The 63,552-nt window shown below is 37.8% G+C and overlaps 1 protein-coding gene across 1 annotated transcript; it reads left to right on the forward strand.

Moving 5' to 3' along the window:
- The first annotated feature begins 11,152 nt into the window (after positions 1-11,152).
- Positions 11,153-45,433, forward strand: RAB21 (RAB21, member RAS oncogene family). Its single transcript, XM_003906779.4, has 7 exons — positions 11,153-11,578; positions 25,613-25,672; positions 26,413-26,520; positions 29,761-29,824; positions 37,835-37,889; positions 38,371-38,459; positions 41,315-45,433. The coding sequence occupies exons 1-7, from the start codon at positions 11,426-11,428 to the stop codon at positions 41,455-41,457; spliced, it is 672 nt and encodes a 223-aa protein (XP_003906828.1). The 5' UTR covers positions 11,153-11,425; the 3' UTR covers positions 41,458-45,433.
- The last annotated feature ends 18,119 nt before the right edge of the window (positions 45,434-63,552 follow it).

Genomic DNA, 63,552 nt, shown 5'->3' on the forward strand with positions numbered 1-63,552 from the left:
GCTGAGGCAGGAGAATCGCTTGAACCTGGGAGGCAGAGGTTGCGGTGAGCTGAGATTGCGCCATTGCACTCCAGCCCAGGCAACAAAAGCAAAAATCCATCTCAAAAAAAAAGTTGCTGTTATACGTCCTATTACCAATCATCTCAAACATACACTTCCATCTGATATAATTAGGTAAGCTTCATGCCATGGTTATTTCAAAATACAATTTCTAAAGGCAAAATAAAATACAATTGACCCACCATTTGTGGGTTCTGCCCCTGTGGATTCAACCAACTGAGGATAGAAAATATTCAAGAAAGAAAATGTCTGCACTCCACACGTACAGACTTTTTTCCTTGTCGTTATTCCCTAAACAATGTAGTATAACAACTATTTACATAGCATTTACAATGTATGAGGCATTATAAGTAATCTACAGATGATTTAAAGTATACAGGAGATTGGGAGGCCTAGGTGGGTGGATCACCTGAAGTCAGGAGTTTGAGACCAGCCTGGCCAACGTGGTGAAACCCCGTCTCTACTAAAAATACAAAAATTAGCCAGGCATGGTGGTGGGCGCCTGTAATCCCAGCTACTCGGGAGGCTGAGGCAGGAGAATGGCTCAAACCCGGGAGGCAGAGGTTGCAGCGAGGCGAGATTGTAACCTTGCACTCCAGCCTGGGCAACAAGAGTGAAACTCGGATGTGCATAGGTTATATGCAAATACTACACTATTTTATATGACAGACTTGAGCATTCATGGATTTTGGTATCCACGAGGAACCCTGGAACAAATCCCCCATGAATACGGAGGAACAACTTTATATATTTACGACTAAACAACATTTTTGGTTTCTTTACTTGCCCTCCCTTTTTAACTCTTGAGATTATATAATTGTATATTTTTAGTAGAAACTGGTGGAAAGATCTGAGAATCTGAACATTGGACTTAAATTCCTTCTTTGACAAGCATATGTAAAGTTTCTTGGGACACTTTTAGTTAACAACTTAGGGAAAAATGGCTTGTGAACTGTACCTCCTCCCCTCTTCCACCCAAGAGTCATAGGGTTTTGGAATATTCTTGTTTTCTACAACTCAGAAGAAAATCTCCCCATAGTTTCCTTCTTTTAAATGTTGAAAAGGACACCTAAATTTTGAATTACATTGGCAGTTTTAAATGTATGCTGGCCAACCTGGTAAATTTTATTGAGCGGCTAGTGCCTCTCTGTGGCCAGTGACTACAATTACAACTCAGTTTATTGCCAGTGAGAAGCATTTGAAAGGTTGCTTAAGGTGTAGAAATAGTGGCTTTGGAAGCTGCAGAGGCCAGGCATGGTGGCATTTGCCTGTAATCCCAGCTACTCACGAGGCTGAGGCAGGAGGATCACTTGAGCCCAGGAGTTCTAGACCAGCCTGGACAACATAGTGAGACCTCCATCTCTGTTAAGAAGAAAAAAAAAAAAAAAAAAAAGCTGCTGTGAAGAACCTAGGGGAATGAGATTAGAACTGACCCAAAGCTGTGGGGACCTGGGCTACACTGGGGAGGGTAGATACCTAAGCAGGGACTGGATTCGGATTGAAAGGAGAAAGGGGTGTGCCTGCTGGGTAGATATCAAACATGATCACTGCACATATTGTTGCGTATTCTTTCTGTGTTGCCTCCCATACTACAACATGATCACTATACATATTGTTGTGTATTGTTTCCGTGTTGCCTTCCACACTAGAACATGATGACTACACATATTGTAATTGTGTCTGTGTTGCCTCCCACACTAGAATATGACCTCCATGATGGCAGAGACATCTTGCCAGGCACTCAACAACAAAGGTTGTTGAATGATTGAGCAATAAAGGAATAAATGGGATTCATTCATAGAAATTACACATTAGTTGATAGCTGCTGTCCTATTACCCTTATTAGAAGCTTAAAATGGAAAATCTTTTGAGTAAATTTTTTTTCTTTTTTTTTTTTAAGATGGAGTCTTGCTCTGCCGTCCAAGCTGGAGCGCCGTAGTGCAACCTCGGCTCACTGCAACCTCTGCCTCTAGGTTCAAGCGATTCTCCTGCCTCAGCCTCCCAAGTAGCTGAGATTACAGACACGCGCAACCATGCCTGGCTATTTTTTGTATATTTAGTAGAGACGGGGTTTCACCATGTTGGCCAGGCTGGTCTGAAACTCCTGACCTCATGAGATCTACTTGCCTCAGCCTCCCAAAGTGCTGGGATTACAGGCGTGAGCCACCGCACCCGCCTGCTTTGAGTAAATTTTATTTAACAAGGCTCTATATGCCCAGGAGTATTTCTCAAACCTCATTTTCGATACACAGTATTTTACAGGCTTAGCTCCATTCATTCCTTTGTTTCAGTTAACACATATTAATTGAGCACTGCATTCCAGGAACTGAAGATACAAAAATGTGACAGACACAGTTCTAGCCCATAGCAGACAAAAATCCCCGCCTTGCTGGCAAACCCGCAATTTCAGCTCCCACCACTCTGGCGGCTGCAGGAATTGTGTTTTGTTTTGTTTTTCTTCAGGTTCCTTTATCTCTCTTGTTGTACTCCTGTTTTTCTACACTTTAGCTCCTAATACTCAATTTATTCTTTTTTCAAATGATGCATATTATAGTATATTAACCCCAATTCCTTGAAATGTCTTGTACTTGTAGAAAAGTGATACAGAAACAGCGCATCTGTAAGTACTAGAATTTCTCTAAGTAGTTATAAAAGTGTTTTTGAATTCTCCTTTTGTCTCTGAGGAAAAATCTAATTGGAACAAGAATGTATTCTCTGTAACAGTTGCTAAAAGGAACCAATGTTCAATGGAGGATTAAAAATGCCTTGGGGATACAGATAATTCTCTGTGGAGAAATGAGGCTGAGAAAATACTTAAATGACGATGTAAAAGACATGCATAGATAATAGTGGCAAAGTTGGAAATAGTTTCTTCCAGCTTTTGAGTTTCTTACTCTTTTACTACTTGTTCAGCCCTACTCTCTGTTTGCCTCCATAACTTAATATAACCAGTGGATTTATAACGATGATGGGCTGTAAAAATATACACACTTCATTAGGCTAAAGTAGGGTTTCTTGACCTTGGCAACATTGACATTTTGGGCTGGGGCATTTGTTGTAGGGCACTGTCCTGTGCATTGTCAAATGTTTAAATGCATCTCTAACCTCTTCCCACTAAATGCCAGTAGGCAAAATATCACCAGACATTACCATATGTTCCCTGAGGAGCATAATTACCCCTGGTGAAGAACTAGTAGACTAAATCAACCATGTTTAGTTAAGTTCCTGAGCAAGTTTATTTCAGCTCCTACCACTCAGTTGAAACTGTTCAAATCAAAATTTCCAATTGCTCTCTTGTAGCTAAACCAGTAGATACTTAAGACACATAAAGACCAGTCCATACTTAACTTCACCTCTCAAAAACATTTCATGATTCCCTTTTGCTTAAAATGTTCTCTTCTCCTTGACATTAACTTCCCCAGTTTTCCTCTAATTTCTTTGTGTATCCTTTGCAGCTCCTGTTCCTCTACCCATCTCTTAAAAGTCATTGTTCCCAAGTGCTCTGTCCTAGGCCCTCTGACCTTCTCACTTTATACACTCTCCCTGGGTGATCTCCTCTACCCCTATGGAAGCTATTTCTCTCTGTGCATTGATGATGTCTTTGTCTTTTTCTCAAGCCCAGATCTCTCTCCTAAGTTGTTGATTCATAAAACTAATTGCCTACTAGATATTTATACTTGAGAATCCCTCAGGCACTTCAAAATCAAAATGTACAAAGCCAAAAAAGTATAATCAAAAAATGTTTTTTTTCCTCCTGTGTTTTCTATTCCAGTGAACGTCATCACCATTTACCAGTTGCCCAAACCAAAACTGCAGGATTTATTTTTGATTCCTCCTTCTCTCACTTTCTCACTTTTCGTAACCATTGCTCCCCAAGTCGTGTTAACTCTACCTTCCAAGTCAGTGCTTTACAAACTTTACCATGAATAAAAATCACAAAGAGGGCTTGTGAAAGAAAAGGTTCTTCTTGGATTCAGTTCCAGAAATTCTGATTTATTGGGGGTAGGGGGATGGCAGAACTGTATTTCTAACAAGCTTCTAACTGCTGCTGTTGCCCTGAAGATTGCATTTTATGTCACACTGTCCTAAAAGACTTCTCATTGTTCCTACAGTAAGGCTTGAGCATGACTTTTCAAGGTTGTATAGAATCTTATTTACCTATTTACATTCATCTCTCACCACTCCTCTGACTTGCAATCTATATTCCAGCCTCACCTACTTTTAGTTCTCTCATCTCACGCCTGGTACTTGTCTGCCCTGAAATTTGAAAACCTATCACTTTGCCTGTCTGATTCCTCCTTCTCCTTCAATGTTTAGGTCATTTTTTAATTCTAATATTCTAGAAATTCAGGTAGATGGGTTTTTTTAAGAAAAAAAATTTTACTTTTCTAAAATTAAACTTAATTGTTTGGTTACTATTCTACTGGGTAATATAAACTACATCTCAACGTGAGTAATCTTAATAAATTCCATCTCCTCCACATCTTGCCCAGGTTTTATCTATGTTTGAGGAGACCTATGAAGTTTCAAGATGCTAGGCAGTGGGATCTCAGTTATCACCATCCAAATATGCTGGGATCCACCATCTATCCAGTCTCATACTCACTTGGCCTTCAAGTGTTGCTCCATCCTTTTTGTTCCACCAGCAAAGTCCTTTAACGTAGGGTTACCAACCATCCTAGTTTGTCTAGGAATGAGGGGTTTCCCAGGATGCAGGAAATTCAATGTTTAAATCAGGAAAGTGATGTTCAGCTTGTAAGAAACATTTGAAGACTCTGTGTAGTGCTGGCATTGAGGAAACTGTGTAAGCCTATTTCAGGCTTTCTGTCTAGACACTCCATGCAGCTCTCTCTACTCTATGCCTCCTGGTCCATATTAGACACAAGTGAGCTTCACAAAGCTTGTTACCTTCTTGAATTTCATTGAGGAAGGGAGAAATATGCTTCCTTTGGTCTTGGATTCCTCAAAATTACTTGAGATGTTATCATTATGAATATATTGGGCTGCAAATAATAGACAACCCTGCTATAGTAAATTATTATATAAGTTAGGTGTTTTTCTCCAATACAAAATCTAGAGATAGGCAATGCAGGATTAAGAAGCCAACCCAAGACTATCTTTCTGCTCTGCTGTCCTTAATGTCTTATTTTTATTTCATAGTTGCAATACAACTGCTGTAATTCCAAGGTTATGAATGCAAGTATTTCTTTTTTTATTTCTATAGTAGAGAAAGGTAAGGCAGAAGATCTTGGAATGTTTGAGCAACATACAATACCTCCCACAAGAACATTAGCGATGTCTAACTCTACTGCTTTTCCTATAATTCTCTTTCACTAATACTTATCAATCAAGTGATGACTCTGATGGCTTATGTATTTATATTTTATGTTTTTTTGTTTAAAAAAACCAAAAACAGGTGGTTTGGGCTTTGGAAAATCAAAATCCAAAAACTAATAGCTAATATCCTATCAGAATCTCCCCCTCTCCTTTTTATGTAGAGACAGGGTCTCACTCTGTTGCCCAGGCTGGAGTGTAGTTGGTACAATCATGGCTCACTGTAACCTCAAACTCCTGGGCCCAAGAAATCCTCCTACCCCAGCCTCCTGAATCATTGGGATTACAGATTTGAGCCACCATGCCTGGCCACAATCTCCCTTGATACATAGGATGCCTCATGGTACATAGAAATATTAGGGGCATATACCCACAGGGTAAAATATAAAAATATTGTCCCATTACAATTCATGCAACAAAGTTTTTTAAAAATTTTTTGCAGGGACAAGTTTTCACTATGTTGCCCAGGCTGGTCTCAAACTCCTGGGCTCAAGCAATCCTCCTGCCGCAGCCTCCCAAAGTGCTGTGATTACACGTGTAAGCTACCATACCTGGCCAATAACAAATGTTTATTGAGTGACCACTGTATGTTGGGCACAGTGCTAGGCCCTGAAGACACAAGAGCATACCAGATATCAAAGCATCTAATAGAGCTCATAAACATGGAAACAAATAAATATTAGGAGTACGATAAAAAGTATGAAGAAATCTAGATCGCTTTAGAAAGTAGGCTGAGGGCAATCTCCTTGAGGAAGTGATATTCAAGGTAATATGTGAAGAATATTGAGATTAAGCTAGCCACATAAGAGGAGGCACATTAAGAGGAATAGAATGGAGGCATGTAAGCCTGGAGCATAGTGATGAAAGGGAAGAGCAGTATGAGATGAAGGAGGAAAGTAGGCAACATCTTGATTATGTGGGGAATTCCTAGGTCATGCTAAGGAATTTGAGTTTTGTTTTCACTTGTTTTTTCTAATCTCTGGCTACTGTTTGGAGAATAGATTGCAGTAGGTGGTGGGGACAATTGGGGGCAGGAAGATAAGTTGGAAGGCTATTGCAGTAGCCCAGGACAACCCTGACAGTGGTTTGGACTAGAGTGGTGGTGGAAATGGAGAGTTGATGGATTCAAGGTCTATTTTGAAAGTAGAATTGACTGGATGTGGGGACATGGTAATCGGATCAGATGTAAGGAATAAGAGAAAATAAAAAGATGTTGACTGGGTCTTAACTTCAGCAAATAGATGAATGATGTGACCATTTACTGAGATGGGAAAAAGCAGGGGAGAAGCAGCTTTTGGAGGAAATTTGAAGGATCCATTTTAAGCATATTGTATTTGAGATGTCTACTTGACACCTAAGTGAAAATGGTAAGTGAGCAATCGCTTATACACACGTGGTACTCAGGAGACAGATTAGAGGTGAAAGATATAAATGTAAAAGACATTAATATACAGAGGATATTTCAAGTCATGGGAGTGGATGAGATCACCCAGGGAGACAATTTTACTGGAGAGACCTGAGTCTGGCATCCAACTAACATTTAAAAGTTAAGAATGGGTAAAGGACCCAGAAAAGAGATGGAAACGAAGTACCCAATGAAGGAGGAGAAAAGCAGAAGATTGCAATGAGCTGGGAGACAATAAAGGAGCATGTGCCATGAAAGAGAGAGCGGTCAACTGAGTCGAACCTGCTGAAATGTAAAGAAAGTGAAAGATAAGTATGTCTTGATCTGACTTATCTTCTCGTGGAATAGCTGGGTTGGTTGCTGCTCCTATGTGGTTCCATAGTTCCATGTACATGTTCTATAGTATCACCCGCCATACTTTATTGTAACTGTTTTAATTACCTGTGGCTCTCATTAGATTGTAAGTTCCATGAAGACAGAAGCCATGTCTGACTGAATCACATTTGTAGTACAGTGTCTGGCATATAGTAGAACCTGAATATATATTTTTCAATGGTAAATGAATGAGTGAAGGATGAATGAACCAGAGTTATACAAAGACCATTGACAATCCTCCATCCCAAATGAAAAATAAGAATTATCTGACTCCTCAACTCTAGCTATTTCATCAAAATTCAACAATTGAGGTCTCTATATGGTTATATGATCATACTGGGATCATATTGGTCTTTTTTTTCCCCCCCTTGCAGATGGAGTCTTGCTGTACCATCCAGGCTGGAGTACAGTGGTATGAACATAGCTCACTGTAGTTTTGAACTTCTAGGCTCAATTGATCCTCCCATATAGCTGGGACTATAGGTGCATGCCACCATGCCTACTTAATTTATTTTCTAAAATTTATTGCAGGGCCAGGCACAGTGGCTCACTCCTGTAATTCCAGCACTTTGGGAGGCTGAGGCAGGTGGATCACTTCAGCCCAGGAGTTCAAGACCAGTCTGGGCAACATAGTGAAACCGCATCTCTACAAATACAAATAAATTAGCCAGGCATGTTGGCGTGCAGCTGTAGTACCAGCTACTCAGGAGGCTGAGGTGGGAGGATCACTTGAGCACAGGAAGTCGAGGCTGCAGTGAGCCAAGATTGTGCCACTGCACTCCAGCCTGGGCAACAGAGTGAGACTCTGTCTCAAAAAATATACATTGTAGAGACAGGATCTTGCTATGTTGCCCAGGATGGTCTCAAACTCCTGGCTTCAAGCGATCCTCCTGCCTCAGCCTCCCAAAGTGCTGAGATTACAGGCATGAGCCACCACGCCCAGCCCAGGATATTGGTCTTAATTCACAAGTGTAGTGCAAGAAGAGGGGAGAAAGGAAGAGTCATTCCAAAAACTAGATCTCATACACATTATAAGTAGTCCATAAACTCAACTTTATAACACCGCAAAACTGGTGAGATTGTTCTTTCCCTCCTATAGTAATAGAGCTGCATTTTACCTCTGTGCAACAATTTTCCCCCATTTGATATTGTGCTACATGTTCATTGTTAACTTGATTTCACCTGTATAATTATTCCTGTTTTCTTGTTGAGGGAAGAGGAGCTACATGAATTTGCACCCTATCATGCCTCAGTCCTCACCAGTGAGGAATATATTTTGAGTTATGCACTCACTGAAGTGTCCTCACATTTTTGCAGCTCTTCTCTAAGGAGGAACTAGAGTTCTAGTTGTGTTTTTTTTTTTTTTTTTTTGTGGCAGTCCCTGTTAAGTTTATACAGACCAATCATAGTTGACTCTAAGACTGACCTAAATTCTTAGGAGCATAGAATCTATCCCAGAATTGGCCTGAATTTCTTTCAATGCTTGGACTATTATGGGCTATTTGTTTTCTCACAATATACTTAAGTATGTTTCTTATGGCTGCTGTAACAAATGATCACAAACTTGGTAGCTTAATACAACACACATTTATGCTCTTTTAGTTCTGGAGGTCAGGAGTCAAAATTAGTTTCACTAGGTTAAAATCAGTATATCTGCAGGGCTGAACTCCCTCCAGAGGCTCTAGGGCCTCCTTGTCTTTTCCAGCTCTGGTGGCTGTACGCATTCCTTTGCTTATGGCTACATTGCTCCATAATCTGCCTCCATGGTCACACTGCCTTCTCCTCTTCTGGGTGTGAAGCATCTCTTTCTACCTCTGTCTTATAAGGATACTTGTGATTGCAGTTAGTGCCCACCCAGATAATCTCCCCATCTCAAGATCCGTAGCTTAAATCAAAAAGACCCATTTCCTAAATAAGGCAACATTTACAGGCTCCAGGATCTAGGAGCTGATATCTTTCGGGGCCGTTATCAGCCTATCACAATTTACATCTATATTTACCCACTCTGTGCTCAAAAGTATGCCAACCTACTTATTGTAACCCATGAAAACTTGCACTACCTTCTTAAATGTCAACATAAGCTAAATGTAAAAACTTACTTTAACTTCAAAAATTATTTTGGCTGAGTATGGTGACTTATACCTGTAATTCCAGCACTTTGGGAAGCTGAGGCTGGAGGATTGCTTGAGTCCATAAGTTCAAGACCAGCCTGGGCAATATAGCAAGACATGCAAGATACCGTCTCTACAAAAAAAAAAATTTAAAGATTAATCGAGATCAACAGTCCCCTTTCTTTTTAGAGTCCCAACTATAGAATTCTGCCTGTCTCCTGAAGTCTAGGATAGGTGCCTGGGTGATTAGCAAAGTAGTGCTATAAGGTTGGCTAGGCAGGTAGTATCCTGACAGTTTGGCAAATGAGGAAACTAAGACTTGGATTCAGCTGGGTGCGGTGGCTCGCACCTATAATCCCATGCTTTGAGAGGATGAGGTGGAAGGATTGCTTGAGGACACAAGTTCAAGACCAGCATGGGTGACGTAACAAGACTCCATCTCTAGTTAAAAAAAAAAAACAAAAACAAAAAAACAGCTGGGCATGGTGGTGCACACTCATATTCCTGGATACTCAGGAGGCTGAGGCTGGTGGATCACTTGCGCCTAAGAAGTTGAGGCAGCAGTGAGCTATGATTGTGCCACTGCACTCCAGCTAGGTCACGGAGTGAGACTCTGTCTCTTAAAAAATAAAAAATACTTGAATTAAATTTCCAAGGTCCCACAAATAGAAATGGTGTACCAGCTGAGCATAGTGGTCCAGTAATCCCAGCACTCTGAGAGGCATAGGGAGGAGGATAGCTGGAGCCCAGGAGTTTAAGACCAACCTGGGCAACATAGTGAGACCCTGTTTTTAAAAAATAAAAATAAAAGGGCCAGGCATGGTGGCTCACGCCTGTAAGCCCAGCACTTTGGGAGGCTGAGGTGGGTGGATCACCTGAGGTCAGGAGTTCAAGACCAGCCTAGCCAACATGGTGAAACCTCGTCTCCACGAAAAATACAAAAATTAGCAGGTCGTGGTGGCGGGCGCCTATGGTCCCAGCTACTCGGGAGCCTGAGGCAGGAGAATCACTTGAACCAAGAGGCAGAGATTGCAGTAAGTCGAGATCACGCCACTGCACTCCAGCCTGGGCGATAGAGTGAGACTCCGTCTCAAAATTAAAAATAAAAACAAATAAAAAAGAATGGGGATGCAGATAAGAAAAAACAAGCAATCATCAAACAAGCCGCCTCAAGGTGGAGTACCATGGAATGTCAGAGGCTTCATGAAAGACAGAAAAACTGAAGAGTCCTTGGGGTTAGGAATTCAGAGGTGGGCAGGTCTTATACAGACCTCGCCCTCAACAAATCTACAGCCTAGTAAGAGTCGATAAAATAATTTCCATGGAGTGTGTAAAGCCCTGGTAAAGGAGACATACTGGTGTTAGGAAATACCTAATTTTGTGGGGTGAGGGAATGGAAGGATGGGGGAAGGATTGGGTGGTCAGAGATGCGGTTTAAGCTGAGACTTGAAAGATGATGGAGTAGTTGACCACGAGGTCAGAGGAACTGGGAGGCGCTATGATTCGGGATCCCACAGAGAGAGATTCGAGGGCACCTTGACAGATTTGGTTTACAGTGACCTCTGGTGTAAGAGATCATTAGCCTTGTGAACATCCCCTCGGCAAAAACGATGAAGGTCTGCACTTCATTTCACCAGAGGTGGGCTCACCTCAAATTCCTGGTTCCTTATTCCCGCAGGCTCCCACCAACTGCAGAGCAGAGGTGGCTCACAAGCGGCGGGGCTCTGCCCTAGATTGCCAGTAGGCGCTTGACTCACATCCAGCTCCACCCCTGGAGATGCTCCAGAAGCCCCGCCCACGTCCAGGCACGTTCTTCTGAGGCTAGTCGCAGGGGCCGCCCTGGCCGCGGCGCTCACGTGACCCGAGGTGTGACGTAGGAGGAAGGAGACGCCATTAGAGGGAGGCAGAGAGGGATCGTTCTTCGCCTTTCCTCCGGTGCCTGACGTGGTGGGCTGGGGCCCTTCGTCCTCGGACTTTCCCTCAGCCCTTCCAGGCCTCGCCCGAGGAGGGAGTGGGGACAGCGCCCTGGTCGGCGGAGCCGGGGTGGTGGGGGCTGAGCCGGCTGTGGCTGTGAAGGCGCTGCCGCGGCTGTGGGGAGGGCGGCGCGACACTCGGGCTCGGGCGGCCGGGAAGCGACGGGATGGCTGCGGCCGGCGGCGGCGGGGCGGCGGCGGCGGGCCGAGCCTACTCGTTCAAGGTGGTGCTGCTGGGGGAAGGCTGCGTGGGGAAGACGTCGCTGGTGCTGCGCTACTGCGAGAACAAGTTTAACGACAAGCACATCACAACTCTGCAGGTGCGGACCTCGGGGAGCGGGAGGGGGCGCCTCAGGGCCCCTACCCCTCCGGGGCTGGGGAAACTTTGCCGCCCTGGTCCCCTGGATCTAGGCTGGTAAATCCCAGGCCTGTCATCTCCGCCTTCGGTTTACCTTTCCGAATTCGTCCTGGGGAATCACCAGGTCGGGGCAGCCTGTAGACGCGAGGACAGGCTGGTTGGGAGGGAAGTGGAAGGGCCCTGAAAAGTCCCCAGTGTCCTCCGTGGTGGCTGCGCACGTTGTGGTCCCCGTCTGTGGGCTTTTTTTTTTTTTTTTCCCCATTTACTGCACTTCCTGGGCCCCAGGTGTCTTCAGCGTTGCAGTCTTCAAATGTTAGCTCCTTTTCTTTCTTTCATAATTAGGAACTTAGCTGCGGATTCGATTTTGTGAATTAGGTGATTTGTAACTTCAGCGCTTACTGATGACTAAGTGTTTATGCAAGTTCCATTTTGTCCTGAGTAACAGGAATGGCAAAAGAGCCATCTCTGGAGGTTTTTTGAAATGACCGCTTGCCCAGGCGTGTTACGCAGTTTCATTGCAGCCTGCGTGGGTCTGACTTGTGGGTCACTCATATTCTGCGAGGTCGATTGACCCACGCTGAAACATCGAGTGAATACTGACCAACAATTGGTCCCCAGACTAAAAGCCGGTGCTGTTACTCATTTTCTTTACCTGTAATAAAAGGCCGGCTTCTACAGGTACATTGGAAAGGTGTTAACATGTTATCATTGATTGAGTGTGAAGCCAGGCCTTTAAGGGAGTTGTACTCACCCCACTCTCCCAGAGAAATCAGTTTTCATGTATTAAAAGAAATTTATCCTACTAATTCGACTTATCAATTTGTCCAAAGGCAGTAAAGTCTAGTGCACTTTTGAGCCTGATTGTCTAGGTTCATGTCTCACCTCCATCCATTTAACTAGCTGTGTCATACTGGGTAAGTTACTTAACCTGTCTGTGCCTGTTTCTTCTGTTAAAATGGCCATAATGGTAGTATCTAGCTCATAGGGTTGTCAGGATAAATATACAGAAAAAGCCCTGATGACCTGGTCCAGTGTAAGTTGTCTATCTTTACTGCCCCAACTTGCACAATAGGTCTTAATTAGTAAATGTGTAGTATGTGAGAACATCAACACTACTTAATAGAATGCGTAATCTCCTAATTGTTGTGACATTGGATGTTTGATGCTATTATTAAACTGAGTCTAGAATTTACAAGACGCTCTGGCTCTGATTCCATGTTCTATTTTTACTCTTCTGTTTTTACTCGTATGTAAAGCATATCTGAAAAAGTGAGTGCCAGGAAACTGCATTAAAAAAAAAATCCTTGTACCAGAGCACTAACAAAATTTTAATAATGAATTGTTATTGTTCAGTGTCCTGTTAGTGAGAGCCTTGTGTTTTGGATCAAGAAAATTCACTGGACAAATACCCAGGATCGTTTAGAAGTTTAGAGATTTACTTAGGTAAAGTGGTAACAATAGCTAACATTTAGTGAGTTCTTACTGTGCTGATTATTTTGCTTGATTTCTGTCATTTAATTCTTACAACACCCTATGAAGTGGATAGTTTAGTGGATAGCCCTACAGGTGAGGAAACAGGTTTAGTTGAGTAATTTTGCTGACAGTAATATTACCACAAGTCAGTGGTACAGGAGTGTCCAAGCTCAAATTTGAACCCCTGTCTGACTTCAGATTTTGAGCAATTAAATCACATTACCTCTGGATATTGGTAAATAACCCATCTAGTGTTTTCCTTTATGCAAAGATCTAAGATAAAAGAAAACTATTGTAATTGAGGTCTTCGCGTTTTTTTCAAAGGATAACTTGAATCTTGCCCTTTCACCCAGGCTGAAGTACAGCAATCTTCACTCACTGCAACCTCCACCTCCTGGGTCAAGTGATTCTCCTGCATCAACCTCCCAAGCAGCTGGGATTACAGGCACGTGCCACCATGCCTGGCTAATTTTTTTGTATTTTTAGTAGAGATGGGGTTTCACCATATTGGCCAGGCAGGTCTCGAACTCCTGACCTCAGGTGATTTGCCTGTCTTAGCTTTCCAAAGTGCTGGGATTACAGACGTGAGCCACCGCGCCTGGCCATACCTTTTCATAAATTTCTAAAACATTCTTGAAGCTAAAAGCAAAGTAAAAGTTTTTAAATATATGAAAAGCCACTGCACTCCTACACAGGGGAGGACGAAGTTGTAGTAGATATCCAGTGTTAATATCTGAATTATATTATAGAATTTAGGATTTTGTTGTACACCAATGTATATAAACAGCAATGTGTCTAATTCCTTTCAGATATACCAGTTCACCTCATCTTTCTTAACAATTTTTCAGAGGAATTTGATTTATGTGACTTGTAAGACACAACTTTGTATCTTTTTAATTTCCAAATGGAGAGGAAATGGTGTGAGAAGATATGAGAGGAAGAGTTCACCTTTTTTCTTGTCAACAGAGTACCTATCTCTGTAAACTACTTTGTATTTCTATAAAGTACATTCTCATACATTTCAAAGAATTGCAGGATTGACAGGAATTTAAGATAGTTTATGTATGGATCACTATTTTGGTCTTTTAATGTTTAGTCAAGTGGTTGTCCCCCCCCCCTTTTTTTTTTAACATCTTGGTGGTGAAATGAACTGGCATTATGGAAAGTGGAAAGCTCACTATGTCCTAAGGTGGCCCATTTCATTTAAAATTTTGTTTTGTTTTGTTTTTGAGACAGAGTCTCACTCGTATCACCCAGGCCGGAGTCTAGGGGTACGATCTCAACTCACTGCAACCTCCATCTCCTGGATTCAAGCGATTCTCCTGCCTCAGCCTTCCGAGTAGCTGGGACTACAGGCGCGTGCCTCCATGCCTGGCTAATTTTTGTATGTTTAGTAGAGATGGGATTTTGCCATGTTGGCCAGGCTGGTCTCGAACTGCTGACCTCAGGTGATCCACCTGCCTTGGCCTCCCAAAGTGCTGGGATTACAGGTGTGAGCCACCACCCCTGGTCCCACTTCATTTTTAGACAGGTCTAATTTCTAGTAAGTTTTTCTGTATAGAAAGCCAAAATCTGTTTCCCTGTATTTTTCAGTCCTAATTCTCCCTTCTGAATCTTGGTATCTCATATGACATTCCTTCTGAGAGTTGAAGATAACTATCTAGTCTTCTCTTGGGTGAACAACTCTAGTTCCCTTAACTAGATTTCCAGTGACAGTGACATCGTTTTAAATCCTTTCACTTTTTTTTTTTGTTTTTGGAGGCAGAGTCTTGCTCTGTTTTGCAGGCTGGAGTGCAGTGGTGCTATCATAGCTGCCTGTAGCCTCCAACTCCTGGGCTCAAGTAATCCTTCCACCTCAGCCTCCAAGTAGCTGGGACCACAGGCGTGCGCCACAATGCATGGCTAGTTTTTTTCTTTATTTTTAGTAGAGTTGAGGTTTTGCTATGTTGCCCAGGCTGTTCTAGAACTCTGAGCTCAAGCAATCCTCCTGCTTTGGCCTCCTGAAATGCTGAAATTACAGGTATGAGCCACTGTGCATGGCCCTTTCACTATCTTGATATCTCTTCTAGACACTATTTAATCGTTTTCCCTCTTTCCTTAAAGTGTGATTCCTTGAGCTGTAGAAATAATTCCAGGCGTGGTGGTTTGAACTGAACAGAGAATTGCAGGCTATCACCTCACCTGTTGAGAATCCTTTTCCAACACTGAAGTAGATTCTGTGAGCTTTTGGGGAAGCTCTCACTTTGGTAAACACTGAATTTGCTGTCAATTGAAACATCTTAGTCTTAATTGCTTCAAAAAAAAAAAAAAAGCATTATTTGTATCTCTTAAATTCTCTTTTCTTTGGTATTGTAGTTAAGCTTTTTCTTTTGTTTCTAATACACTTGACCCATTAAGGTTGACTTTGGTAGATTTACTCCAGTAGGTAAGCCTGTTAATGTCCTTTTTAATTTGGATTCTGTAATTCACGAAACACTGACTGGGCTCCTGTGGAGCAGGCACTGGGTTGGGTCCTGGACATGCAAAGAATAAAGTGTGGAATCTACTGTCTGGATTAGCTACTTTTTAACTTTGCCATCTGAAAGTTAGGTAAGAATGCCTTTAATATTCCCAACAGGTCATTATTAAAGATTTTGAAAGAAAGCAGGGGGAGAGAGGGCCAAGTACAAAGCTCTGTAGCAAGTCTTACTGTAGTCCAGTGATGCATGACTGGAAGTTCTATTTTCTGTAGACATATAGAATCTTAGGGAGGGTCACAGGCCATCCCCTCCTCCTTCCCTTGAGTAAGAAACAGTTATTAATGGAGTGCTATACATATTAATAATAATGGAAGACTGACTCTATGGGCTACTACCTAGTGGACACAAATCCCTTAATAAAATGTTAACAGTTACTCCAGCATTGCAGTTCTCCTTTTTGCTCAAGTCACATCTGTCTTGCCCACAAGGTTATCATGAGATGCTTTGTCAAATTCTTGCAGAAGACAAGATATGCTGTTTCTGCAGTACTCAGATCTATGAGGAGGCCATATAATGTGATGAAAAGAGAACAGACTTTGAAGTTAGACTGGGGTTTGAATTCTTACTCTCACTTCATAGCCATCATTATCCTGACAGGATATTCTAATGCCTGTAAGCGAGCTCCTTTTCTGTAAAATGGGAGTACCTCTACTTATAGGACTTTATGTGGATTACATGGACAGCCATCATGTGTAAAGCTCCTAGCACAGAGCCTGGCACATGTTTGTGTAATAAATGTTTGCTGTTTGCTGTTAAATGAATAGACGATGCTGGATTTATGTTTTTCTTTCAAGGTAATTGAGTCAAAAAAGGTAATGGGATTATTTTCACGTGAATTATTTTGAGAACTCATGCTGTCTCTGAGGGGTCATTACATTGTAAAATTGCTTATAGATTAGATAAATATTTTTAAAATAAAGCAAATCCGTTCTGGTGTTTTCACTGATATCTACATTTCTGCAATTCACTTTCTTTCTTTCTTTTTTTTTTGATTGTGACATTTGCCATACTTTGGTGCTTTAGTGTGGCCCTCTTTTTCCAGAGCTGCTCCAAGGTTACTGGTAGTTATGGAGTAATCCTGTAGGTAAGCTCTCTTAACTTACATAGAGTCCCCAAGCTCTCTTGTGTGGTTTCCTCACTGATTTGAGGCTTTGATAAATTTGGCAGAAATAAGAAAGACAATTGGAGTGAGGGAGTTACTACTATTTCTCTGGAATTTGTGAAGGCAATACGCTTGAATCTATGCAGTTAAATTCAAGAAACATTTATTTTATACATGGTATATGTCAAACATTGTATTAGCTGGGGAATATAAAGATGAGCAAGGTACTTTAAATATCAGTTACTTTTCTTGACTTTATTCTTAAAGGATTGTGCCATTTTGGTTTTAACCACTTCCTCAATTTGGTATGCCCTCTTTATATCTGTGCTTCTAGGTTATGTACTCCTTTCCCCCCCCCCCCTTATTGAAGGTGCTTATTGAAGATTAATCGAGATCAACAGTCCCTTTTCTTTTTAGAGTCCCAACTATAGAATTCTGCCTGTCTCCTGAAGTCTAGGATAGGTGCCTGGGTGATTAGCAAAGTAGTGCTATAAGGTTGGCTAGGCAGGTAGTATCCTGACAGTTTGGCAAATGAGGAAACTAAGACTTGGATTCAGCTGGGTGCGGTGGCTCGCACCTATAATCTCATGCTTTGAGAGGATGAGGTGGGAGGATTGCTTGAGGACACAAGTTCAAGACCAGCATGGGTGACGTAACAAGACTCCATCTCTAGTTAAAAAAAAAACAAAAACAAAAAAACAGCTGGGCATGGTGGTGCACACTCATATTCCTGGATACTCAGGAGGCTGAGGCTGGTGGATCACTTGCGCCTAAGAAGTTGAGGCAGCAGTGAGCTATGATTGTGCCACTGCACTCCAGCTAGGTCACGGAGTGAGACTCTGTCTCTTAAAAAATAAAAAATACTTGAATTAAATTTCCAAGGTCCCACAAATAGAAATGGTGTACCAGCTGAGCATAGTGGCCCAGTAATCCCAGCACTCTGAGAGGCATAGGGAGGAGGATAGCTGGAGCCCAGGAGTTTAAGACCAACCTGGGCAACATAGTGAGACCCTGTTTTTAAAAAATAAAAATAAAAGGGCCAGGCATGGTGGCTCACGCCTGTAAGCCCAGCACTTTGGGAGGCTGAGGTGGGTGGATCACCTGAGGTCAGGAGTTCAAGACCAGCCTAGCCAACATGGTGAAACCTCGTCTCTACAAAAATACAAAAATTAGCCGGGCATTATGCTGGGTACCTGTAATCCCAGCTACTCGGGAGACTAAGGAAGGAGCATCACTTGAACCTGGGAGGCAAAGGTTACTGTGAGCCAAGATTGCACCATTGCACTCCAGCCTGGGTGACAGAGCAAGACTCCATCTCAAAAAAATAAAAATAAAATAGTAAAAAATCAATAAATTTTAAAAATAGAAATGGTGTGCTTTTTTTTCTTAAGCCTAGTCTACTGCTTTTTTAAAATAAATCAGTGGTTTTACGTTTTGCATCATAGTCTTAGTCTAGGAATCTTGGTTTCTTTGTTTGCACAAGGAATATTTTGAGTGTTCAAAGTGTCTTCTAAGTATCATTGAAAGCCACATTACTGTTGATTTAAGTGATTTATTATAATATCTTCATACAGTATAATAATTGAAGTTCTTTTTAAAATCTTTTTCCCCTTAGCATTTTATGGAAGTTTGGGTGATTTTACTTAAGAAATGAGTTTTTCTGAATGTGGCCACAAATTTCTATATCTGACTGCCATTTTCTGCTTTGTGCTTTGAGTTACTCTTTAAATGTGATTCTTTGACTTTCCTTTTGAAAGTTTTTATTTGGACTCTTAAACTAATTAAAATCCTTGTTTTTAGGAACTAAGAAGAAATGTGGAAATATTCAAGCACCTAGCTTAGGGGTTTGTTGGTTTTTTTTTTTCCTTTTTTTTTTTTTTCCCTGAGATGGAGTATCGCTCTTTCGCCCAGGCTGGAGTGGAGTGGCATGATCTTGGTTCACTGCAACCTTTGCCCCCTGGGTTCAAGCAATTCTCCTGCCTCAGCCTCCCAAGTAGCTGGGATTACGGGTGCCCACTGTAGCGCGCGGTTAATTTTGTATTTTTAGTAGAAATGGGGTTTCACCTTTTTGGTCATGCTGGTCTTGAACTCCTGACCTCAGGTGATCCACCCACCTTGGGCTCCCAAAGTGTTGGGATTATAGGCATGAGCCACTGCGCCCGGCCTAGCTTAGTTTTTTGATAGCTAATTTTTATTGCCTTGCTAGAGAGGGCCAATTTTATAAATAACCTGCCTGAATTCTGTCATGTCTTAAGTCTGGAAGTGGTAATGCTTTATTCATTTATTTTTTTATTTTATTTTAAAAATTGACAATTGTACATTCTTTAAATACTTAAGTCTGTACCAGTGTTAGCAACTAGCAAGAATATTTATTTTGCACACACACACTCTCTCTTACTCATACACTCCCCCACCCTAGGCCCCCAATTAATGAAGTCTGTTGAATTTAGTTGATACTAGATAAAGCCAGGAAAGTATTTGTTCACAGTGTAGTTACTATGTTGCTTTCAACAGATACCTTATAATTGTTAAATACTACTTTAGGTGGTTTGCTTTGCCAGAACAGTAGTTAGCAAGCACAGCAAATGGTCTGGCTAACAGAACCAAAAAATTGATTAAACAAGTTATGAAAAGACTTTAATTTGACAGATATATTTTTTCCCTATTATTTCTTAGTAATCCTTTTCTTTTTAGGTTTTTAAATTTTTAATTTTTTTCCTCCTCCCTGTGATTACCTGTCAATTTTTTTTTTTAATAGCATTTTCTTTTTTTTTGGTCATCCACTATGATTTCCGGTAAGCAGTTGGGTAAACAAGAATCAGGTGTTAATACAAGTTACAGATGACAACCTGAGCTGATAAGATTGTTAATTTTTTAATCTCACTAAAGCATAGAAGATGAAATAATTGGGATTAGAAGATGTACTGGTGAAATAACTCAGGATTTGAAGGAGATAGGGTGGACAATGTGCCATTACTTACTTGGATCCTTGCTAGTAATATTTTGTGCCTACCCTGAGAATATTTGGGGAGGCTAGGGTCCAAGAACGCTTACTGTCCAAGTGGAGGAGTGCCAGGTTAAGAAATGTGTGTATGTTCTAGAATAGTTAGCTTTGTACAGTGGAAAAACTATTGTGGAGTCAGACAGGTTTCCACCCGCTGCAGCACCCAGCTGAGTTGTCTGACCTTCCATGAGTCACTGTATTTTTTTAAATATATCAGGTTCACAGCCGTAACGTAAGACTAAGTATCTGCTTCACAGAGTTGTTGAAAATTAAATGGAAAAGCTCAAGCACAGTGCTTGGCACACCGTATGGTTGTTTTTTGTTTTTGTTTTTGTTTTTTTCCACCTTCCTATAGTCCTAGAACCTTTTGAATTGGCTATTGTTCAATGTCACTCTCCCTCCTTCCCTTTGTACACTGGGGGTTCTTTACCGAGATGTTGCCAGGCATTTGTAAATCTCTTGGAAGTACATGGGAATTGTTTTTAGTATGTGCATATGAGGGTGTTTTGGGGAGTGAGTAGGTTCATGGCTTTCTTCATATTCTTAAAGAAGCTTGTAATTACTTCTCCCACCTTCACTACCATGTAAGAATTAAGAACCACTGCTCCAGAGTAATCATTATAACTTCAGTGGTATCTCAGTAGTCTGGCCAAATTAAGTGTGCCTGGTAGAGGTGATTAAAAAAGAAAAGACGAATTTCAGCCTTTTGATTGTTTGCTGCTATCTTTTTTTATAAATTAATTTTTATTTTTATTTCAATAGTTTTGGGGGTATAGGTGTTTTTTGTTACATGGATAAGTTCTTCAGTGGTGATTTCTGAGATTTTGGTGCACCTGAGCAGTGTACACCATGTTCAATATGTAGTGTTTTATCCCATACCCTCCTCCAAACCTTCCTCCTTGAGTACCCATAGTCCATGATATCATTCTTATACCTTTGCATCCTCATAGGTTAGGTCTCACTTGTAAGTGAGAACATACAATATTTGGTTTTCCATTCCTGAGCTACTTCACTTAGAATAATGGCTTCCAGCTCCATCCAAGTTGCTGTAAAAGACATTATTTCATTCCTTTTTATGGCTGAGTAGTATTCTATGGTATATATATACTGCATTTTCTTTATTCACTTGTTAGTTGATGGACACTCAGGTTGGTTCCATATCTTTGCAATTGTGAATTGTGAATCGTGCTGCAATAAACTGTGCATGTGACTTTTTCATATGATGACTTCTTTTCTTTTGGGTAGATGCTCAGTAGTGGGATTGCTGGATCAAATGATAGTTTTATAATACTTTTAGTTCTTTAAGTAATCTCCATCCTGTTTTCCATAGTGGTGGTTCTAGTTTACATTCCCACCAGCAGTGTAAAAGTGTTCCCCTTTGGTCACATCCACACTAGCATCTATTGTTATATTGACTTTTTAATTATGGCCATTCTTGCAGGAGTAAGGGATGTCTCATTGTGATTTTAATTTGCATTTCCCTGATAATTAGTCATGTTGAGTATTTTTTCATATGTTTGTTGGCTATTTGTATATCTTCTTTTAAGAATTGTCTTTTCATGTCCTTTGCCCACTTTTTGATGGGATTATTTGTTTTTTTCTTGCTGATATGTTTGAGTTCCTTGTAGATTCTGGATATTAGTCTTTTGTTGGATGCTTAGTTTACGAACATTTTCTCCCACTCTGGATTGTCTGTTTACTCTACTGGTTATTTATTTTGCTGTGCAGAAACATTTTAGTTCAATTAGATCCCATTTATTCATTTTTGTTTTGTTGCATTTGCTTTTGGGGTGTTAGTCATGAATTCTTTGTCTAAACCAGTGTCTAGAAGAGTTTTTCCAATGTTATCCTCTAGAATTTTTATGGTTTCAGGTCTTAATAAGTCTTTGATCCATCTTGAGTTGATTTTTATATAAGGTGAGAGATGAGGATCCAGTTTCATTCTTCTACATGTGGCTTGCCGGTTTTCCCAGCGCCATTTGTTAAATAGGCTATCTTTTCCCAAATTTCTGTTTTTTTATGCTTTGTCGAAGATCAGGTGGGTGTATTTGGCTTTATTTCTGGGTTCTCTATTGTTCCATTGGTCTACGTGCCTATTTTTATACCTGTTTGCTGCTATCTTGATGTTTCAGCTTTCTTCTTAAATATATTCATAATTTTAGAGCAGGGCTTAAGTTTTTCATTATGAAGGAAAAAAAAATGTACTAGGGATCCTTTGATAATATGCATCATATATCTGAGTTAAAATAATTTGATTAGTAAGAAAACTTAGGAGCATATCTTCTACTAAATTGAATTATACCTGCGTCGATTTACCAGGGCATATTGTAGATGTGCTTATCTATAATAACAGTATTTGACTGTCTATTATAGGCAGGGTACTATGATTTTCCCCACTTCTTCTGCAAGAGAGGAGGTGTTAGAGAACTCAGATCTTAGTCTGGGAAGTATCGTAGCATAGTAGTTACAATTAATATCTGGAGCCAAACTGCCTGGAATTTCAAATGGCACTGTGTCACTTACTGTGTGACCTTGGGCAAGATATTTACCCTCCTTATGCCTCATTTTCCACGTCTGTAATACATGGATAACAATTATCTCTGACTCACAGGGCATTATTGGCACCTGAGAATTAAATGAATTAATATTTGAGAAGCTCTTGGAACACTGCCCATTTCATTGTAAGTGCTGTAAAAACGTTAAATAAAAATATATAATCTAGTTAACAGAATACTTACACCCATGAAAAGATAATTTATAGTATAGGATAGTATAAGCTGCAGTAAATGTAGAGTTGATTCCCTAAAATTCTTTAGGATAGGAAAATTTAGTGTGCATTGTATGCATGATTATAAGAGAACATGAAATTTCAGGGAAAAAGAGCCATATTTGGATAAGTGGAATTTAGATAGAGAACAGAGAATAGGCCCAAATTAGAGGGGAATTTTATGGGCAGAAGAATTGCAGAGGATGCAAAAAAGCCATACAAGTTGGAGAATAAGTAAAGAAATATTGGAAGCTATCGTAAGAAGATAGATGTGGACACATTGTGGAAGTCTTTAGATATAAAGATAAGGCTTTGATACTTTTAATTGTAAATGCAGACTCCCCAACTTTTATAAAGAAGCAGCTTATTAATGATTTTGTGAAAAGTGCATAGCACAGTACTTGGCAGAAAATGAACATTTAATAAATGTTAGCTCATATTAGCAGCAGTAGTAGAAATGACTGTCTAGTGTTTTTACTGCACGGATGGGCTATTTTTGTGAATTTTTAACTACTTACCTATTAATTGAACACAGATAATTTCATTGTTTTTGTTTTTCTGTATAATCAACGTTGTGATGTGTACCCTTTCCGTAAAAGTGTTTTGTGTATCCATAGTTCCTTAGGGGAGACTTAATACTGTCCTTTAAATTTACCATGGGAGAGTGGTGGGAAATTTCGGAGGGGACAGTAGAAAAGAAATGAGGGAGCTTTACCAACTCTGATGCACTCCCTTCTGAGAAATCTCTACAACACTCATGACCAAAAGGTTATGATATTAGCTGTCAGCAGGGATATTGAAGCATACTTATTAAAAATGATAACCTATTAGGGAATCCTTCGATGAGTTGTAAGTTTTTTTTTGTTTTTTTTTAAACCAGGGAAGCTTTGGGAAGATAATATGGCATGCAGAGTAGGGTGTGAGGTGAACCAGAGGTATTTATGTTATGACATAATAAGAGACTTGTGGTCATAGACCCCAGAGGAAATGTAAAGGCAAGGCTTGGTAGATTTTGGAAGCATATGGACTGACAAGGGCTTAAGAAGATATTTTTAAGGTTCTAAACTTCAATGAGAAGGCAAATGTGATCAAAATGCTAAAATCAGAATGAAAATCCAATTTTGGGGAGAAGATTGGTTCAATCTTACATGTATTTGAAAAAGAGGCATTTAAATTGACCTATCCATTAAATATTCGGATAGGATTCAGATTTTGTTTTTTTTCCGTATGGCATTAATACTGAAACCATGAAAATGATTGAGTTCAGATAAATTACACAGCTAGTATGTAGCAAAGCTGAGATTCAGATCCACAGGTTCTGCTCCAAAGTTCATATTCTTAGCCCCTATGCTAGCATAAATGGGAGAAGTCATTTATTGTCGTAACATGTATTTGGTCTTTGCATTTTTCAGGTTAATTTGCTGTTTTGGCATTTAATTTATTTTTTTCCTTTTCTGTATAATTTTTATTTTATTTACTAAAATATCTTGAGGATAGCTGGGGCCTTGAGGGCAGACATACATGTGTTTGAACCCAGCTCTGCAATTTATATTTATCTGTAGACTCCTTAGTTAATCACTGCATCCAGTGGCCTTTTCTTAGTTCTAATTTTCTGTGGTGTGCCCTTAGCAAAAAGACCTTCCTGAAATTGAGATTTCTTGCGTTTCTTTCCTTCAGTAATTCACTATCCTGACTTTTTATCTGTTTCACCTTTTTTATACTTACTTCTATATAAATACACCTAAATGTGACTGTCTCTACACAGGTCTTAACTCACCTCTCTATTCCTTTTTTTGTCGGCTGACTCTGGATTCTGGATATATTTTATCTTCAGTAACTCTTGATTCTGTTCTTTCTTTCCTATCTTCATGGTCTTAGTTCAGACCTCCTTTTTTATATTTTTCCCTAATTTTGTAATAGTGTTCTTTCTACCTATCTTTTCTAGTCCAACCTCCCTTCCTATCCCAGGGTCATTCTCTTAAAATATAGATCTGTTTCCCCATTGCTTGAAACCATTCAGTGATTCTCCATTGTCAGTAGTCCTGTGTGTTCAAACAGTTGTTCTTTAGGATGAATTAGGTATTTTTCTAGGAAAAAAAGGTTCAGTGCTATACAGAAGAAAATCAGGGAAAAAGAGTTCAAATGAATTTGGGAAATGCTTGTATAAATACAGTCAGCTAGCTTTCTGTTTAGCAGCATCCTAATGTGTTAATGTGCATTGTTAGTGTATAAAAATCAATAAATAGCATTTCCAAAGTATACCTGATGTGTGTGTGTGTGTCTAAATACATGTCTGGTGTCTTAGAACAAGTTTTATTGAGACTATAAGGTAAAGTCCATCTATGTAGTCTCATCTCTGGTATTGACCATACCCACTTGGAGTTCCCTGGGGGATGGGGTCATGTATTTGAGGCTTCAGTGGCATCACTCATCTATCAGAAAAAACCCCTACTGCTCCTAAAGGGGAGATCATTACCTTCTCTCTGAAGCCTTCTTTGACTCATTCAGACAACTGTTACACTTCCTTTCTCAGTACTATCTTTACGGTATATTTGGCAAACCCTCCATTTTAGCAGTTATCACATGGAATTGTAATTCTCTTTATTTTTGTTTCTCTAATAGAGTGTAAAAGCTAGAACCGTGTCCTTTCATTTCTCTGACTTTAATGCTTAGGATAATTACTGAATATATGTTAAACAATTGAGTTACGAAGTAATTGTGGAACCATTTTGAATAATATTGATATTTGTACATTAAGTAAACCACCAGTAAACATTTATTTTATCTTAGAAATCTCTTAAACTCTTTATTTCTGTGAGTAGATAAGGTAGCATCAAATTAAATGCTCTAGGGAAAATTTTGTTCCACTTAGATAAGGAAAAATATTAAGAAAAAAGTACTTATTTTCTGTGTATTTTTAATAACCTATGTTCAGAAAACATGATTTTTTTTTTAGGTAAAAATGTAAATAATATCTTTAATGAAACAATTTCAATCATTAATTTGAAACTCGGTGATTACTTTTTCTCCCAGATAACTTTTACATTGAGATGATTCATTCATCTATAGTTGTTAGGATAAAGAACCGTATTTTATATGAAACATTGTTTAATGTATATTTCTCTTTTTAGGCATCATTCTTAACAAAGAAGTTAAATATTGGTGGGAAAAGAGTAAACCTTGCCATATGGGTAAGTGAGCTTTTTCAACTCTTATGCATGGAGGCTTCTTCCTTTTTTCTTTTTTTTTTAAGTTTATTGGAGCTTAGCCACAACTTTTTTTTTTTTTTTAATTAAAAATAATCTTAAAATCTGGTTGAGAATTATATCTGGAATATAATTGAATATTTGAATATTGCTGTTATAACTTTTCAGCTGGAGAAGGGTCAACTCAGAAGGGTTCCACTTCAGAGAGAGGACAGGGTGGGTGGACAGCTTGCCTGGCCTTTTTTGCCCACCCTGTGTCTCCATATTCCAGCCTTCCAAGGGAATGACTGATGGAGAGTAGGGTGAGGATCATGGAGCAGGGTACTTGTTGACTGGTGATCTTGATGCATGTGCTGTTTCCCTGTCTCTCCCAGTGTGGGAACTTAAACTTAGGGCAGAGCCTATTCCTGGCTTATAGTACTGTGTTGGCTGTTTTGGCCCTCTGGCAACTGAACTGGTTTTTTAATGGGGTTGGGGAAGTTGCTGAGGAGGAGGAAGGTTGGGAGGGAAAAAGTAACTGTCGTATATCACTAAAACATTACATATTGGTCATAACTTAAAATTTTTTTGTGTGACCTGTTTTGCTGTTTTGTTTCTGTTAGGAGGGTTTTGTGGTTATCTGTGACTTTATGCCATATTTTCCAATTAATCAAAAGTTCACCATAGTTGCAATTGCAGATTTGTATTTTTCTTCTGATCTAATAAGCATTTGTTGCTTTCTTTAGGATACGGCAGGTCAAGAGAGATTCCATGCATTGGGTCCAATTTACTACAGAGATTCAAATGGAGCTATTTTAGTTTATGACATAACAGATGAAGATTCTTTTCAGAAGGTATTCTATTTATGGGTAGATGTCTTAGAAGGACAATAGTAATTTTTCAAGTATCCATTAATATACTTTTGTTCACTAATGTGATTAGTTTTGTTTTTAAAAATAAAGTATATAATTTGTGCATAACTGGTGACAACTTACATTTTATTTTTCTTTTCACCTACAACATGGAGGTATACTCCTATGTTTAATGAAATATTTAATTCATATGAATTAATTTATGTTAGAATAATTAATGGCTTATTACATGGCTTTCTCAAATATTAAGGAAGGAAAATACTTGAAGGTGAGCTTCAGAAAAATATGGGGGCTTTTGTTTCTCCCTCTTATGGAAAAATCACACTTATTTCCTTAATTCCATAGGCATTGGGCTCTTAAACTTGGTGTGGCTGGACAAGTTCCTTTACTGTGAAGAGAAAAAAGGAGGAGCAAAATCACATTTAAGCTTTTTCCTTGCCAAATATAATAAAAGTTTTAAAAGGACAGTCTTAAAATTATCTCATTAGTTTACTTCCCTTCAAATACACACCACATATGTATGACTCTTAAAGTTGTTTGGGACCAAAAATGAGTTACCATTTAATTTACCTCTGACTGTAATTTATTTCATCACAGTCAGATGGGTTACTTATTTGACCTTTCCTCCTAAAGCTGTTCTTGGAATATGTCAACAATGTGTAACCACAGGGAGTAATGCCAAGGAAGAAGCTTGTCATGCCTTGACTTACAGGCTTGTTCTTGGTAAAATTACTTGTTTGTTTTTTCTCTTTATTTTTTTTTCCCAGTTAAATCTGATAGAGCAGATATACAAGTTAGCCCTTGGGTTATTAACGATATTGGAAAAGCTTAACTCGAGAAGTAGAAAATGAAACAATAGGTACCTTGTAGATTTAATGATTTTTAAAAGTTATTTTGGTGCTGCTGTTTGTTACCTCCCTCCTGACTTTTTGCATGAAAAGACATAGTTTAAGTATTTATTAAGAGAAGATTGAGGCCAGGCACAGTGGCTCACACTGTAATCCCAGCACTTTGGGAGGTCAAGGAGGGCAGATCACTTGAGGTCAGGAGTTCGAGACCAGCCCAGCCAACATGGTGAAATCCCATCTATACTAAAAATATTAGCTGGGTGTGGTGGCACATGCCTACAATCTTAGCTACTTGGGAGGCTGAGGCAGGAGAATTGCTTAAACCGGGGAGGCAGAGATTGCAGTGAGCCTAGATCGTGCCACTGAACTCCAGCCTGGGTGACAGAGCGAGATGCCATCTCAAAAAAAAAAAAAAAAAAGATTGAGTCATTTAGGTTGAAAAGTGACCAGTTCTCTACTGCTATATAACAAAACTCCCAAAATTTTTGACTTAAAACAGTAACTTATTATTTCTCATGATTCTGTGGGTTGACCAGGCAGGTTCACTGCTCTTTGTGCTGTCACTGGAGTCACTCATAGAGCTGCACTGAACTGGGAGTTTGGCTGGGGCTGGAATATCCAAGGAGGCCTAGTTCTCCATCTGGCCTCTCACTATATCTGGTGTCTTATCGTCCAGTACTGTATGTGCTCTCTCATTATTCTGTGTTCTACCTTAAGCTTTTTATATGACAACTGGATCCCAAGAGTTAAATGTAGAAGCTACCAGGCCTTCTTAAGGCTTAAGTCTGGGATTGGCACAGCATTACTTCTGCCACATTGTCTTGTCAAAGCAGGTTACAAAGCCAGCCCAAATTCAGAGGGTGGGGAATTTGACTCTGCCATATTTGATGGGAGGATTGACAAAGAATTTGTGACCATCTCTAACTCACCAAAAATGTATGGGGTAAAGAATAGATAGAGTGCTTGTGGAGGGGTATCTAATTTGAAATGACTAACAAACTTTTTTTAAAAAAAATGATTAGATTAGTAGGTTGTGATACTATATGCACATGGAAGAGAGGAATACATAATTAGATTCTGCTGTGTTTCTTTTGAGGTGATGAAGATGTATATTTTATGCCAATATGGTCAAATTTTTCTTATGTGAAATCAATAAAGAGTGGAAGTTAAATGCTTTGAAAACTTTATACATATATGTGAATGAAACAAAAAGGTAGGGCTATACTGAGAAAACTGTCATTCAGTGCTGCTATAAAGATAATGTGATGATAACTACCTTTGCTTTTGTAAGGATTTTGGGTTTGCCAAAGGTAGTTCCTCTGCATTCTGTAGAGAATAGGAATGTGGAAGTGTTACATTTGTACACTATAAAACCAGATGCACAGTAAGTGGTTACCACATGGCTAATGTAATTTTTGGAATTTACAGATACACGTGTATTTTTTCAGGAGGGTATATAAGTTCAGTGTGATTTGGTTACATCCATATTAAATTTCATTGCAAAGAATGAAGGCAGGTGTCCAAGTTTGCCTTTTATTCTGTTATTATAATCAACATTTAAAATCATGAGTTCAAAAGAGTAATCTACTTAATTCCAGTTTACTGCCAACTGTGTCTACTATTATGCTGCATTCATACCGGAGAATCAGTTCATAACTGGAGTTATTGTATATCATTGGTTCTCTACAGGGGATGACAATGCCTGGAGACATCTTTGGTTGTCACAACTGGCGGATGCTCTTGGCATCTAGTGGTAGGAAGTCAGGGATGTTACTAAACATCATACATTGCACAGGACAGTGCCTCACAACAAAGAATTATCTGTACTAAAATGTCAGTATTGCCAAGGTTGCAAAACCCTGTCATACACTAAATGATGAAATTATTTTAGCACTCTTAATTTTTTTAGTGCTTATATAAATTATTTATTTATTTTTTGTCTTTTATTATGTGACACTGAAGCTCCTATGCCCTCTATTTAGGAATCAATTAGGGTATAAAAGACTGTTTTAAACCCACATATTCCTAAGTCCAAAGTGACACTGGTAATCTATATTGTAAAGCATCTATTATCAGAAGCTGGAGTTGATACACTTTTTCTCTAGTGAATAGCTTTGCTTGGATCTGTGGAAGACTGATGCAAGTTTATAGTAAGAGTTGCTTCTGTGTATTTTTCCATTGTTGTGTTTATGTGTATATGGTTTGCAATACTATCTGGCAATAAATGATTCTTCAGTGAATCATTTCTGGTAATAACTAAATAATATAGACTCTTAAAATTCTGAGGTATTTTGACAGTGTTAAGTTTTTGGATGTTGTGATAGTCGTAATTCTAACAGGATTTGTTTTAATGTGTGCTCTTTTGTATATACAGGTAAAAAACTGGGTCAAAGAATTACGGAAAATGTTGGGAAATGAAATCTGTTTATGTATAGTTGGTAAGCATCTTACTTTTTTTTTTAAAGAAGTCCTTTGTTTCCTTAATGTTTTATTGAAGACATTATAAACAAGTAATTTTTGTTTTAAAGTTATATGAGAAAGGAAGAATGACATATTAATATAAATATTTTAGAATAATTTAGGATTTAGCCTGGTGCAGTGGCTCATGCCTGTAATCCCAGCACCTTGGGAGGCCAAAGTTGTTGGATCACCTGAAGTCAGGAGTTCAAGACTGGCCTGGTCAACATGGTGAAACGCTGTCTCTATAAAAATACCAAAAAAAAAAAATAGCTGGACATGGTGGTGCATGCCTGTAATCCCAGCACTTGGGAGGCTGAGGTGGGAGAATCGCTTGAATCCAGGAGGCAGAGGGTGCAGTGAGCCAAGGTCACACCATTGCACTCCAGCCTGGGTGATACAGTGAGATTTCATCTCAAAAAAAAAAAAAAAAAAAGGCTGGATGCAGTGGCTCATGCCTGTGATCCCAGCCCTTTGGGAGGCTGAGGCAGGCAGATCATCTGAGGTCAGGAGTTTGAAAACAGCCCGGCCAACATGGTGAAATCCCGTCTCTACTAAAAATACAAAAATTAGCCGGGCGTGGTAGTGGGCACCTATAGTCCCAGCTACTTGGGAGGCGGAGGCAGGAGAATCGCTTGAACCCAGGAGGTGGAGGTTGCAGTGAGCCAAGATCACACCATTGCACTCCAGCTTGGGTGACAGAGCGAGACTCTGTCTTTTTTTAAAAAAAAAAAAAAAGGCCTGGCGCCGTGGCTCACGCCTGTAATCTCAGCACTTTGGGAGGCCGAGGTGGGCAGATCACAAGGTCAGGAGATCGAGACCATCCTGGCTAACACGGTGAAACCCCATCTCTACTAAAAATACAAAATATTAGCCGGGCGTGGTGGTGCGTGCCTGTAGTCCTAGCTACTCGGAGGCTGAGGCAGGAGAATGGCGTGAACCCAGGAGGTGGAGCTTGCAGTGAGCCGAGATGGTACCACTGCACTCCAGCCTGGGCGACAAAGCGAGACTCCGTCTCAAAAAAAAAAAAAAAAAAAAGAATTTTGGATTTAGAAGTGATTTTCCAGGAGATTTAAACTCTAAGGAATGCCTTGGGGAGCAAATTGAAAACTAAACACTTGGGGCTTTGAGTTTCCTAGCCTTGCTTCAGTTTGATCTTTTGTTTTTCACTGTATGGTTTTGCTTAGAAAAAGTTTAGTAACTACTTTATAATAAAATTAAGGAGATGACTTAGGCCTGTGTTCTTGTTCTGTATATTTAACTACACATTTTTGAGTAATGGTCAAATTTGACCACAAGGATAGAAGGAGATCATGATCCCAGGGTGGAGGAATATTCCTAATGGGTATAAAGGAACTCTACAACTCACTTTTGGACTTCTGGAATTTCTGTTTGGTTCTCTTTTTCTTTAGATTGTTATTTCTATGATATCACAATTATTGAACAATAAAAGTGTACTAGACACTGTGCTGTGTACTCACAGACATTATCTCATGTAATCCTCATAATCCTATGAGGGTTTTATAGAGGAAGCTGAGTCCTGGAGATAATAACTTGCCCAGTGTCAGGTAGCTTTCAGAGATCGGATTTGAAATGAAGTCATTCTGACTCTTAGGTTACTAAACCTTATGATGTATAGCCTCATGCTGTTTTCTCTCTTTTTTCTACATACCTGATAATACTAAAAACAATATGGGAGAAGCCAGGGTAGGATCATTTCAGTGGAAGACAAAGGTAGTATCTGGGGAAATGAAAGAATGGAACGGTCAGTGTGGGGAAATTCTGCTTTTAGCCTTAAGAATTTTTTTTTTTTCTTGAGACACAGTCTCGCTCTGTCACCCAAGCTGGAATGCAGTGGCGTGATCTCAGCTCACTGCAACCTCTGCCTCCTGGGTTCAAGCGATTCTCCTGCCTCAGCCTCCCGAGCAGCTGGGACTACAGGCACGCACCACCACGCCCAGCTAATTTTTGTATTTTTTGTAGAGACGGGGTTTCAACCATATTGGCCAGGCTGTTCTCAAACTCCTGACCTCATAATCCACCCGCCTCAGCCTCCCAAAGTGCTAGGATTACAGGCATGAGCCACCACGCCCGGCCAAGAATTTTAACTTGAGTTTACATTTCTTATCTGTCACCATTACATTGGTAGCTTTATAGTCCCAGATCAGGGGCAAGTCTTGGGGGAAAAGAGCAAGATGATTTCCCCTGCGTTTTGATCTAGATGCTAGATGTCAGGCTAGGCAGGAATATTTCAGACTGGAACACTGAAGTAGTAGGCTACTTGGAGGTTTGGAACCAAAGCTACAGCTAATCATTACTGAGTTTTGTGTAACTTTGTGTGGTATATGGACTTACTAGGAGAGGGAGTGGCCACAGTAGACGAATGACTGAAGATTTAATATTTTGGGATTCTGATCATCTTTCTGAAGATAGAAATTACTAACATATACATAAAGTCAAGGAAACTCCAAGAGCTTGTTACTTGACCAAGGTCACAAAGTAACATTAAAAAAAATCATCTAAGTTAAATAAGCTCATGAATAGTTTAAAGTGTGTGTGTGTTTGTTTTAATGTTCAACGAAGTACCTTTTATGTTGCCACTCTAAAAGTTGAAGGCATAACATTAAATTGAACCTCAAGGAAGATACTTTCACTGGAGCATCAGAGAGAGTGGTTGCCAGATAGTGAACTGGTTTCTTTAAAAATGTTTATATATAAAGTGTATATTTTTAATGTTCATATTATAAGAAGTTTTAGGACTATTGGATCTGGTAGCCTACTGCCTCCAGTAGAGTCAAATACTCCATTTAATATTATGGAATATTTATTATTAGTGTGAAGTATAGAAAGCTCTCACTTTCTTCTGTTGACAAGTATGACATGGAATTTTATTTGGAATTCAGAGTTGGGAGAATTCTGAGAGCTCAGAGACTGATTTGCGTAATAATAAAACTCCAGTCTCCCGTTAAAAAAAAAAAAAAAAGAATTCTGAGAGCTTATTTACCACTTTTCCCAAACTTATTAGGATAATGTAGAGAATTAAAAAAAAAAAAAGTTTTTGGGCCTCATTATAGATACACTAAATCAAAATTTCTGTGGATGGGACTAAGAATTAATTCCCTGTTTTCACCCCACCTTTCTTCCTTCTATAAGTATTTTTGAGTGGCTTCTTTGTACCAGGCACTGTGTGCTGTTAATTCTGATTTAGTGTACATACACGCAGGTGTTGGAGAACAACTTATTTTTTCTGACAAGTGTAAGAAACGAATTTGTCTTCACATTTAGCTAAAATCATACTCCCTGTATCCTTCACTTTGAACTGATTTTTTAAGTGAATTTTTCATCGTATGTACAGAAAAGTGTACAAATCTTCAATAACATAATTTTCACAAAATGAAAATCGCACAGTGTAAGCAGTACCTAAGGACCCTGAGTTGTGTTACTTTTTCATCCCAACACTCACAGTTGTTTTCCCCTCGCCATTCCCCACCCCCTGTCACTGTCCTTTTTACTGCATGAATTAGTTTTGTTTTGAATTTTATATAAATGAAGTCATATAATATTAACTCTTCTTGTGTCTGGCTTTTTTGACTTTACTTTGTGTTCCTACGATTCCTCTATGTTGTATATAGTTGTAGTTCATTTTATTCTGATTGCTGTCTGATACTTTATGAATACTCCACAGTTTATCCGTTTTGCTATTGATGGACATTTGCATTGTTTTTCCCACTTCTTGATTTTTATTCTCTGTTGTAGTCGTTCAGTGTTTATTCTCTTCTGTTTTATTAGTAATTTTGAAATAATACTACTTCTCAGGGTTATGATGAAGATTATATAATGATTTGAAAAATACTTGGCATAGCGGTAGACATTTGACAAGAATTTATTCTGTTTACATAAGATAACCCTTCAGGCATTTGAAGACTACTTAAACAACTCACTTTAAGTCTTAAATTCTCTAGATCAGCGGTTTTTTTATGTGGCCTACCTTCTAGACATTCTGATCATCCTGATCATTTTCTCTCCTAGGTTTATTTTTACTGTATGAGTATGTCACCCACACTTGGAAATCAACAATAGAATCCAAATGTTGTTGAGCTAGTATGTACTTATAGGCCCTGTCTCTCTCCTCACACTGGCCTTCTATCAGGATTGCCTGAGATTGCTTAAACTTTTTAGCAGACATGTCAACTAGTTGCTCTTACATAGATGATAGTTATCCAAAATCTCAAGTCCTTTTTTGTAAGTATTGCTATTCAGTCCGATTTTTCCCAGCTTGTTCTCATGTAACAATTTAAAGCTAAGTGGAAATTTCAGTTTGTCATGTTTTTGAAACTTTATGTTTGATATATAGTCTACTAGCATTTTCCTGTGTAAATTAAATACTTAACCTCCTAGTTCCTTATCTAAGCCACTGAACTCCATGTGCTAACCAGTAATAGAGAACCACATGTTTCAGTAGCAGAGACTTTTTCCTCTAGGTTGTCATTAATCCATTGAGAGGCACCCTTGGCTGTGGTTGATAGTATTCTGCATCTAGTCTGTCCTTAACATTTGTATGTTTCTTGAACAAGTATTTATTATTAATCATAGTCACCATTCATTGAGTGCCAGGCACTGTTTTAAGAACTACACATTTTTTATTTCATTTAAGCCTCCTGACAATGCTGCAGGAAGACCATTTCATTTTACAGATGAAAAAATGTGCTTAGAGAGCTTGAAACTTCCCAAAGTCACATAGCTTGTTAGAAGTATCCCTGGGATTTTAACTCAGATCTGCCTGCCACTTCAAGCCCATATCCTTAATAAACACTTCATTGCTTACTATGTACCAGGATTTGGGAATAGTGTAGTGAATAAGTAAACAAAATAGATATGGTTCTTGTCCTCCCAGAGTTTCTTGTGTAGAAAAAGAGAGGAAAACAAGCTACTTATTATATATTGTAATAAATGCTATGGAAGGGAAATGCAGAATGGAGTACTATGAGAGCATGAAAGCAAACCAACTAGATTTGAGGTGCAAGGGGGAGATAAGGGAAAATTTCCTAGACCAAGTGTTGTATAAACTAAGTTAGCTAGATGAAGCCAGTAGGATGATGGTAGAGTGTGTTACCTCCAAGGCACGGTGGCTCACCCCTGTAATCCCAGCACTTTGGGAGGCTGAGGCAGGCGGATCATTTGAGGTCAGGAGTAAGTTTGTGTTACCTATCATGGACTTTAATTCTCTCATAACAATATTGACTTTCCATTTGATCATTCACTGTGATGAATGTCATTAATATTAATAACTGTTCTTTATTGAGCATATAGTATATGCTAGGCCTTTTACATTTATCTTATTTTCACATCAACCCTGCAAGGTTTGTTAGCCACACATGCACAGAGTGAGACTAACAGAGGTTAACTAATTTGTCCAAAATATTACAATTATGGCCAGGCGTGTTGACTCTCGCCTGTAATCCCAGCATTTTGGGAGGCCAAGGTGGGCAGATTGCTTGAGTCCAGGAGTTTGAGACCAGCCTGGACAACATGGCAAAACCCCATCTCTACAAAAAAATACAAAAGTTAGCCAGGTGTGGTGGCGTGTGCCTATAGTCCCAGCTACTCGGGGGGCTGAGGCAGGAGGATTGCTTTGAGCCTGGGAGATGGAGGCTGCAGAGAGCCGTGTTCATGCCGCTGCATTCCAGCCTAAGTGACAGAGCAAGACCCTGTCTCAAGAAAAAGTAAAACAAAAAAAAATTACAGTTATGGAGTAAGCAAGGACTTAAAAACTAAGTTTTATTACATTTAAAAGCTTTTTGAAAGCTTTTTTCCACTGTGCCCCACAACCATCCAGTCTAAGCATGATGTGATTCTAGTTCTATATCATTGTTAGGCCCTTTGCCTTTAGCAGTGGGCATATCCCTTCTATATTCTTAATTCAAATATGTATTTTTAAGGAAGATCTGCTTAACTTAGAGGGTAGCTTTTTCCCTCCCTTTCCAATAGTCTCACCCTATTTGTTTATTTTTTAAATTCTTTATAGTACTGTATCTTTAAGTAGGTGCTTACTTTGGTTGTTGTCCTTGTTTTCAGATGTTTTAAGCCTATCAGAAAGTTCCGTATGTAGCTGCACAGTAGTATTAAAGCAGATATGAGTCTCAAAGCCTTAATCCTTAGCTATCTTGCTTTTGAAAAAATATGGAAACTAAAAAGGTTTTTGAGCTTTGGAAAGAGGTCAGTCACTAGTCAGTCAGGTTTCTGCAGTGTATTCTGTGTTATCAATCCATTGTGAATGCTGATTATTCAAATAAATAGTAGTTGTTTAGATTTAAAATGTTTTAAGTTTAAAATAATAGGTTATTAAGATAGATAGCTATTTATTAATGGCCTGATTTATTAAAATTAGTCATTTAAAATATTATTAAGTAATAAAGCAGTGTCTGAATAATTTCTCCTAATGTTCATTTGAGGCAGTAAGGTGATTGCCTACTTTTCCTGTCTTCACTCTTTTTATAGGTATTGATGAGATTGGTGGAATTTGGAAAATGAGGCATTAAGTACCTGGAAAAAAAATTTCATAGGGTTTTACATAATTGAAGCAAAATTAATACTGCTACCTTTAGTAGGAGACTATCTTATTTTACCTTTATGAGGCAGAATCTTGTTCCTCTTTGTTGGAGCCACTGGCCACCAGGTGGTGCTTTTTGCATTCTTTACAGAATAACACGACAGTTTTTCCTCTGGTTACTGTCAGACTTTGTCATATTTTAGATAATTAAAATTTTCAATGACAAATATAATGTAGGAAGTCAGAACTAATATGAAACTTCTTGCTATGGTAGATAGCTCTTCAAAGAAGGAAGAGTTTGTTACTGAATTTGTTGATATCCACTGAACTTTAGTATTGTCTACTTCCCTCTCTCTGATTCTTAGGCTATGGTGGCAGATAGTTTCTAGCAGTTGCCAGCAACTAGGTTATCAGATTATTTGAACCTTTGGACTTGTCCACCTTTGGACTTGTCCACCTCAGTGCTAAACATCTTATCTTTTATTGGGTGCTTATTTCAATGCCTTATCTGAAATTTATCTGAAATTGTCTCCTAGAATCTATATGGTTCCAAGAAAAAAAGTAACTTTATTTATAAGATTTCTCTTATCCCTAAAAGCCATAATAGAAGAATAAAAATGTTTGTTTGAAGTGTCCTTCCATAAGGTATTTTTCCTTATCGTTATCTACTGTTTTTATTACCTTTAGCACTCTGTGTGTCCAGTCAAGTCATCTTAAGTTCAAGGAATCAGTATTTTGCAGTTTCTTCATTTTTGTTCTGGTGGCTTTTTTAAAAAGTATAATCTCAGCTTGGTTCCATTGTTTAAGGAGAGCTAACCTTATAATTTAAATCTGCATGATACACATATATTAAGTTTTAATAACTCACTAAAATTGTTTTTTAAACAAAGAATGCAGTTTTTCCCCTTACGATTGTGGAGTACTTAAAAATCTGTACACTTTAATTTTTACTTTAACCGGCTTATATCATCCAGGAAACTTGAATACTCGTAGGATCCAAGAAACTAGCTTAATATATTTTAGTAAACACTAAGATAGCCATACTTGATTGTTGACTGGCTTTAAGTTAATGGGAACTGTAGAATATTTTGCTGTTACTTTCGATCATTTACACTTGGCTAAGAGTCATAGGTTTATCCCTAGGTTTCTGGTATCCCCCAAAATCAAAAAAGAGTGCCCATCTCTTTGGAAAAGTTGTTTTCTTTGTCAGAGGCTGCAGATTCAGGAAAGGTATGAATTGAGTCATTTGAAGGAGGATGAGGCATGGTCAGCCCTCAGATCACAAGGCTTAACTTTATAATTTCAAGACATTTAGAAGTCTGGTGGGGATTTGCATTGTTTTTGCCGGTAATTAAAATGGCAATTTTGTATTTAGAATTGGCTTAATTTTGTTACGAAAATAAATCAGTATAAAGATAAATATTTACTTTTTTCAAAATAGGTAATAAAATAGACTTGGAAAAGGAAAGACATGTTTCCATTCAAGAAGCAGAGTCGTAAGTACTGTGACCCTCCCATTCCCCATCACTCCCTAGTAGAAGTCTTCTTCTTTATACATTTTGCTTTACCATTTGGGTATTACTCAAATCTCTTAACATAGATTGAGGTATTGGATTCAGTGAAGCATGTTTACATGGTAGTTTCTGGGCTTGTGGCAATAAAGCCCTTCCCTTTTTGACTTCAGTAAAAACTACGAGTGATATAAAACAAAACTATCATGATCCAATAGGCAGTAAGCCACAAAAACTTTTAAAGTATTTGAGTCCCAAATTAATCTATAAAAATTTCAAGGCTTATTATATTTGTATTATTTAAAATTTGATTTAATGTATAGAGAAGTTAAAACAGCTATATAAACTTAATTTCACTAAACTTGAATAAATTAATATGTCACTAAAACTGTTACTATTAAAAAACAGTTAAGACAAAATCATGAATAATATTTTACATCAGTCACTGATGTTACTTTTTTTTAAGGTATGCAGAGTCTGTGGGAGCAAAACATTATCATACTTCAGCCAAACAGAACAAAGGAATTGAGGAACTCTTTCTTGACCTTTGTAAAAGTAGGTATATTCAGATTTGGTTTGTTTAGAAATGGTTTTTGGTTTTTACTTTTTAAAAAATAATAATCTATTTTACACCAGTGTTACTTTTCAAAGAATTGGTTCTTTTTAAACTATTGACTATTGGTAATATTTCTAAAGTGCTGTAACTTTTTTTTTTAATGGTCAAATACCTACTTTAGTTCTGTTTCAAGCAGTAATTAATGGTTATGAAATCATATGTATGATATGGGCTAAATGTGTATTATAATATTACATGCATAAGTGTTAAAAGTGGAAGGGGAATTTACATATTAAAACAAATTTAAGACCTGTAATGACCTGCTGTAATGAATGGACCTTATTTGAACACTGATTTGTCAAACTAGTGAAAAAGAGTGTTTGTGAAACAAGATATTTGATTATATTAAGATACTATTAATTTTTTAGGTGTGATTATGGTATTGTGGTTATGCTTTATAAAAGGAGTTCTTGTCTTTTGAAGACACATTAAAATAATTTAGGAATAAAATTATGGGTCTGAGATTTGATTCAAAATAATGGTAGGGATGCTTAGGGTTATGGATGAAATTGGGTGATGGATTTTCATTATGCTGTATTTTCTACTTTATGTTTGAAATTTTCCATATTAAAAAGTATAGTTTTAAAGAAAAAGGAAAATAAATTTATATATACTCTGAAAGTCATTTCTCATATTACCAATAAAATGCATATCTGAGTTTCTGGACTTTAGACTCTTTTAAGAATTTGATGAAATCGTGTACACACACACACACACACACACATTTTGGAATAAATTAGTTTTATAAAACCCTCAAGTCATTCATAATTCTTCTAGAATAGTGATTATCTAAGTGATGTCCCGTGATCAGCAGCATCAATATCACTTGAGAATATGTCAGAAATGCAAATTCTTCGGCTCTCCAAGCCTACCAAATCAGAATTTCTAGGGATGGCGCCCAGAATCTGTGTTTTAACAAACGCTTCATATGATTCCAATGCACAGTAAAATATAAGAACCAATGCTGTACATAACAACTTGGGGGTCTTATTAAATGCATATTTTGATTTAGTAGTTGTGGGATTGATTGAGGTCCTCATTTCTACCAGCACCCAAGTGGTGGTGATGCTAGTCCTCAGGATAACCTCCTTCCTTTGGTTTGTTTCTTCCTTCCTTCCTTCCTTCCTTCTTTCCTTCCTTCCAGTAATGCTTTTAAATAGCAATGTACTAAGTCAGTGGCTTACAAATGTTATAAATGTCACATCTTCAAAACAATTTTTGCATGCTCCACATGTTTATTTAGAAATTTTATAACATGTACAAGTACTAATATGTACATTTTAAAATGTAACTAAAAAATAGAAATTTTGAAAAGTTAAAAATAAGTAGATATAGAATTTGTAATGTTTTCTTATTTCATCTTGTTGGATTGTCCCATATACCTCAACTTGTAAACCATTAATCAAGAGCAGTCTCTAAGAGCCCTTTTCTATTTTAAGGACACCCTCTTTTCTTCCTTCATTTTGTTAAATACATGTTTTGTAAATATTTTCTCCCAGTCTGCATCATGTATTCCATTTTTCTTACCTGTGTCTCTTAAAGAGCAGTTTTAAGTTTCAGTGAGGTCCAGTTTATCTATTCTTTCATGATTCATGTTTTGTGTCTTACATGAGAACTCTTTATGTAAACCAAAGTCACAAAAATTTTCTCCTATGAAGATTTTTCTCCTGTGTTTTCTTCTGGAAATTTGGTTTCATGTTTTACATTTAAGCATATAACTCATTTTTCGTTGTTTTTTGCATACGGTGGTTAAGGTATGGGTTAAGGTTTATTTATTTATTTATTTATTTTTACAATAGATGTCCAGTTCTATTAATAGTACTGTTTCTTGAAAATATTATTCTTTCTTCATTGAATAACCTTGGCAACCATGTCAAAAATCAAGAGACCATATCTACGGGGGTCTGTTTCTGGACTGTGTTTTTTTGTTCCACTGATCTCTCTATTTCTTCTATCATAGTCTCACTGTTTTGATTAGTGTAGCTTTACACTAGTTCTTGAAATCAGATAGTGTGAGTCTTTCAGCTGTGTTCTTTGAAGTTCCCTCATCTTAAACTCCATTATTCTTCAAATATCTGGTCAGGGACAGTGGCTTGTACCTATAAGCCCAGTGCTTTATGAGGCCAAGGCCATAGGATCGCTTGAGCCCAGGAGTTTGAGACCAGCCTGGTCAACATAGTGAGACCCCCATCTTTAGCAAAAAAAAAAAAAAAAAAAAAATCAGCCAGGCATGGTGGTGCATACCTGTAATTCCAGCTACTCAGCAGACTGAGGCAGGAGGATCAATTGAGCCCAGGAGTTAGGGGCTGCAATGAATGAGTGATGATCACACCACTGCACATCCAGCCTGGGTATCAAAGTGAGACCCTGTCTCTCAAAACTAAAAATAAAAAAAATCATTTACTTAAAAGTATTACATTTCTAGTCAAAGAATAAATCCTGCACCCTAAATATTACTTGGAATAATTTGAACTTCTTTGACATATTTGTAAGTAAGTTTGGAAAATCTTAAGGATTGTACTTGTACACAGACATTTGTTCAGAGCAAAAAAAAATTTTCTTTATTGATGTCACTGTGGCCATTATACCATTGGATAAATAAGCTTACTACTTGACACTAGTTTTTAAAACATGCAGGTGAAGCTATTTTAGCGAACTGACACAATGTTCATTATATTTAGTTTCTTTGTTGGTTGAAAGTCAGAAATAGCTATCATAGTGTTACACTGAAATTTTAGAAAGAGAAAACACAAAGATTGTGGTCCTAATAATGTTTGCTTTCTCTCTCTCTTAGGGATGATAGAAACAGCACAAGTGGATGAGAGAGCAAAAGGTAATGGCTCTAGTCAGCCGGGAACTGCAAGGCGAGGTGTACAGATTATTGATGATGAACCTCAAGCCCAGACCAGTGGTGGAGGGTGCTGTTCTTCTGGATAACTGTGTACGCCTAAGAAATTAAAAGACAGAACAAAACTGTGGATCATTTCCCTCAACATGAAGACTGCCATATTCCAAGTCACATTATTTTACCAATGGAATTATAGAATTAACAGTATTTTAAATTACGTTTATAACACTGCAGAGACCTTAAGTGCTAAACTTAGTGGAGTTTGTGACCAGAGAATTGGCATTTTCTACAAATGTTAACAAAGCAATTACCAATGGCCTTTTTACATTTTTTTTTCTTTAATGAGGAATAATATGCATGTAGAAAAGACCTACTTAAAGGCTTCATTTATATTCTTTCAAATCAAATCTTTATTTAATAACTTATATATGTTGTTGGAATGGTTACATTTTTGCAGCCCTTTGTATTTTGTGGTAGTTTGAATTGTATCACTTCTAAACAGCAAACTGTTTTTGTTTCTGTTTTTGTTTTTAATTAGCAGATATCTGAAGTACTATTTTTGCAGGGTTTGCACAGGCCCATAACTGTCTACTACTTTGATATAATCTGTATACATCCTGTATGCTGAGCTGGTAAAATACATTGTAAATTACATATTAAATATTTTATCTGCTTTTACAAGCGCAAGGTGCAAAAATATATACAGTAGTCTCATTGATGACTGTAAAGTGAATTAACATTTGGTGATTATGCCTAAGCTTTTTTGACTAATATAAAGATCATAACTCCCCTTCACTTCTGTCTTAACTTGAACATGTCGTGTTTAAATTTTCATACATACTTTACTTGAATTATTGCTGTTGTCACTTATTTTTGCCTCTGTGAGTTCATCTGATGATTGAGCAGTAGCATTTGCCTTTTGGTTTCTTTGTTATTATAGAAGAGATGACTTCTGCTGATTTTGCTTTAGAATGGTTACCTTAGAAGAATTTGGGTGGCTCGTGTTGAATTTCACTTTTGCAAAAGCTTTAGTTTTCTCATAGGCTTTATAAGAGATGGGTTAAGTGGTATGAGCAGAGGAAGTACCCAGATAGTAGCCAGTTACCAAGACTCATTCATACAGCATGCCTGAGGCAGCACTTTTAGATCCTTTGTGAGCAAGTTCTATGTGTTCATTGCTTGCCAGAGATGAACACAGAATGTTCTGTTTCATTTTATAAGAACTATCCTGAGTTTCTGTGGATGGAAACATTACATGTAGTGCAGTTATAGTGAACACTGGAAAGATTTATTAAAGAATTATATTTGTGTATACTTTATAAATTAGTCCCTCATTAGATTTTTTTTCTTAAGCATAAGACTGAAATGTGTTAATTTTAGTAGAATCAGGCACTGCTCACAGAAGGAACACAGATTGTAGAAATTAACATAAATTGTTCTTGTTCTAATATATATATTTTTTCATTTCTGTCATGCTTGGAAAACTAGTAAATATTATGTCTAAGATAAAATGGAATGGCCCCTGGATTTACTTCTTATAAGAAGCAGTAGTATGTAATAAAGCTGTTAACATGAGCAATTAGGAGGCTATAAAGAGATTATAGTTACAAAAGAAATACTGCCATATTTTTAAGTTAATAACTTAAGCCTTCCCAAATGGGTTAAAAGTTGAATGAATTGACACCCTGATGTTACGATGTTAGAATTTTAACTTAAACTAGAAGGCTTTCTGTGAGCCTTCACTTTACCTTCTTTAATTATTGTCCTTGCTAAACTCAACACAGACTTTTCTGTTATGTGTTTTTGAGGAAGTTGGGGTGGGAAGAGTCGGAGATAAGCTAAAATTGTCTTCTTTTATGGAGTAATTGTACTCTTGGTTTCCTGTGAAGTTAGTGTTTATGTAGGGGTGGGGGAATGCAGCAAGAATCATGAGTATCACTTGTTTTTGCCCTCCTAGCTCTTTCAGACAGAGTGAAGAAAGCTTTTCCATTCTTACTGTTGTAGATGTAGATGGGAAATACGCTTTTCTCATTGCAGTGAAATAAGTTTTAAAAACTAGAGTTGCTGGGCGCAGAGGCATGCACTTGTAGGGCCAGCTACTTGGGAGAGTGAGGCAGGAGGGTCACTTGAGCCCAGGATTTCAAATCTAGCCTAGGTAACACTGAGACCTCCATCTCTAAAAGACACAAAAACTAGTGAGAGATGAAATTGAGCTTTATTTTAAAAACGTTCTAAAGCCTGATAATTGGCGAGCTATGCTTCGGCTTTTCATCGTACTTTAATGAAACAGCTAGATAGGAACCTCTGCTCCAGAACTGCCAGATAATTATTGGTGGGTTATAACTATTCTCCATATATATTTTTTTCTTTTCTCTCCTTTGGTTCCTGTGTTATCTTTCTTAACTTCCCGCATTTCTTTATCCTTTTTAGTGAGGGCCTGTAATTCAGGCTAATTCAACGGCAACAATAGACAACGTGATATGGCTGCTGTCACTTTAAAACCTGAAAGGTCTTTGGGTAGGAACTGAGTAGTGAAAGAGGTCCAGTCAACTTCAATATATATACAAAGGAAAGACAGATGATAAACCAAGGCTGAGGAAATTTTTCTGATACTTTCTTCATTTCTCCAATGTACTTTTTGCATTCTTTTTCTGATAATTGTGCTATTAGGAGGAAGATACAGGTTACCACATTGTGCATTAAAAGCAGTAGGTAGGTTGAGCCAGTATTTTTTCAACTGGTAAGCATATACAGTTAAATTATATAATTAAAAATTGGTTTAAGATAGTGGTTAAAAATACCTGAATATAATGTTAAAAGTATACAGTCATTGTTTCTGTAATGATGATGAGTATTCTGCTTCTTGTTTTTCATTGTAATTACAGGGGAAGATTGTTTTTAAAAATGTATATTGCTGTGCTTTTGGGGTAAGCAGTAATATGAAAAGAAAAAAGCATTATGTTATTGTATGAAATATAAGTGTTCAAATTTGTTTTGTCTGGGGTGTTGCCTGAGAATACCCTAAAGCTATGGCTGTTACTGCATTGAAATCTTTTTTTTTTAATAGTAGCCATATGTTATTAGTGGAGTACTTTATATTTGACATTAAAGGAAGAAGAGTAGTACTTTACTTTTAGATTTTTAGTAATGAAAGATAAAATTTAAAAAATAGGGAAAGAGCGTAGGGAGGAGTAGAATGGAAGTCAAGTAAATAAAAAACTACAACCTGACAGTTTTTAAAATCACTTTGAAAAGTACGTTACTTTTATCAAAGAGTTAATAATTAAGGCAAACTATGCATTATGCCAAATATTAAGAACATTTTGAAAATGGATTGTGATACTGTTTATTTCTTTTATTATATAATTTGCAATTTTCTGTGTTACAAGTGCTACCAGGATTCTACATCGTTGACCTTACATATTCAGATAATACAGTTTACTCTTATAATTACCACTTATATTATCTCTAAAAGTAGTTTGATCTGTGCCTTTAACTTTTAGAATTTATCTTTTGACTTGTTTGCCATTGTAGAGTTTTCCGTTTTCTCTGTAGATTCAGTGTGACAAAGAGGGAATACATAATTTGTGACCATTTAAGATGGTGAGATTTTCTGGAAAAGGATATAGATAGTAGTAGTGACCAGCAGGAGCCTCACGATAATGTCTGAAGGTATAAAGACTGAGTAGATCCCTAAGTACTCTTCTCTAAATTACAAAATGCATTACCTAGGCTTTAATAGTTACAAGCTGGGATTCATTGAACCGCATCTACTTGATTTCATCATATGCATTGATTTTAGTATGTTGCTGTTCTGTTATCTGTAATCAACTATAACAGAGTAATTTATTTGGTGTTCTGGACCAAAATTCGTGCTACACATATGTCTGACTTTGATGGCCTTTATCTTTTCAAGAAAACAGTTGCAATTTTGAGCAAAATTTTCCTAGTTGTAATATTTTAATAGTGTCATGTAATGGAAAAAATTTAGAAATATACTCCTAAGAGAGTTTTCAATTTCAAGCAGAAATGCTTCTCTTCTAAATAAATACCACTTAATTGATAGACCTTTAGCAGTTCTTGTGCTATCTAGGATTTATACATTTTTGCTTTTCTGGAAAACTGCTTTTGCGTGTTAACCCCTCTACTGCAACATTTTCTCTTCAGTAGATACGTGAGTAAACGTGATGAGTTAATGTTACACAGCATACCCAGTTAGGACTCTTCTTCTTAAAGCATCTTACTCTCTTTAGAAGTCTGCACATATTTTCAAATGCATCACATTAAAGCCACAAGTCAAGAGGAGGTGTGGTTGCCTACTTCGATGGCCTTTATTCCCACTATACTAGATCTCATTCTTGATTTTGATACTTCCTGGCAACGGTGTCATCTCTTCACTATCAAGTATTTAAGGAAAAGCTAAGGTGATTTCCTTAAATTTGAACATGTGTAGATCAATGAGAGAAAGGTGAGGGATAGCAAGGATAAAGTATGTTGAAAAGTAGAAAGCAGTGATATCTGCTAAACTCTAGCTTATAGTAGCAAGCTATTTTAAGGAGATCATCATATGTAGTACTTCCTAGAAATGTAAAAGTTCCTCATTTTGTATTTAATTATGTAAGAAAATGTTCTAGGGAAAGAATAAAAAATATATATCGTCAAAGTGCCCTTTGGTAGTGCTCCCAAATGGTAGTAACTGTTGGTCTTTAGTATATACTCCTCAAGTATCTTTTTGCTATGTATTAATATATGTATATGTTTACATATAGAAATACATAGTATTGTGGGTTTTAAGTTTTCACATAAATTGTGTCTCATCCATATGTTTTGCCGTTTGCCTTTTCTCTTGCCAACATGTCTAGGAGCTCTTTGGTAAATACAGACTTTTTCATTTTATTTCCTCTCCTCTCGCATTTCTATGGATGTGTCTTGCTTTTTTTTTTTTTTTTTTTTTTTCACCCCTTTTTTCCTTGAAAACTTAAAATTTTTTTTTTTTTTTTCGGTGCTTTTCTTTTTTTATGGATTTTTTTTTTTTTTTTTTTTTTTTTTTTTTTTACAGCCTCTGACTCCATGAAACCTGAAAAGGAATCTGGTCTGTTAGGTGGATTTCATTAGTATCCAAATTTATTTATTTATTTATTTATTTTCATTTTTTTGAGACAGTCTCATTCTGTCACTCAGGCTGGAGTGTGGTGGCTCAGTGATAGTTCACTGCATCCTTGAAATGGCCTCAAGTGATCCTCTTGCCTCAGCCTTCTGAGTAGCTGGGACTACACGTGTAAGCCACCATGCCTGGCTAATTTTTGTATTTTTCATTTTTAGTAGAGATGGGAAGTCTTGCTATGTTGCCCAGGCTGGTCTTGAACTCTTGGTCTCACCACTCCTCCCACTTCAACCCCCCAAAGTACTGAGATTACAGATGTGAGCCACCATGCCCAGTCAGTATCATAGAATTCAAATGCAAGCCAATGCTTAGAATCAGGGTCTGCTTTAAGCTTGTGAATCAGGAAACTAGAAGGCATCTTATAATTCATTTGAAGTTCATTACTTTTGGCTGACAGTTGACTGCTTAGTATATAAAGTTTAGCAGTTAACTTTAGCAGATTCTCTTCTCAGAATACGTTTTTATTGGAGGGAAGAAGGCAAAAGAGCAAAGGTATAATTGATGGGGAAAAGTACAAGATAAACTAAAACAAGTCTTTACACAACTCTAACAGCAACTCCCATAACACAGGACATAATGCTACCAAAAATTCAAACTTGTGTTTGATCTGTGCCTTTAATACAGAGTAAAAACAAAAGTCCCTTTTTAGATCTCCCTTCCCTCATCATCCCACATCCCTTTTTAGAGGTAACCATTGTTAACAGTTTGGTTTGTGTCTTTATTATGCAGTTTTACATTTGGCCTTTGTAAATTTTCTGTTCCCTGAATGGAACTTCTACCCTATATCAAATTCCACCCTGAACTGACCAATTTACCAAGGCAAGCTAGAATCATACTTCTTTTTCTAGAAGTTTTTTTTGAGACAGGGTCTTGCTTTGCCACACAGACTAGAATGCAGTAGCATGATCATAGCTCATTGCAGTCTCAAACACCTGGGCTTAAGCAATCCTCCCGCCTCAGACTCTGAAGTAGCTGAGATTACAGGTGCATACCACCACCACCCACACCTGGCCAACTCTTGTTTTTTGTGGAGATGCTCTCGCTTTGTTGCCCAGGCTGGTTTTTGAACTAGTTACAAAGCGATCCTCCTGCCTTGGCCTCTCAAAGTGCTAGGATTACAGTCAAGCCACCATGCCCACCCTAGAATCATACATTTTTAAAGCAAGTTAAATCAGCAATGATAGTTCTGGAACTAGAAGTTAACTACTTAAAGGACTTTTAAGATGTAAGTTTATCATACATCAAGCTTAAAAACTGTAGCGTTCTGGGAAAGTAAGTCAAACTCTTGAATGCTATCCTCTGTGGAAATAGGGTTGGGAAAGAGCAATGTGCAAGTCCAGGCTCCTTAATACACATAAAACTCTGGGTTAGGCTCATCCTCTTGGTGTATTTTCCTACTTGGGGAGCATTGCAGTGTCCAACAATTTATAGGATCTTCTCTGCACTGTCAAGACTATAGCTTAGCATATGTGTGCTATGACACAAGGTATAACGTGTGCCCCAGAACAAATGCATTTATTCATGTTTGACTTTAAATGAAAATTCAGAAAGCAGGTTAAGCACATATGTGAGTTTAATAATTGTTTCTGTATTGTCTTTTTAAAAATTTAAAACATTCAGCTTTTTATGACTTTGGTCAGTTTCACTCATTTGTTGAGTGCCTTCTGTATATGCCCAGTGCACAAACTGCTGTGTGCCCAGTGTGCATACATGGGAGAACCAGATAGCCAAAGTGCCTTCCTTTATCGTTGGAACCTAGAGATGAGGAGCTGATACCTGTTGCCCATAGTCCGAGATATAAGTAAGTTATATGGGGATATAAGGTCACCCATGCACACATGTTCACATTCTGTATTTGATATATGTACCTGCCAAACTTTTGGAGTGAGGTAATTAGAATGACAGTCGTTGAAGTTTACAGTGAATTTGAGGTAAAGCTGGAAAGAATGTTTTTGAATTTTGCAAATAATACATTTTTTCAAGCCAGATTAAAATTGAATAACTTACTTTGTAGCTTCAAGGGTGTAAGTGAGTGATGCTCTAACCCAAATTGCTTCTCCAAATTTTGTGGTAGCAGTGAATAAACTGATGCCTTCTGCTTATTTAGACAGCTGCCATTTTTGTTTGGTTTGGTTTGGTTTTGTGGTAATTTTTTTTAACCTAGAAAAAATACAATTTAAAAAGCAATCATATTGTTTGCTTTGCTTTTGACAGATGTGGCCTTGTCACCACACAGTAAGCCAGAACACAATCCATTCCTGAGTCATAGTAGGATAGTTTGTGTAATTCTAAATGCGCTCTCCAGTTTGAGAGTGTGGGTCCCTGTTTTCCTCTCTGAAGTTGAAGATATAAGTCAGAAAGATAGTTTAATGAATATGAATTTTCTAAACATGTTTTCGGTGTCTTTTTAAGGATGTTTTTGATATTATAATATAAAAAGTTAAATCATCTATTCCTCCTGGCCCTTTCTGGGGAGAAAATAGAGCGAAATTATCTGTTAAAACACACACACACACTATCCCATTAGTTGGTTATAGACAAGTAACTTTGCATTCTTCCTAGTTCACAAAAGGTGAGTAAATTTAGTGATTTAATGAGTTCTTCAAAACATAAAAGTCCTGTAAAGGAAAAGCTAGAGGGTGTGTCAGGAGTAATTCCTCCCTATCAAAAGATTTTAGCCAATAGTAGTGGCATAAGAAATGTATTTATGTGAAAGACATAATTTTGGGTGAACTTTCTTGAAGATGGTCAGATAGGGCATTGTTAAGGAGATGGTAGATTTTGGGTTCTAGGTTCTAGGCTAATAATTTACTAAATACTTATTTTTGGTATGTTGCCTTGAGGCTGACATTTGACAGTTCCTATTCTTCAACATTTGGTTTGCTGCTCTGCTAAGACTAAAGCTGGCCCTTTCCAATCAAAAATGTTAAAAGCTGGCCAGGAGCCATGGCTCATGCCTGTAATCCCAGCACTTTGGGAGGCTGAGGTGGGTGGATGGATCCCTTAAACCCAGGAATTCAAGACCAATGTGGACAACATGGCAAAACCCCATCTGTATCCGAAAATATACAAAAATTAGCTGGGTGTGGTGGTGTGTGCCTGTAGTCTCAGCTACTCAGGAGGCTGAGATAGGAGGATTGCTTTAGCCTGGGAGTTAGAGGATGCAATGAGCTGAGGTCGCACCACTGCACTACAGCCTGGACAACAGAGTGAGGCCCTGTCTCAAAAAAAAAAAAAAAGAAAAAAGTTAAAAGGTGTGGCTGGGCACAGGGGCTCACGCTTGTAATCCCAGCACTTTCGGAGGCTGACGCGGGTGGATCACCTGAGGTCAGGAGTTCGAGACCAGCCTGACCAACATGGTGAAACCCCGTCTACTAAAAAAAAGAAAAGAAAAATCCATATATATATTTAGCTGGGCATGGTGGTGAGCGCCTGTAATCCCAGCTACTTGGGAGGCTGAGGCAGGAGAATTACTTGAGCCCAGGAGACGGAGGTTACAGTGAGTGCACGTGGTGCCACTAGACTCCAGCCTGGGTGACAGAGTGAGACTCCGTCTCAAAAAAAAAAGAAGTTGTTAACTGGATGTAGAATTATTTGCATAGTAATCACCATGTGTAAGCAATTCTCATCTGTGGAATGTTTGACAGGGATAAGATTATTAAAAATAGGAAATTTTCTTAAATACGTAACTAAGAGCTAAAGCTTAAGAGTTCAGTGTTGATTGAGACCACTAATCTGGCAAGTGACTTTTATTTGTCCTTTTCTATCGATAATGAATTCTAGGAATATGGATGGATTTCATTAGAGAAATAAAAATGGGCAAGATTTGTGATTCAGCATATTAAAAGTTAAGAATCCATAAATAGCCACTTAAAAATATTGTCAAAGCATCATGGTATTTGTAGTGTTGCTTAAAAAAGAAGCAGCAGCAGCTCTTCTAAGCCAAGCGCTGCTTCAAAACAAAACAAAACCTTATATTTAATAAAATGGAGAAATTTGGGGATGTCCCTAGCGTAATAATGCCTTCTACTGAGATTATTTAAAGTCAGCTTAAATATCATTAGGGAAGACTAAGACTGTTTCTATTTTCTATGACCTCTAGTCACTAATTTAACTAATGTAAGGTTAATACCTCTTTCAGAGTTGGCCAAAAGAAAAAAAAAAAAGCCTTTATTTGTGATCAGTAAATTATAAATTACACAGACGCTTCCAGCTACCTGGTATTTGCATGAAGAATTCTAAATTTTTTATATGCCGTAATTTTTAGTAATGCTGTCCTTGAATTCACTTACATCTCTGCTCTGGTTTTTTGAAGCTCATTAGGATGATGCCTGTCATCTCTTGGAAACACTGAAACTAGAGAACTGAAGCTGTTTACCATTTTTTGCTACACTGTTGAAAACTGAGTGGAATTTTGTGTCCAAAAATCCTTAGTCTGTGATGGAATTTTTAAAAGTATATGTGAAGTTTTTTACTTCTTCAGTTTTTCAAGATAATTTTGCTGTTTTTGCTTTTTATTTCTTTGCAACTAGAAATTTCATGTGCCAGTTACTTAATTTAATACATCTAATGGGAGATTCAAAGCAAACCATTAAAACTACCATATAAACTCAAATGAAATTTTATGACATTTTAATGTACATACTCACCAAGAAATGCTACAAGGAGCCTCTCTGCAAATGCCTGATGGGGCACTCTGAGAATTAAACAGGAAATGGACAGGAAAAGAGGCAAAGCATAGAATAACCTCTGTGGTATACACACAGACAATATAAAATCCAAGAAATATAAGGTCCAAGGAAGAATTGGTTATCGAAGTAGAGAAAGAACCTCATCATAAGATTTGAGAATAGCTTTAGAGTTACTCTTGGGATAGTGTCTCATGGCCCTGTGAGGGAACTCTACAAATTTTATCCATTTTGCTGGACAGTTTTAAGAGCTACTTTTTGTCTGTACTTCCTTAATTTTCATCTTATTTCTAGCTTTTACTTCATCTTATGAAAGATTAACTTAGAGGTTAGAATGCTTGCATTTGCAAATAGCCTGAGGAATAAACACATGCTTTATCAAAGTGCAACTTCTGATTTTCTGTAATATTAAGATGGACGTGTGACTGGCTTATCCTTCCTATCTAGGAAACTGGTGTCATTTGGAAATATGTTCACATAAGATTCCTGACTATAAAGTAAGACTTACTATCTTGTATAGTTTGTAGCATTTAGTCTTCTATTTCAGTGGTTGGTTTGGATCTATTTAATTTTAAGCTTTCCTGGTCATTTGTCCCCCTCATGTTGTACCTAATATGTGTGTAGTTTTTAAGTGAAATCATACATAATTTCAAGGAAACTGCTAGAGACAATGTATGAGTATCACCAAGAACATTGAAGCAAACCTATTGACTAAAAACTTAGTTTGGCTTACAATTTCGTATGTAAATCCAAGAAGAAAGACTTGTAAGGTAAAAGACCTGTTTTGTTTGGAAAAAAAGTATGTAACATTTTAAAGATTTGTGAGAGGAAAAAGATATTAGATGGGATAGAATCGATTAATCTCTTTTTAGAAGTAAATTAGTTTTGGTTTCATTTGCCGGTGGTATTGACAAAAGTGGTATAAATAAATTAAGCAGATTCAGAATTTAATAGGCACTTCGTGTTTCCATTTTCATAATGGAGGTTAGTCATAAACCATTTCACAGGGGCTCTGAAAGGTATACAAAATGTACTACTATAATTAATGTCCTCAAGGAACTTAAAAACCTAGGGAAGATTTATTTAACAGAGGTGAGAGAATTTATATCCATTAAAAATGGAGGAAAAGGTAAAGTTAATATTTGTAGATGATAATGCAAAGCTTAAAAGAGTCAACTGAAAGTCTCTTAAAACTAATACAGTCACTGGGTATAAAATTCATCACAGAAATAAAAAGTTTTCATTTATAAAAACAACAGCCAGTTGGAAGATATAATAGAAGAAAAGGCCCCATTTAAAGTAAGACCAAAGGAGAGAAGATACCTAGGAATAAACAAGTTATATGCGAGACCACAAAAACAAAACTTTTTATTTCACCGGAAAAGAAATTCAAACACATGGAGATGCATATCATATTCTTCGATAGGAAGACAACATACACATTCCAGTTCTCTAAATTGAACACAATCCCAATAAATATATAAGGATTAAAAAAAAAAAAAAACTAGATCACTGATTCCAAATTTTCTTTGACAGAAAAAAAAAAAAAAAGCAAGGCTAGCCAGGAAAACTGAAAATCAATGAGGAAAGACTGGCCTTATGAAATATTTAAACAAGAGAGCTCCAATAATTAAAACAGTTTGGAACTGGCATATGACTAGACAGATCATTTCCTTCACACAAAAGGAACATGAACCCAGATATGGGAATTTAGTGGAGGAGAAAGTTGATATTTCAACTCAGTGAGGAGAATTTAGTTTATTCATTAAAGGTAGTAGGACACCTGGGTAGCTATAGAGAACAAAGCTGGATTCATACCTCATACACCAAAATGAATTCCAGTTTAAATATGATACCTGAAATGTTTAAAGTACCCAAAGAGGTTGTCAGAGAATTTTTAAAGATTTTAGTGTGGTAAAGGCTTTCCTGAATTTGATATAAAATTTGGAATAAAATTTACAATAAGAAATGATAATGTTTTCACTATAAATTTGTAACAATAAATTATTATTATTATTATTATTATTGACACAGAGTCTCACTCTATTGCCCAGGCTAGAGGTCAGTGGCACAATCTCGGCTCACTGTAACCGCTGCCTCCCAGGTTCAAGTAATTATTCCTACCTTAGCCTCCCAAATAGCTGGGACTACAGGTGCACACCACCACACCTGGCTAATTTTTGTATTTTTAGTAGAGACAGGGTTTCACACTGTCGGCCAGACTGGTCTCGAACTCCTGACCTCAAGTGATCTGCCCACCTCAGCCTGCCAAAGTGCTGGGATTATAGGTGTGAGGCACCATGCCCAACATATAAAAATAAATTATATCACTATATAAAATAAATTCCTCACGGCAAAAAACCACCATAAGCATAGTCTAAAGAAAAATGACAAATTTGGAAAAAATATTTTCAAATCATATCATACATTGCTTAATTTATAAAGAACACCTAGAAATGAAAAAGTCTGACAATCCAAAAAGAAAAAGGTGCAAAATTGTAAACAGTTTTCACAGAAAAGTATAAAATGATTCAAGCCGGAAAAAAAGTTCAACTTTACTATTAAGAGAAGTGTAAGATAAAACTATACTGAGATACCAGCTTTTTAACCTATTAAGAAAGATTTTTTAGTTTTATAAAACATTGTAATATTCTAGATATTATTGGTAAGAACGGAGGGAACAAGTATTTTTGCTGATAGAGGGGTAAACTGGAACAACCACTAAGGATGACAATGAATTCTGGATTTATTCACCCAACATACTCTTCAAGTTGTAGAGGCTGAGAAATTATTAAACTGTTACCCCGAAGTTTTTATGCAGATGGGGGGCAGTCTGAATGCTAATTAAGTTTTCCCAGCTATATACTCTCTCCTCATGATTTGAAAGACAAAAGTGAGGCAAAGGCCAAGTTTTGAAGTTCTTGAATGTTACAGATAGTGAGAAAAGTTTCCACGCAGCAGTGATCAAGTGTCTATCGCTCAGCTTCCTGACTATGGAGGAGGCTGTGGTGGTGGCAGCAGCTTCTTTTTTTGTTTTTTTGAGATGGAATCTCGCTCTGTCGCCCAGGCTGGAGTGCAGTGGCCGGATCTCAGCTCACTGCAAGCTCCGCCTACCGGGTTCACGCCATTCTCCTGCCTCAGCCTCCCAAGTAGCTGGGACTACAGGCGCCCACCACCTCGCCTGGGTAGTTTTTTATATTTTTTAGTAGAGACGGGGTTTCACCGTGTTAGCCAGGATGGTCTCGATCTCCTGACCTCGTGATCTGCCCGTCTCGGCCTCCCAAAGTGCTGGGATTACAGGCTTGAGCCCCCGCGCCCGGCCTGGCAGCAGCTTCTTAATCTGACATTCTAACCCCTAGATTGTGGTGTTCCATCTTCTTTCTCCAGCTTCCCAGGAGTGAGAGGTTGTAGTGACTGGCCCCTGGCTCCCAGCAGGGCTCCATGGTGACCCCAGAGGTTGTAGTTCTTCCAGTGAATCATGTTTGTGTCACTGTGGGATTCATTCCCATAGGCTCAACTTCGATTCTTAAACCCTGCTCCTTCAACCCTTCCAGTAACTTTATAAGCACCAAATTCCATTTAAAAAGTGCCTTCCTGTTTAAAATATCTATAATGGCCTCTATTTCCTGCATCGAAAACTGACTGATCTGGAGGGCAATTTGGCAACAGCAATCAAAATGGTCTTTTCTTTTGACCTAGCAGTTTCACTTCTTGGAATATATCCTGTAAATATGCTTATGTATGAAGGAAATGAGTTTGTACAACATTTTTCAGTGCAGTATTGTCTGTAAGTTGACATCAGTAGGGGAATAGTAAAATCAATTATTATGCCTGTATATAATAGAATTTTAGGTAGCTATAAAAAAGAGAATGAGAAAGCTTTGTATATTTAAAAGAAAAAATCAACAGGAATATTAAGTTTTTAAAAAAGTCAGGGCAGAACAGTCTGTATACTGTGTATTTTAAAATTTAATAAGTATAGTAGACAAAAATTAATTGAAGTATAGTGAAGATAAAATTAACTGCACAGGCCGGGCACAGTGGTTCACACCTGTAATCCCCGCACTTTCGGAGGCCAAGATGGGCGAATCATTTGAGGTCAGGAGTTCAAGACCAGCCCGATAAATATGGTGAAATCCCATCTCTACTAAAAATACAAAAATTAGCCAGGCATGGTGGCAAGCAACTGTAATCCCAACTACTTGGGAGGCTGAGGCAGGAGAATTGCTTGAACCCAGCAGAGGTTGCAGTGAGCTGAGATCGTGCCCCTGAACTCCAGCCTGAGCAACAGAGTGAGACTCTGTCTCAAAAAAAAAAAAAAAAAAATTAATTGCACATAAGGTGTACAAGTTTGATCTGTGAAACCACCATCCCAGTGAAGATAATTAACGCATCCATCATCCCACAAAATTTCCTTACACTTTCTTGTAATCCCTTCTCCCTCCCATTCCTGCTTTCTTTAAACTATAGATTAGTTTGAATTTTCTATAATTTTGTATAAATAAAATCATATGTATACTTTTGAGTCTGACATCTTTCATTCTGCATGACTACATTAAGGTTCACCCATGTTGTTTGTATCCATAGTTCATTCCTTTTCACTGACAAGTAATATGCCTTTGTATAGATTAACTACATTTTGTGTGTTTATTCACTTGTTGATAGACATTTGTATTGTTTCCCATTTGGGGCTATTACAAATAAAGCTACTGTAAACTTTTGTGTGCCCACATCTTTATAAGACAGATGCTTTTATTTCTCTTTATTAATCAGGTGAATGGCTGGATTATTTGGTAGGTATATGTTTAACTTTTTGACGAACAGCCAGACTGTTTTCCAAAGTAGTTGTACCATTTCACATTTCCACCAGCAGTATATGAGTGTTTCAGTTCCTCCACGTTCTCATCAGCACTTAATATGATCAGTATTTTCAATTACAATCATTCTAATAGGTGCGTTTATCATTGTGGTTTTAATTTGCATTTTCCTAACAATATATTACATTAAGCATTTTTTAATGTGCTTCTTTGACTTCTATATATCTTCTCAGTGACATGTCTGTTCAAATATTTGTGCATTTTTTAGCCTTTTTAAAATTTAGTTTTGAGAGTTCTTTATATATTTTAGGTATAAATCCTTTATCACATATACGATTTGCAAATAGTTCTTTCTTGTCCGACTTGTCTTTTTACTCTCTCCGTGCCCTTCTTTCTTTTTGTGAGACAGAGTTTTGCCCATGGAGTGCAGTGGCCACTATCTCGGCTCACTGGAACTTCCGCCTCCTGGCTTCAAGCGATTCTCCTGCCTCAGCCTCCCGAGTAGCTGGGATTACAGGCACCTGCCACTACGCCCAACTAATTTATGTATTTTTATTAAAGATGGGGTTTCACCATATTGGTCAGGCTGGTCTCGAACTCCCGGGCTCAAATGATCCACCCACCTTGGCCTCCCAAAGTGTTGGGATTACAGGCGTGAGCCACAGCAACTGGCTCTCGAGTGTCTTATGAAGAACAAAAGTTTTTAATTTAGTTGAAGTCCAGCTAAATCTTTTTCTTTCTGAATTGTGTTTTAGTGGTGTTTCTAAGAAATTTCTGCTTAGCTCATGGTCACAAAGATTTTCTCCTATGTATTCTAAAAGTTTTATTGTTTTAGGTTTATGATTCATTTGGAATTACTTTTTGTATATGGTACAAGGTAAGAATTGCAATCCATTTTTTTCGTTCCAGCACTATTTGTTGAAAAGACTCTCCTTTCTCCACTGTGTTGCTTTGCACTTGTTTTTTTTTGTTTGTTTTTTTGTTTGTTTGTTTGTTTGTTTTTGAGACAGAGGCTTGCTCTGTAGCCCAGGTTGGAATGCAGTCGTGGGATCTTCGTTCACTGCAGCCTACCTCTGCCTCCCGGGTTCAAGCGATCCTGCCTCCTCAGCCTCCTGAGTAGCTGGGACTACAAGCATGCACCACCAGGCCTGGCTAATTTTTTTATTTTTTTGTAGAGACAAGGTCTCTCTATGTTGTCCAGACTGGTCTCAAACTCCTGGGTTCAAGTGGTTCACCTGCCTCAACCTCCCAAAGCAGTGGTATTATGGGTGTGAACCACTGTGCCAGGCCTGCTTTTACACCTTTAAAAACAATGATTTGTTTATCTTTGAGTGGTTATATTTTGAACACTATTCTGTTCCACTGATTTGTCCATTTTGATGCCAATACCACACTGTGCTGATTCTTGTAGCTTTTTATAGTCTTAACATCAAATTGTGTTAACCGTCCACCTTTGTTCTTTTCTAAATTGTTTTTTAATTATTATTTTAGGTTCTTTGCATTTTCCTATGAATTTTAGACTCAGCTTGTTAATTTTTATAAAATAATAAAAATGCCAGGTATGGTGGGAAGCAAACTTCTATTAACAACTGGATACCTGCTTGTATTTTTTTCTTTTTTTTTTTTTAGATGGAGTCTTGTTCTGTTGCCCAGGCTGGAGTGCAGTGATGCAATCTCGGTTCGCTGCAACTCACTTGAACTGCCAGATTCAAATGATACTCTTGCTTCAGTCTCCTGAGTAGCTCAGATTACAGGCACCCACCACCATGCATGCCTAATTTTTGTATTTTTAGTAGAGACAGAGTTTCACCATGTTGGTCAGGCTGGTCTCGAACTCCTGGCCTCATGATCCGCCCACCTCGACCTCCCAAAGTGCTGGGATTACAGGCATGAGCCACGGCGCCCGGCCCTGTTTGTATTTTTTTTTAAGTAGAAGCCATGCCTATTGCCTATTCCACAAAAATAAATAAATAAAAATAAAACTTAAAGATTAGGTGTAAACATCATATACGGAAAAACTGAGTATTTTTGCAAAGAAAACAAGAAAAATGGGACAAAGGAAATAACAAAGTAATAAATTAACAAAGATAAATTTAATCATTTAATAATACTTGGTACTTGCAATGGACTTTGAAAGAAGAGACTTGGATCAAGGGTAACATTTTAAGAGGAGTAACATTTTAAGAGGAGGATTTATGCAAAGACATAGAAATGGGAACCAGCAAATTTTAACTAGCAAATTAATTTGGCTGGGGCACTGGGCTTGGTAAGGGAAATAAAAAGGAAAGATGAGTGGGTGCCTTGCAGGAGAATCAAGACGAACCTAAATGGCAATTTCATATGGTTCAATCCAATACCTCAGGCACATATTTACCTTCAACTTTCTTGATTTGGCCAACAGATATTTAATAAGTGCCTGTTATTCATCAGGTTGAGTGCTAGGTGCTGCATGTGTTACAGTGGTAAACCAAATGGTCATGATCCCTGTTCTAATAGAGATTTTAGTCTAGTGAGCATTTCTGGGCCTCAGGAAAATAAGCAACATTTATGTTTCTTTTTGTTCCAAAATTCTGGCTGTATATTCAGTCTGACATTCTCTGAAAATCCCTAACCCTTTGTCTATTCTTACCTTCATCTATGTAAAATTCAATGTATTCTTTAAACTCTTTGAGCTCCCTCTTCCTCACCTTTCTCTCTTATCAATATACAGTAGGGATTGAGACTTTGGACTTAGAGGCCAGATGCCTGGGTCTGAAATATGGTATTTTTCTGCATGATGTGGACAATTAACTTGCTGTGTCCGTTTCTTCACTTATAAAATGGGGATAATAATGTACCTCATAAGATTTCTGAGAATAATAAATGAGTTATTACATACAAAGTGCTTAGAATACTCTGACACATGGTAAATTTTTAAATAAATATTAGCAATTATTGCTATTAGCAGAAGATCTTGCTTATATCATTCTTTCCCTCCAGAGCTAACACTCTCCACTACCTGTATCCCACCCCTTTCTACCTGGTGGTCTTTTTATAGATTATCCCATTTCTCCACAGTATGTTGAACAAACAGTCTCTTTACTGGCCCTTTTTATAGAATTATAAACATGATCAAGTTCCTCCCACAAAATTCATCCTTGTGAACCTCTCTTTTTCTTTCCTGCAAAAGTTCACACTGTTGTTTCCATGTTCTCCTGTTCTCTTCTCAACCTACCACAATTTTTGACTTGATCCCATAACTCTACTAAATTGCTTTTGCCTAGATTGATTACAGCGTTCTACATAACTCTTGTGTCACCCCCATTGAACCCCATAACTTCCTGTTCACCCTTCTTAAAATTATAATTTCTTCAACACTTCCTATTCCCTGTAACATAGTGTGCTTTTTAGTCATTCTTTTATGTCTATTTTCCCTGGTTGGAAGATAAAATCAGGAAGTGATATGTACAGGAGTCAGGGAGATACTGGGTAGAAGGGGGCAGTTCCCTGGCAAAGGCCCCACCCTCAAGTCTGGAAACCCATGACCCTGAATGGGAACAGGGATTTCTGTTTTCAGGCCCAAATGTTTCCTTTTGGTCTGCCACAACCCGCTCTCCTGTACCCAGATAAACCCTAAACCCCAGGCTCCGTGAGCAGAACAGAGGAGTTAGAAGAGCAGTGCAGCAAAGAAGGAGAGATGAGAAGGAGTGTCTGAACATTGAGAGGAGTTCTGCTGGGGATGGTTGGAGAGATTGGTGACAGGATGGCCGAACTCTAGGGGAAGATCATCTTCCCACTCCGTTGCCTTTCCAGCTCCCCATTTACCCTGCTGAGAGACACCTCCATCCAGCAATAAAATCTCCTGCATTTACCAGCCTTCAATTTGTCTGTATGACCTGATTCTTCCTGGATGCTGAACAAGAACCCATGTATCAAGAGGGCACTGAGCTGGTTAACACTTAAGCTGTCTGTGGAGAGCAGAGCTAAAAGAGCACCTTAACATGCCCACTGGGGCTTCGGGAATTGCAGGCACTCACCCCTAGATGCTACCTTGGGGCCAAAAGCACTTGCATTGGCTCCTGCACCTGCTCATCTACATGCTCCCACTTCTTGCAAGGGATTTGAGCATGACAAGCCACACATCCCTGTCGCACATCCTGTGAAGGGGGCCAGGGAACTCTACTGTTCCAGAAGGACAGTGATTTTGTCCACGTTGTTCACTGCTATATCTTAAGCATCTAGAATAATGTCTGGCACGTCCTAGACTGTCACAAAATATTTGCTGAATAAATATTGAATTGTGATGATCTGTTTTCTTGTCTTCTAAATTAGAGCAGGAACTCCTTTGAAGACTGGAACCATTGTTCTTATCTCTTTATTAGTCCTGTTGGCTCAGTGCCTGGCTACAGGTGAATGTGACTGTGATGAGTGCATGGGGAGTCATTATGGTACCAATATTTTTTATTTCAATAGTCTTTGGGGTACAGGTGGTTTTTGGGTACAGGGATAAGTTCTTTAGTGGTGAATTCTGAGATTTTAGTGCACCTGTCACCTGAGCAGTGTACACTGTACTCAGTATGTAGTCTTTTATCCCTCACCCCTCTTCCAACCTCCCACCTGGAGTCCTCAAAGTCTATCATATCACTCTGTATGTGTTTGCATCCTCATAGTTTAGCTCACACTTATAAATGAGAACATACAGTATTTGGCTTTTCACTCCAGAGTTACTTCACTTGGTACCAGCATTTTTGTAAATGCTTCTGGATGATACTCAAAGGCCTGAGAAAGTCGTTTTTAAATTCTACTCTACTTTGTAGCTCTCTAAAGAGGTGATATTAGGATTTTGCAAACAATGGTGATTTAAGTTGCCTAAATAAACTGTTTATCCCTTTAAATTCTATTATTTATTGAGATTTCCTTGAAATAATTCTATGCTAAAGTAAGTTTGAAATTATAGGTTTAAATTAAAGACAGGGGAAGAAAGAAGTACAAAGAAAGAACAGAAGGCATAGTTCTCAACAGCGAGTGCATATTAGAATCATTTAGGGGAGTTTCTATACTGATATCAGGACTGCATTTCCCCAATATTATTTAGGACTAGGGGCTGAGCATGGACATATATATGTGTGTGTATGTATGTGTATATATATATAATATATATTTAACTCTTTAGATGATTTTAATGTGCAACCAGGGTTGAGAACCACTGGAATAGGTAATCCTTGAGGAATAGGACAGGCTACAAGGGAAAATGAAAGCAAATGCAGTGAGAGGCAGACTGTCCCCAACAATTGCTTAAGGTCCTCTTTAGTAATACAGGACCATAGACAGTCTCTGTTATTGTTATTTTGTAGTCGTGACCAGTAATTGGATCCAGACACTTGAGGGGACATAAGAGTGAGAACAAGTACTTAATGGTTAGTTTATGGGACACTAATAACAACTAAAAAAGTAAAAAAAAAATTATTCCTTGAAGCTTTCTAAAAGGTTAATTATCAACCAGTTCTTTCAACCCTTAAATTACTTTCTGAGAGTAAATTGGAAAGAGGGGCCTGAATTCTATTAGGAGATTGTGGTACCACTGTAGATTAATTCTTCTTATTAAACGGTATCCTGTTGTTCATTTTTCACCACAAAGAGGCTAACTTAATACTTATTCTGAGCTTGGATATTGAGCAATTCTGGATAATTGCATGTAGAATGATAACCTTTATAACAGGCACAATTCAATACAAAGAAAAATTTGTTCTTGGAATGCAATTTAAAATTCATAAAGCAAAACTTAATATCTTAGAAAGAGAGTATATGAGTTTCATGGTATAGTATTATTATTCCTAAGGGAAATTTCCAATATTCTGTGATTCAATATAGCCTCAGGATAAGTATATTCTACTGGCACCACCTCAGGCATGCTAACAACTTAGCCACATTTGACCCATTTGAAGATAAGTATGGTTAATCAAAGGTTATATAATTTTGGTCACAGGCACCTTGTTTTGTTAATATTCTCTTTATGAAGAATACATTTCAATTGCAAAAACTCTTCATATAAAAAGAACATGTTATAATCCAATTCTTTGTAAAGAGTAAGGCTATTTTCATGGGATATACTGGAAGTATTTTTTTTTTGTTCAAATTAACTGGTTTTGGTGAGTAAATTTGATGAAATGGTTTATACAAGAATTGCCTTTTAAATTCCAAAACAAAAGCATTAAACACAAGTTGACTTTAACAGAAATGGATGTTGCGTTATTTCTTCTGCAAGTGCCTGTACATTTTATTTTGTAATGATTTATGTTCCCTGATATGCTTTATCTCATGCTTGACTGATTACAAGTGTGAAGGAGGGTTAAATTTATTTGCTGCTGGCAATTTAGCATTAATTGTAATACGCTGTAATCCAAATTACAATCTGTCATTTCCAGTCAAATTGTGAAACACTGTAATTGTATTTTAGAGTTCTACTGCCATTGATTATAGCTACCTCATTTGTGTTTTAATATACCATGACGAATTTGTGAATGGAAATACAATCTTGTAACAAGCCAGGAAACAAGTATTGTTCTTTCTTCCTATTATAACAGCAATAGAATTATTTCTTAACAAATGAAAAGGGAAGGCAATGATAAGACAGTAAAGAGAATTCATTTAAAAATGAAAAAGATAAAAAAATATTTCAATTTTTGAGCAATGCATAAACATAAGCCATGGATTTTCTGAAAACATTTTAAAACAAAATATTACAAAAATATTTTTTAAATTAACTTTATTTTTGAAATCTATTCATACTCATACAAATTGCTCTAGTTCATTCATTTGACAGCCATGTAATATTCTGCAGCTTATTTAGTTCCATTCTTTGCTTGATGGTCATTCAGATTGTTTATAAGATTTTACTATTACCAATAATGCTTCAGTGGATATTCTTGTACATTACTCTTCATGCATATAGAAGATTCACTAAGGAATATACTTAGAAGTGGTAATTCTGGGTTGTAGAGTATGCACATCCTCTGTTTTACTTGATGTTGCCAATTGGTTCCTTAAAATTGTTATACCAATGTATACTTCTGCTATAGATAGGCATGAGCAGGGCAGGAGAGGGCTCTCCCCTGACTCACTAGAAATGCTGGGTGATGGTTTGGCAATTATCATATTGCCTCTCTAAAAATGATAATTTGGCAGCCAGGGAGAGACAAGCCTCTGATAGTCCACACCTGTTAACATTAAAATTGTTCATTGAATGCAGGTCCCAGGAAGAAACAGCTTCTTGGGCATGCGAGTTAAGAGACAAAATCGTAAAGTATGACGTTTCAGGGACACCTACCACCTGAAAAAGGAAAACAGCCTCACATGGGCATGCGTATAACTCCCTAAACACATTGCAGCATGCTCAATTCCAAAGGGTAAGGAAAGTACTGCATGTGGGAAGCCCACCGGAGGGGAAGAATTTTGGGAAAGAGGCAAGCCTAGAAAGTCCTAGGATCAAGGTTAAAGGCCCTTTTTTCCTGCGTCTTCTCCTCTCTCTTGAACCTT

Source organism: Papio anubis, chromosome 9 (assembly GCF_008728515.1).
Source record: "Papio anubis isolate 15944 chromosome 9, Panubis1.0, whole genome shotgun sequence".
Taxonomy (NCBI): Eukaryota; Metazoa; Chordata; class Mammalia; order Primates; family Cercopithecidae; genus Papio; species Papio anubis.

Bases quoted from the DNA above. Each gene is read 5' to 3' on its own strand.
- RAB21 (XM_003906779.4), top strand. From the start codon at position 11,426: ATGGCTGCGGCCGGCGGCGGCGGGGCGGCGGCGGCGGGCCGAGCCTAC. The intron at 11,579-25,612 runs GTGCGGACCTCG...TTCTCTTTTTAG, and splicing joins AGCACATCACAACTCTGCAG to GCATCATTCTTAACAAAGAA. The intron at 29,825-37,834 runs GTAAGCATCTTA...TTTTCAAAATAG, and splicing joins AATCTGTTTATGTATAGTTG to GTAATAAAATAGACTTGGAA.